We start from the raw sequence: 72,089 nt of genomic DNA on the forward strand, positions 1-72,089 counted from the left end.
ATATATACACCACCCACCCTGTTGAATGAAGGTTGAACAAGGAGGGTGGTGTGGTACTGACTGTTGATCCACCACCCACCACCTCACCTCAACTGATAGCACCGATGTACTTTCTGATCCTGTATCCAAATCAGATGGAGTTTCTGTATGACAGAGGCCCGATTCATCCAAACCCTAACTGAAACCTTAACCCTTAAACCCTTAACCCCCCCTAACCTTCACCACTGATATTGAATGTAACATGTTGCATAGTAAAAACGGACACCAAACTGTTAACTCTTAAGTAGACCTGTTTCTATCATGCAGCAAAGGAGCCCAACAGCAATCTCTGGTAAAGAGCTAACAGTTAGCTGCTAACTGAACCAAGGAAGATGACTGTTATCAGACCGGACGTGTGCTTTGATTCAAGGAAGTGATCGAAGATTCAGCATTTACTGTACATGAAAAGTGCCCAAGATTTGTCTTATACAGTATACAGTATAAGTAGTTGTGTGTTTTATCAGAACCTTTTTGTCCTGTTCTTGTCTGAGACTAAATGCAGTGTGTGCAACGTTTTAAAACGGCATCCATGACATGGCTTTCTCTTGAACGACTCAATGTACATGCTTCTCCAAGAAATGGACTGTTTTGCCCTTCGATATTCAGATTAGCGATACTGTACAGTACATGCTGTGTTGACATAGTACAGTATCGAACAACATTTGATCTTCTGCCACAGAACCACTGTGAAAGGTGTATCTTTACAACAAAAAAAGAAAAAAAAATCGCTAATCATTCACTGAAGGAAATGACTGAATTTCAACTGTGATCGAATTTCTCCGATGAAAACAAGTCGTTTCACACGGTCGTACATTTAGCTGGAAAGTGAGAGTGAGAAACTCACACGTTCCCTGCCAGGCTGAAGTTGTTGTCATGTGTGGTTATTTTAAGACCAGCCTAAGTTAGGCTTCTCTTATAGAAACGGTTGCCATGGCTTTGTCATGTACTAAGCCTCAGCCATGCTTGCTGTTTGAAGTCTATACCCGTCTTCAAAGCTCTTAACCCCTAGATTCACTCAAAGCGACAGCCCTTTAGACCTCTTTTGTAACCTGTTGGACATCGTTTATGTACCGTTGCTTCTGTGAGCATCAAAGGGGTTGTCTGTATATCTTGTTCTTTGGACTGCAGAGAATGGGTAGTTTGTTGAGTTGTCATCTTATGATAAGATTGATTAACTAGGACATTCATGCATTTCATTTGATCATCTCAGATGGAAGAGGAGACAGCAGCAGATGCTCTCTCTCTCTCTCGCTCTCTTTCTTTCTGTCTCGCTCGCTCACGTTCAGAATGCTCCAAGACCATGTACGGTTCTAGAAATGTTTGTTTTTTGTTTCTGTTTTCCCGTACTTCAATGACATGTCTCAGAGAAGGTCACAGAGTATGACCTCCACATCAATCAAATGTTCCTATAATTCTGTGACGATGTCATTGTTGTTGAATGAAGAGCGTGTCCATGACAACCATACACTGTCTATCACAGCCAACTCCCTTTACTGCTAAGAGACGGGTACAGACGCACAGCCGTTTATTTCAAGTTCAAAGAGGGGAACATTTTCAATGTAATTTCTCATTTTGTGCCTGAATGTTCCTCCAACTTCGCTTTATGGGTTATATGTCTTAATATGTCACTTAGACAGGTCTATAGATGTATATAGTTGCAAACCAAATGGAGCAACAACAAAAAAAACAGCAGTCTCTTTATAAAACATACACATGGTACACAGTACATTGAGGCTTGCAAAAAATAGTATTTAGCAATAGTATGGTATTCACAGTTTTTCCTTACTCTGATCAACTACGGTTGGAAGCAAAATGTTGTAATGACATGAACCTCTTTATACTGATGGACATCATGTGGAGGGCGTTGGCCCCGGATTGTACAGTACACAGCTTTTTAAGACCCTGTCCGTCAAGGATGCCGCTAAGATCTGCTCTCAGATCAGCCTTCCCTCACTCCATTTGGAGATGAGAGGTCGAAACTGACCTCAGAGCAGTAGTTAGGATTAACCAGAGACAGACAGTACAGAGTGTTTGGCAAACTGTCCTCCATCTTGAATAACATTCGGATTCACATTCTAACCGGAATGTATTGGTCGTGGAACTTTTGGTGCCAACATGGTGCCAACATTATCAATTCTAATCTCAAACAGAGTTTGCTCGGCTGTATACCTATGTCTCTGGGACTAGCTTCATCCTTCTTGCCTGGTCAGCAAATAGTGGTCCCCCCCTCCCCCCGTCTGTCTGTATCTCTGTTGATAGGCCAAGGCCCCAATGCCAGACTGTTACCTCGCCTCGACGCGACGCGTTATAACTGCGAATGGATGTTGTTGTTTACGCTACCTTATCCAGATGCTATAGTAATAATACTCTATATTTGTACTAACTTTATTTTGTAAAGCCAGGAAGTGAACCGTGAGAGTAGCCGCTGGTGAAGCTGTCAGCACGCAGCAATTTGATTGGGCCGGTGGAGTTACTCATTCCAGAAAAACCTTGTTGTTGTTGTTGTTGTCAGGATTCAGGATGTTGTCGTTGTTGTTTCTCTTTCTCCGCGGGGGGGGGGGGGGGGGGGGGGGGACATCTCCTATTTCACCCACACCTGCTATTGGCTGATAGCATAGCAGGCTATACCGACCGTGACTGTTAGTGAAATAGTTCAGTTGAATATTATTGAAAAATGTGCTATATTGGGTGTACTATCTACTGTCTCCTTCTCTTGTGTCTAGAGTGCATGTGTGAGAGATGTGTGATGATGAGGAAATCGTCATCATGATCACTGTGTACAGTATTTCATCATTGATTGAAGCTTATTGATTTATTGATTAGAAGGCCAAAGCTGATTGATGGTGATGTACGTTTGTTAAAAACAATGATGTTTGTCAGTAGACTTTATGGCCTTTTTCAGAAACCACAATATCATGAATATCTCCTTTGTTTATTTTGTATATCCCTGTCTGTGACATACATGGTGATTTCTAAGCCCTATTCTAAATGTAACAAGTGCTACTTTGATGTACTATACTCACAGTGCTGAGTTCATCTTCTTTTCTAGCTACCATTGCTTTTTTCATATCCTCAGTTATTTGGTTGAATTTTGCCATTTTTCATATCAGTCAGAATGTGTTACTGCTCTTGGTTTTTTCCATATTTGAACTTGGTCGTCCCCCAACGCTTAGGAAACAAACTGTGGATTTTGTGTGGAAATAAATGTTACAAAGAGAGGCCTAATGCTTTGCTTCATTGCTAGCAAACGTGTGAGGTTTGATATCTGAGGAAAAAAATCGGTTGATATTCAAAATGAAATGTTCCATGGGGCTCTCAAGCAATATTTTGCAGTGAAGTGAAATACAGCAAGTCTGTTGACACAGGGTGAGGTACACCTACCTACTGACTGGTTTGATGAAGCTGTTATGATTCATAGTGACTCACTGTGCCAGAGCATTCCTGTTTGTTCGGTTAAAATGCAAACAGTTGAGATTACAACTAAGCTCTGAGCTTTTGATTCAGTGAAGATAAATTGAACTGAAAGCTCTTCAGTTTAGTTGATGATGTAGAGGCGTTGTCTGACATGTAGTATACGTTATTATGATCATTTGATCAATGTCAATAGCACATGAAAATAATAAATAAGACGTCCTGCTCTATATTTAGAATGACATAAATGTCAGCTAAATGTCATGTGGCTTCAACAAGCAAACATTTTCCTGCTAGAGTCTCTATATTTTGATGAGTATCCTGTTATTGAGCGACCTTGAGAATTCTGCCCCAATCTTTCAATTGCTGCTTTGCAGAGCAGTGTTCGTTTGAAGAGGTGTTGCTACGACCAATAATCCCAGGATTTCACGCAGCACTAGCACCATCTTGTGGACTGCATTGGGACTGGCCCTTATGCTATCATGGCTACCTTACCAAATCTATCTACATTTACATTTACATTTATGGCATTTAGCAGACGCCTTTATCCAAAGCGACTTACAACAAATACATTTGTTTAAGTAAGTGAATCAATCTATCCATCAGTCATCATAAGATAAAGTAATCAATGCTCAGACCAGGGGCCATAGGCAGTCACAATGCTAGAAGAAGGATTTTATTTTATTTTTTTACTAAAAGGAGAGAAACTTGTACAGGGTGGTAGTGGGGGTGAGGAGGTCTTTAGGGGGGCTCATTTATCCCCTTTCTTCTCCCCTGCAACTCTTCCCCAGGTTTTTGCCCATTCTCCCATCGCTCCGTCCAGGTTCAATCCAAGCCAGATCGGCTAGCCTAAAATTCTCCAGACCTCGTGAGAACAACATGATTTGAAGGTATGGCTCCGCGAGACGAACTCAGGCAATACAGTCAGCTCTAAGATGGCAGACTCTCTCCTCTTGGTTTCTGCTCCTCTCTAACTCCGGTTTCAAAATAATCAAAAAGCCCACTCAGTTCTATTGTAAGATAGAAGCCACAACTCCCCCAAACACACACACACACACACACACACACACACACACACACACACACACACACACACACACACACACACACACACACACACAGTAATAGCCTGATAAGATGCCAAAGCCACAAAGGCCCTGAGTAATGGCTTTAGATGGGAACACACAGCCTATCACACACACGCATGCATGCACGCACACACAGCAACTCAACAACCAACTTCAGTATTACAACAACCGCATTACTTCCTGCCTAAAATGGTGGTGACTTGGGGCATTCCAGGTTTGAGGTCCATAACCATAACATTATAATAACACATTTTATTTATAATCTCTGTGTCCATCAAACTCTGTTTGAGCTGGTGTTGGTTTCTATGCCAGGGGAACAGTCTCCTGAGTTATGGATGACATGGCCAGGTTGGTCCATGTTAATCTAGAAGGTCAAAGGTCATCAGACTGCAAGGGTCAGAGACTTAACCTTTGGAAACCTAAAACCCCCCTCACAGATGCATACACACAGACAGACACACACAGACACACACACTCACTCACTCACTCACTCACTCACTCACACTCAATCACACTCACTCACTCACTCACTCTCACACACACACACACACACACACACACACACACACACACATTGTCTGGGGTGTCACAGAACAAATTATTCATATAGGTGGGTCTAGATAGGGCTTAGTGCTTTCCATTGCTAATACACATGGTGGGTCCCAACACTTAACCATTCAACGCTGCCTTTACATTAGCTGCACTAAAAGCAGTGACCCCAATCCAACACCAGAAGCATTGTTCACATCTGCCAGTCAAGCCATGTGCTTGAAATCAGGTTCCAGCGACCGGTTTGCTGGATTAGAATGTAATGTGCTTGTCTGTACTTATCATCAATCAAAACACAACAGTGTATGTGAGTACATGCACATCTGAGAAATGGAAAACGCATATCTTTGTGGTGACATTTTGCAGGCCAGCCAAGGACAAGGTTGATGAGTTAGACATTTGAATGTAAGGCATTTTAGGTGGAATGTCATATCTCTGCTTTGATATTTGGAGATATTTCATGCAACCTTTCCATATATGTCAATATTTGCAATGGTAGGCTGTGTGCTAGACACAGTATTTCAGTTGAGATGACACCACTTTTTTTTTAATCGGAAATCCCAAAAAAAAGCACAGATGAAACAGGTACGAGCGTGAATTGAATACAGGTATGGTCACGTCTCATCCTCATCATTAAATGTGCCTAAAAATGTGTTTTGCAATTGTAAATATATGACCTATTTTGTCCTGGTCTGTCTGTACTGCCATGTGATTGGTCGGAACGGACCAGTTCCTGCCCCCTGGATTAACCATTCCCCGTCCGCGCTTTCTCCACGTGATTTGACCCAGACGTCCCCAAAGTTAAAAACAGACTTTGTTTATCTTTTCAGGCTGCTGCTGAAATGTGCACGGACTAGTTTTCTACTCTTCCGTCATTGTTGTTTTTGCATTGCTCTCTTCAGATTCATTATCTGAGAAGAGTGCTGGATCTGTATTGTTTATCAGAACATTTGGTCGGGAGCTTTTTTTTTCTTTTCTTTTTTTCATTTGCAACTGCATTTCATTATCGTTTACGTGAGAGAGCTGACGTTATCTTGCGCGAGTAAGCAAGCTATCTGGTGAGATTTGTGCCCCCAAAATCATTTAAAAAAATCTCAACCCGTGTGCAAATTCTAGCACGATATTGGATTGACATGCATCGTTTTGTTTGATTGTTGATTCACGTTGTTGTTGTTGCTGCACGTCTTTTGGCGATTTGTTTTTCGTGACAGACCTCACGTTGGGGGATTGTTATCTAACGGTAAACAAGCATTGATCGAGCGCCATGGCGACCGAAGTGGAGACATGGATCGCCGCTCAAAAACACGATGGTGAGTTGAATGAAAGCTCGAATGCATGCTTATTTCTATGTACAGAGAGTCGTTTTGGAGTGAATGGGGGGAAAACACATTGGTGCACTCCTCCTTTTGTCTCTGGTGGGGATGGGCTGCAGTTCAGCCACGATCCACCATGTGCTCTCCTGCATCGTGCCCCTGAGTGCTGAAGCCATGTTGACAGAAAGCTGGAACTCATTCGACGAAACACTTTGCAAAATTGCGAACTGTCGCATGGGATATTTCAGTATGTGTCGTTGTATGATGTTATGTCCTTTGTCTGGTTGGACACATGTGAAGACACGCTCCAACGTTTTAACCCTTTGGAGACTTTTGCATTTGGCAGTGCATTCCTCGTCCGAGCTCTCTATTGACCACCAGAGTCGTGCTTCAAAACAAACCAGGGCTGTGCAATCTGACACATCTCTAGGTGTATGGAAATGTGTGATTTCCTGTTTTGAGAAATATTTTTCTCCTCGTTCGCCCACGTCCGTATGGCCAGACACATGCAATTAGACCATTGTTTTATTCTTGAGTGTAGGTAAGTGTATATTACTCATTTTAATCACAATCTCATAGGCATGAGATCAGTTGCAACCCCCTCGATGAATGCGTTTGTTTGCATGTGGCCAAACAAGGAACTGAATGTTTACAAAAAACACTCCCCCCCTCTTCCCTCACGTCCGATGCCCAGACATGTATCCATTCCTAAACCTTTCTATTGAATAAAGACGCTACAACAACCAAAAAAAAACGGATTATAAAATATTATACACGCCATGCATTATCAACGTGCATATGCCTGATGCTATGGTCAATGTTGAATTGAATGCGTATATAAACCAGCACCCGCCCCCCCCCCCCCCCCCCCCCCCAATGTGCCATACTCCATTGTATTGGCGATAACTAAGCATTCATAGTAGAGAATCATTGATTGTATTGATGTCGTTGGCTGTACATGCACCTCCAAATGCAGCCTAGTCGTCATGGAGGGTGTGAGGTAGTTATCCAGTCACATCTCTTCTCTACTACAAGCCTTTAGGATTATAGTGACGTCGGCGTGTATAGCTTGCTGAATGGACCTATATGAATGCCTTATGTAATCCATGTTCTTTTTTAATGTTACATAAAGAGAGGTGCATGTTTTATGTATAGTGCGAGCCATATTACTTAAGCTTAGCTATGCCCCCCCCCCCCCCCCCCGCGTGTATTTTTGGATCCGAATACTTCGCTGTGAAAATATCCATTCAGAAATGTAGAACTCAGCCCATGTAGGCAACACGCGTCAAACTCCGAGATCCGTAGTATGATAACATGGCACAGGTGTGAAACTTCTCCCAGGGGGAATGTGACTCAAGGCAGCTCCGCTGGGCCGCTGTTGTTGCCTTTCTGTCATAGTGGTCAGTACGTCTGTGGACAGATGGGCTGCCCCTCTATATGAACTCAGTTGGCCCACCGCCACGATTGATTAGACAGTAGACGGCTGGTGTTGTGGTTAGCGACACACTTTGTCAAAGATGCCATTGTGTCGGTTTAAACCCCCCCCCCCCCCCCCCCCCTCCCCTCCCCCCCAGAAAAAAGTAACTGCAAGCATATAGGGAAGATACAGGGTATGGAGTGTGCACTGCAGCTTTGGGAATAGATTAACCTTTTTAACGCCATCCAAAAACTTGTCTGTCGCTTACAGAGTTGTAGCTGACTGATTATGCATTGACAAAGCTCATGCGTTCAACATGCCCAATAAAGTAAACCTAGTTTGACATGTGCCTGTATTTCATAACTATCTGTTTGCCTGAGGGGAGGATGTGGTTTTGAGGAACCTGTCTTGTGATTGGAGCCTATAGTGTCAGTTGACAGATTCTACTGTGAATTACTTGGAAGCGTTGGCATGGTAGTACACGTCAGTTGTACATTTATGTAACTCCATAGGTGTGTGTGTGTGTGTGCGCGCGCATATACATTACACTGATATGTCAAGCCTGATTTGTTCACGGCCTACTGAGTAAACAGAATGTAGGTTAAGGTCTTTTTGTAAACGGCCCCCTCCCCTCCTTCTCAGCCTCTTGAAGTTCACATCATGAACAAAAACAAACCCAGCTTGAAAAGATCTCGTATATAACCAAAGTAGATTGAGCCAGTTGGCTGTATAGGCCTCATGAATAATTGCGTGTGTTGTTGACAAGAAAGATGAATTTTGAGGGAACCATATGGAGGACAGGAAAGTTAGGAAATGCTACTGTCTGGACGGTTGTGTTGTAATTCTCCTGACAGTTAAACGACAGCTAACCCCCCCCTAGGGCTTGGATAGACCCACCCACCACACCCACACCCCTGTCAACCTCTGTAGCCAACCGCTACAGAACACTCTACCCAGTCTTATTTCAGACTTAAAACACACCGGTTAGCTTCGTACAGACAAAGCTTGCTTCCACCGAGGAAGGGAGGAGGGAAAGGTTTTTTTTTTTGGAAGGTATCAAGCGGGACCGCTCGTTTGTCACGTGACTCCTCCGATGGCTTCCGTGACGTCCTGCTGTGGCGGCTGAGGGGGGGGGTGACCTGTTCACTGGACGGGGTCACCTCAGACCAACTGTCTGTCTTGGTCAACTGGGCCAATCCTCCCAAGCTCTTGAAAAACTTTGCTCCACTGACCTCTTGACACACTCGAGCACAGACATCACTGTCGACTGAATGCCTTCACACTCCACCACGACAGAGACGTCCCCGAGTCTTGTTGGGGGTGTTCTATTTCTACCAAAGGAAAAGGGTTGTTATCGACAAACACAAGTCCCGGACTGACCCGGATCATGCTAAAGGTTTTAGGAGGATATTACTCTCTGGTGTTGCCTGTGTGTGTGTGTGTGTGTGTGCGCGCGCACGTGTGTGTAAGAGCTCCCTTACAAAGGCTACTGTAAAGACAAGTGTCAACAAAGGGGGCGAGGTTGGGGGTGGGGAGTTTAAAGGCCGTGGGATTGGGTAATCTTTTTCATGGTGGTGGATGGGTAGTCTAGTCTGGATTAAGGGCAGAAGGGAGGGGGGGGGGGGGGTGGTGTCTGTGATTTCTTCAGTCACCGACCGGAAATTGAGCTCTACACACACACACACACACCTCTGCAAATCTGGAACGGTGCTACGCAAGAGGAGAGAGAGAGAGAAAAAAACTAAAAAACAAATCAATCTCTCCAGGACTTTCAGTTCCCCTCTGCAGAACAGTGACAGCAAACAGGGCCTCCGTGCGTAGAACGCCCGCTGCATTACCGAGGTGGAAAGGCATGTGGCCAGCGACCGCGACACACCGGAACCTAGCCTCTACCTTTACCGTGGTAAAGCTAGGTACATGTTGATTTGCTGGCCCTCAGTACTTGAGTTGGCTGCAGCCCAGACAAGTTTCTTTTTTTTCTTCTTTTTTTTTTCTCTCTCACTCTCTCTCTCTGCCTCTCTCAAACGCTCTCTCTTTCTCTCCTCCTGTTTTCCTACTGGTCAGGCCTGTTTTTGGATGACGTTGGTCAGTTTACTACCCTGGCCTGGCATGTATGTGGGAGGAGGAGGAGGAGGAGGAGGAGGAGGAGAGACATGGTCAGTTTTTTACAGCTTCTGCAGGGCAGGGGAGTGTTTGGGTCAGGAAGCTTGCTGGCTTGCCTGCACTCGCTGTGGGTAAAATCAGTGAGCGAGACTCTTCATGTGTGACTCACTGCGCGGAGGTGTGTGTGTGTGTGTACACAGTGAAATGTCATTTTTATATCCGAAGGAGCCGTTGATCCTCACAGAATACCTCCTCACTAGCAATGGCACATGGACACGGAACATCCCCCCCCCCCCCCCCCCGTATCATCTCGCTCTTCCAGGAATCGGACCATCGCTCGTGGCCGGTTATGAAGGGCCTTGTGGCCCGGCGCTCGACGAGAGTGAACTGGAGCTGCGGTCTTGATACGTCTCCTGCTTCCAGCCCTCGTGTCTACATGTCCCTGTAATCTATAGGGCTGTAACTCCTCCTCCACCCTGGCATCTGGGCTCTGCAGGAGGAGGAGGAGGAGGAGGAGGGGTGGTGAGGATGGTGGAGCGGGGGAAGGGGGGGGGGGGGGTGTATTCATTACACTCTGAGGAATTCCTGTTCTCTCTCTCTCTCCCCCCACTGCCATATGTAGGCAGACCCACTGTGAGTGGCACAGGCATGGTGGAGGGTGGAGGAGGAGGAAAAAGAGCTGGCCTCAGCATTTTCTTTACCTCCATGTGCTCTCTGCTCCCTCCCTCCTCCTTCCTTCCTTGCCTCCACACTTCCATTTGTTGTTGTTGTCTTTCTCTCTCTCTCTCTCTCTCCATAAGAGGCAATTGGACCCTGACCTTTTTTATTTATTTATTATTTTATATATATATATATATATATATATATATATATATATATATATATATATATATATATATATATATATATATTTTTTTTTTTTTTTTTTTTTACACCTCAAGAGCAGAAGTGAATTTGATAACCTGTTTACGGGAGCTTCAGGTAAACAGCACTGGCCAGAGTGAAGCTGATTGGCTGGTGAGCACAGGAGGTGTGTGTGTGTGTGTGTGTGTGGGGTTCTGTGCGTCAGGCCGTGTCGTGGATTATGAGGATGCTCTGGCGTTGTTAGGGCAGGGTCAGGTACCTTTGGGTGTGTGTTTTTCTTTGTGAAGCGGCTAGCATTAGCGTGCCAAGCTATAAGTGGCCCTGCTATATATACAAGTGGGTCACTTACATTAGAGGTTCTGCAGTAGCCTGTGAGCACTATGAGCTGTAGAATGCAACTGTCTCTCTCTCTCTCTCTCTCTCTCTGTCTCTCTCTCTCTGTCTCTCTCTCTCTCTCTCTCTCTCTCTCTCTCTCTCTCTGTGTGTTTGTGTCTCAAGTTGCTTTTAGCAGTTGGATGTTAGCGCAGTGCTACGCTACATGCCTGCAAGTCCCCTATCTCTCCTCTTCAGAGCTGTCATTATCGTAAACATGGGTCAGCCTTTTCACAAGAATGCAACCCTTAAAAAGCAGATAAGCAACCGTTTAAACAGACCTCATTTCGCACAGTAATCTTTACTTTCACCTTCACCATTCTCGAGTTGGCCTGATAAATAAAGTGTTATTTACCCTGTCAGATTTATGGTCCTAGAGTTATGGTCCTAAAGCAACAGCAGGTCTGTGTTATAAAACACGCTGATGTAATGTGCATAGGATTGTGCAGGAGTTGTAAACATTGCATCATTTTTGTCGAAGCGACAGCAGATCCGTACGGGACGTGGCTGTCTGAAACCGTCTCCGGGCTGTTTGTTTTCAGCAACAAAGATAACATGACACTACTGTACCTGTTGCCTTGGGACACTTGTCGCTTCACAGCAAAGTAACGTTTTGCGCTACCAGAACCTAAGTGACCATTTTAATGTGTTTTTTATTTTTCTCCATTATGTATACAGGCGAGTTCTAGTGAGAGTGATTGATTGATTGATTGAACTTCTCTGTTACAAGAGACACCTGGTCCAAGAAGGCAGCAGCAAGAAAATGTGAAATGGCGTTGTTGTCACTTACTGCAGGACATAACTGCACAGTTCTCAGGAAGGTGTGTGTGTGTGTGTGTGTGTGTGTGTGTGTGTGTGTGTGTGTGTGTGTGTGTGTGTGTGTGTGTGTGTGTGTGTGTGTGTGTGTGTGTGTGTGTGTGTGTGTGTGTGTGTGTGTGTGTGTGTGTCATCGCCCCCCCACGATGACAACAGGGAGGGGACTGTGGATCTGTCTTTTGCGTCTTTGTGTGACACCATCTCAGACACCGTGGGGACAATTATGATGAAACTTGGGTGAAACATGTTTCCATAGAGATGCGGCATTTACAAAATGACACTGATTGGCCCAATGGCCATAGACAGCGATACACATTTAACTTCCAACCAGGAAAAAAAAAAGAAGAATTAATTGTTTTATCGTTCATCCACAAAACATACTTTTTAATAATTGTCACCAATTCACACGAGGAGGGGCGCGACATCCTTGTCGGGGACAACGTTGTTCACTGTCAACTTGTTTCGTTTTCCGAAGTTCTAACAGCTGTCGCTGAAGAAAACCACAAGTCTTCCTTTTACAGGAACGCATTGTTCCCTCAAGGTTCAACAGAAACAATACGCTCTTTCTCTCATACCTGAAAGTCACTGCTTATTGTAATGTGGATCTAGAAGGGAAATTATGTTCTCTCTCTCTGAACATTCCCTGGGTCCTTTGAAAGTTTGGGATTTTTCCCCTGACTCACTGGCTCCATGTAATCCTGCGGTGGTAGTACTATTAGAATAATCCCCTGGCCATGACTGTACAGGCTAGTTCCCTCATGATACCACGCAGACTAATCAGAGGCTGTTCATCTCTCCTGTTCTAGTCATGTAGAAGCAGGAAGGGTGATATTCAAATACTGTTATTTTGAGTCCACCGCAGATCCTTTGAAGGCACATGACTTCCTCATTTTGACTTCCTCATGATGCCACCCGGAGGAATCAGATATTTTCTGTAGACATATTGTTTGACGTCTTGTCTAAGCAGAGCAGGTCTGATTCTCAGTTCGGTAGGTTTCAGTCTTCCACAGAACTGAAAGTGTAGTATACACACTTTCTTTTGACTTTTGGTGATATGTGTAGTTTTGTCTTTGAAAGTGCCAAATGTGTTTCGGTGAACCTCTGATTCCATTTCCATGGAACCCTGAACACACTTTCTTTGACCTGTGCGTTGTCCAACTCTTTTGTTTCCTCGTCAAATCACGCGATCAGGAAAAACTCCTGGCCCTAGTGCACCGAATGGAGGCAGCCTAGCCACATTAACGCATCACTAACTTTGCCCCCTCCCCTCCCCTCCCTCCCGTCCGTCCGTCCCACAGGGGTGTTCAACTTCGACAACGACCTGACCGAGGCGGACCGTCCCTATGACGACGAGGAGGACCTGATCGAGGCGGAGGTGAACGGTAACTGGACGCCGCAGGAGAAGGCGCTCCACGAGGCGCGCCTCAAGGCCAAGGCCAAGCGGCGCCTGCGCAAGTCGTCGTCCCGCAGCGAGTCGCTGTCCGAGTCCCAGTCCGGGGACCCGGCCGGGGCCGACCCCAACAGCCCCAAGGGCAAGGTCAACGCCAACGACCGCAAGTCCAGGACGGGCAAGGGCCGGGGCCTGCCCAAGAAAGGTCTGTACCACACCACGCTACGCTACACACTACAGTACTAGACACTACAGTACTACACATTACACTACTACACCACACACTACAGTACACTACACTACTACTAGACACTACAGTACACTACAGTACTAGATACTACAGTACACTACACTACTAGACACTACAGTACTACACACTACACTACTAGACACTACAGTAGACACTTTACAGTAGACACACACCACACACTACAGTACACTGCTACACCACACTACAGTACTACACACTACAGTACTACACTACACTACTACACCACACACTACAGTACACTGCTAGACACTACACTACTACACACTATAGTACTACACAACACACGATAGTACACTACACTACTACACACCACACTACATTACGCTACGCTACACTTCTACACACAATGCTACACAGCACACTAATATATAATTTATGCCATTTAGCTGACGCTTTTATCCAAAGCGACTTACATTGCAGGGAGTGCATACATTTCAGTATATATGGTCCCAGCAGGAATCAAACCCATAACCTAAGCGTTGTTAGCGCCATGCTCTACCAACTGAGCCATAGAGGACCACACTACACTACAACACACCACACCAAAGTACACTACTACACACCACACCAAACTACACTACTACACTACAACACACCACACCACTACACTACTACACACCACACCACTACACACCACACTACATACACCACACTACTACACTACTACACACGGCTAGGCTAACGATGCTAATGCTAACCGTGTTGTTGATGAGGGAGACTGCTCCATGCTACATGCACCTGTGCTAATTGGCAGTCTCTAAATGTTGCTGCTCTCTTCTCCCCCCCCTCTCAGGTGGGGCGGGGGGTAAAGGTGTATGGGGAGCAGCAGGAATGGTGTACGAGGCAGAGGAGCCTGACGCACGCGACCCCAACTACGATGAGGCTAAACAGGTGAGGGGGGAAGGTGTGTGTGTGTGTGTGTGTGTGTGTGTGTGTGTGTGAGACAGGGGAGGCTGGTGGAGGTAGAAGGAGAACAGGCTTATTGTTTGGCACCCTTCCATTCCACGCATTACACCTCCACCGGCCTCCACTGGTGTTGTGAGTGCATGTCCCCTTTTGGCCTGTGTTACTGAATGACGTGGGGCCTCCGCTCTCACCATCATCAACACCATAGAACCCCTGCCCACCCTCCTCTCCACTCCACAATACCGGTGTCCCAGACCCACCTGTATCCTTGTTGGAAGAATGACTTTATATGTATAGAGCGCTTTTCAAAGCAACAACAACAAAGTAAAAAAATAAATAAATCACCTGACACAAAAACAAAAACAACAACAACAACAGCAGCTATGACAGAGTCAATGGCGGGGAGGGGTGGGGAGGGATACCGGCCAGCGTCAGGGGTCTGTGTAGTTGTTATGGTCTGAACACTCTGTTGGAGTAGCTTTGTTCTGAAGCAGCCCAGTCATCACAAAGCCACGCCATCGCTACTGGACCACAGCCTTTATGGACATTGGAAAGTAAACATGCTGATGTCTGCTGCTGCCAACAGAGAGAAAGAGGGGACCATACACACACACACACACACTGACACACACACTCACACACTCGCACTCATACAAAGGGGCGGGGGCGGCACATGGTCAGGACAAGCTGATATTGTCCACGCGGACAACAGCCATGTCCACAACTGTTTGTTGCGTCCATCCCAGTGATGATTCACACAATGAATTGTCCTCTTGTCCCTCCATGAATGGGATAGTAACACACAATGACGGCTCCAGTTTGTTTAGGGTTTTTTTATTGGTGTTGTTGACCGCGTCCTGAAATTGAAAATGACAAAAAAAAAAAAAAAAGTCTTTCCTAACGCCGAATGTTATTCTTAGTCCATCATGTCTCGACTTCAGTAACCAGAATCCGTTTCATCTTTGCCCCGTCTCCCGGCCCTGTCTGTACTTCAGCCGACTCCTCTGACAATCATTACCAGTATCGTGCCATAAAAACCAGGGCCATTGGGTTTTAGTGAAAGCGCGTCCAGATCAGAGACCTCTAGCCTATCTCTACCTGCCAGATGGCTCTCTCCCATCACCTTGAACCACATTTTCAATCTGTAAGGCCGTGCGTTTATCTGGTGTTGAGGGGGGTCAGTCTGACTTCAACAGTGGGAAAACGTGTGTCTGTTGGGACTGGGCAAGGCTAGCGCTCCAGAGATAACAGATGGGAGTAGAACAAGCTCCCAGAGTGCAATGCTGGGGCTATGTTTCTTTTCCAGAAGGTTGTTGAAGCCCAGTCCTTATCAGATCAGGGAGGAGGAGGAGGAGGAGGAGGAGGAGGAGGGGGGGGGGGGGAGGGGGTAGGTAGGTAGATGGGAGTGGAGGGAACAAGTTCCTGGAATGAAACGCAGCCCTGTCTGCCCTTGAGAGCTGTTCTTGCAGTGTAGATGGGGGGTGGAGTCGTCAGTGGTGGTAGTGGTGGTGGTGATAGTGTGGCACTAGGTTACTGGGGCAGAGGGACACTGGAACACAGGCAGCCCTAACCGCACGATCCCAGAGTCTTAGCTTTTACAGTGGAAGAGTGTAATGCTTAGGGGAACACTGGAACACAGGCAGCCCTAAAAGCACGATCCCAGAGTCTTTGCTTTTACCAGTGGTAGAGTGTAATGCTTAGGGGAACACAGGCAGCCCTAAAAGCACGATCCCAGAGTCTTTGCTTTCATAGTGGTAGAGTGTAATGCTTAGGATCACTTCATAGTGGCTTGGGGTTATGGAGTGGTGAAGGGGCCATGCCGGTCCTGTTTACATGCTTTTGAGTAATGCATCCTTCCTTTTATATACGCCATTTAGCTGACGCTTTTATCCTAAGCGTCTTACATCGCAGGGAGTGCATACATTTCAGTATATATGGTCCCAGCAGGAATCAAACCCACAACCTTAGCGTTGTTAGCGCCATGTTCTACCAACTGAGCCACAGACGACCTTTTTTACCCTCCTTAAGATTAGATTAGATTAGATTCAACTTTTGTCATTGTGCAGAGTACAAGTACAGAGACAACGAAATGCAGTTAGCGTCTAACCAGAAAAGTGCAGTGTGAACAGTATATACAGGTAGTGCAGTATATGCGCAGTATAGTAGTGCAGTATAGTATAAGTAGTGCAGTGTAAGCAGTATATGAATTAGCAGTAGCTAAACCTACGGGGGTCTGTGAATATTACGCAGTGGGACCCCCGTGCTACCCGTTGGCTTTAGATCAGAGATTTCCTTGCATTTTGAAAGTATTCCAATGTGGCCTACAGTACGTGACCCTCCCCACTGGCCCGTCCCTCCTCAAACCACTCTGCACAAGGCATCCCCCAAGCTCTCCGCTACTGGTTGAAAACCCAGACTCGGGAGACTGGAGGGACAATAGGCTACTTCTTCAGCCAAGGTTGCCTCGATGAATAGCCTCAAGTCCTCCTCCAGACGAGGATCACTTCTCAATGATGGGAGAACACACACAAACACACACACACACACACACACACACACACAAACAAACACACACACTCCCCATAACAGCGAGGAGAAAACAGGAAAGTGACTCGGACAGAGTGTTGGGTGATTTCCGAAACCTTCTCCACGCCTGTTCTCTCTTTCCAGGGATATTTGTTCCCCTCTGGTGAACTTGGGCTTATTCAAAGCAGGTCAAAAACAATAGCGCTCTCACTCTCCCCGCTCTCGGTTCCTGCAGGCTGTGACTGCTCAACGAGGAGGAAGCTCTCTGGCTCTGTCTCTTGTTTCTCTGAGACTACCTCAGGCACTTGTACTCACCATACTTTTTTGTGTTATTGTTAAGGAAAACCTTTTAGAAGACCTCTTTAAAAAGCGAGTGGTTGTTTATGTAGATGCGTAGAGGAATATTTCAGCAGATAGGCCCGGGGGTGGTGTTCTCTGTGTGTGTGTGTGGGGGGTGTGTGGTGTGAGTGGAGTGTGTGGGGCCTGTGGGGGGTGTGTGGTGTTAGGTGGTGTGAGTGGAGTGTGTGGAGTGTGTGGGGCCTGTGGGGGGTGTGTGGTGTGAGTGGAGTGTGTGGGGCCTGTGGGGGGTGTGTGGTGTTAGGTGGTGTGAGTGGAGTGTGTGTCATTCATCAAGTACATTTATTTGTATCGCACTTTTTACAAAGACAATTCTCTCAAAATGCTTTACAATAAGAACAATACAAATAATATAAACCTAAGGGTTATTCCTTAGCTACCAAGATGTTTGGACAAATCTTTTTCCTTTTGCGACCATGGTCTCTGTGACCAGTAGAGAGAATGCCTTGGAGGGGCAATTAGATGATGACTTGATGAAAAGGGTTTATTGTGCGATTTTTAAATCGGACGATTTAACGGATTGTGATTTTTCCGGTCGGTTGCCGGTGTGTTCTTGTTAACAGGGAGACACGGTGTACGCCACAGTGGTGCCAGAGCTGGACGAGAGAGAGCTGGAGAAGACGGTGAACCCCATTGTACAGGAGTACTTTGAACACGGGGACACAAAAGAGGTCCAGGTGAGCGGCACGGCACAGCAAGAAGGGAGAGAGAGAGAGACATTGATTTAGCACGACGACCATCTTTGTTAGGAATACCACCATACCACAGTATGTATACCTGTACACACTAAATGCTTGCGTACTTCAGGAGTATGTCCTTCATACTTCATGTCCCAGAATGCTTTTTTTCCCAAACCGAGCCAATCGGTCCCGTTTCTACAGAGCAACGATAAGAATGCTTCTCTGTATGAAGGGGGGGGGGGGGGGGTCTGTAATTTCCCTGGAGATCACATCCCTTCCACACATTACATCAGAACATCTCTCTCTCTGTGTGTCTCTCTCTCCGTGTCCCTCAGATGTTGTTGAAGGAGTTGAACCTGGGCCACAACAAGTATGAGTTCTCCTCCCTGGCCTTGTCTCTGTCTCTGGAGGGCAAGGCCAGCCACCGAGAGCTGACCTCCAGGCTGCTCTCTGACCTGGTCGGCAAGGTGCTCTCCGAGGCAGACATGTCCCGGGCCTTCGACAAGATCCTCAAAGAGCTGCCGGACCTCATCCTAGACACGCCAGAGGCCCCACAGGTAAGAGTTCAGGGCTGGGGTTGGTTGACGATTTGATGACTACGACAATTATGCATCGCATGACCCTGTCAGCCATATTGAATGTACCCGTGAGCGTAGCAGCCAGATTGCCATGGTCTGATGGGATGTGTTCAATCTTGGAGTTATATGTCCATGGTTGGTGCAGGTCAGGGTGGAGAAGGGAGTATGAGTGGACAAGTTGTGTTCGATGACAGTTTACATTCAGATGTTGCTATTGGTGAGGAGATCCCAGTGCGTTTATGACTCACTCACTCTCCCTCCATCTCTCCCTTACTCCCTCCAGATGCTAGGCCAATTTATAGCCAGAGCCATCGCGGACCACGCCCTCCCCATGGCGTTCTTGGACCGCTACAAGGGCAAGGTGGACTGTGACCACGCCAGGTGAGCCTCGGGGGGGGGGGGGGGTCAACCTTCACAGGGTCAAAGGTCAATAAGATGGGTGCTTTGGTTGGTTGGAAGGGTGATGCGTAAAGGATAGAGTTAGAAGCTGGTCTTAAGTGCTCTCTGGGTTTCTGAGATCCTGTTAAGTGCTCTGGGTTGGTGATAGAAGCAGTATATAAATATAGCGGAAAGGCTCACTTGACATCAAAGCACCCTGAAGTGGTCTCCTGTCTCCTAGTTGTTTTTAACGGCCAGATAATGGCTTTAGAACCACCCCCCAGATAAGGAAGCAAAGTAAATGTTTGTCCTATCTCCATGGACAGCAGTTTGTTTTCAAACCCCCGGCAAACGAATGATCCCTCTCCAGAACTTGATTCCAGCCACATGCATGCCCGGGACGACAGGCACTTTAGTTTAGTTTATTTCCGTCTTGAACATTAAAGCCGTGCGTCCGTTCTCTCTCTTTTAAAGATGAATAGAACCACTCTAACGTCCAACTGAATCTGATCATGTGATTCCAAATCAAATTATCCTGGTTACTTGGAGAAAACATCATTCAGAATCAAGTTGCAGTTTGTTTTAGTTTTTTTTCCTTTTCTTTTTTTTTTTTTACGGTCCTATTCTTTTTATTTTATTTTATAGCACACCTTTTTATGCTTCTGATTACTCTAGGGAGGGGAAAGTATAGTTGACGGTTGTCCATTGACCGCATTTGTTTGAACGTATCATTAAAACCAGCTGTGAAATGACTCTTATTTTTGTACGTTCCCTTTGTGTTTCTCTGTGGTTTATGGTTGACGTGTTAGTTCTGGACTCTCTCTCTCTATCTCCAGAGTTGAGTTGTACCGCGCCGCCGTGCTCCTTTCCATTGAGTTTTACGCTCGTCTTTTCCGGTCCCAATTCATTGTATTCTTTTATGATCTCAATATGCTCCTGATTTGACCCCTTGTTTATGCGTTGTGCAGAAATAATGCAATCGTCGATTTGTCCTCATTGTGGACTCTCTCTTTCTCTCTCTCTCTCTCTCTCCAGAGCTGCGTTGGACCGAGCCGCCGTGCTCCTGTCCATGAAGAGGGAGATGGTGCGACTAGACAACGTGTGGGGAGTGGGCGGCGGCCTCAGACCTGTCAAACACCTTGTCAAAGAGGTAAGTGCGGCTCGCCCACCAATCACCCGGCAGGCAGAGATGTTGCATCACGTTGAGAGAGGTGTCGAAATGCACAGCTGTTACAAGCAGACGAAGGGTTTCTGGAGAATAGGATGATCTTTCTTTTTTTTTTATGACAGAAGACATCCGATGATATACTTGGAGGAATTAATGAGATTCCGCAAGAGGATTGTTTCCACAAAGGCTCATTCCTCTTGGGTGTCGTTTTCAAGACTGTGTTCTTGCGGAAATTGTAAAGCCTTTAAGGTTGAGGTTCTGCTGAACTAGACACACACAGATCTGTAAGAGATACAAAACGTTTGGTTTGTTTAATAAAAAAGAAAAGAAAAAAAAAGGGGGGTTACTCTTCTCACGCCCTTGTTGCAGATGGCCTCTTGTTTGCAGCCAGGATGAAGGTTTGATCCCTGGTTGTTGTCAGAGCTCCTCCCTGATATGGATCCCAGAGCAGGGTTGGGCCACCAGTGTTCTGTTCTCTCTGCTCTTATGTAACGCGAACAGAAGACAGAATTGCATGCTGGGAAAAGAGCCACGGGCCAGCCCTGTGCTTATCTGCCTGTGTCAGCAGAACACTCTCCCAAACTGAGGAAGTTGGATCTGCAAAGCCTGGCACACACACATACACACACACACACACACACACACACACACACACACACACACACACACACACACACACAGCCGCAGCCACTTATACCCGGAAAACCTTCACTCAGGTATTCACTCACCTGATGTTGAGGCGTGTGCGTGCGTCCGTGCGTGTCGGTGACTGTTGCACACGTAACTATATTGATCAGCTGTCACCTTGGTGTGTGTGTGTGTTTATTCAGGTATAAGAATGCAAATGTAGGGGGATGTTACATAACCCAAAGTAGGCCACTGCAGGCAGCCCACAGACTCCTGTCCAGTTTTTTGATTTCCTGCCTGTTTGTATTCACCCTCAGGCCCTGATAGAGTCTTCACTGGCCTAGAGCCACACACACACACACACACACACAGCCTGCCAGGACAGGGCTCTTCGCTCTGTCTCTCCATGTCTGTCTGTCTCTCTCTCGTGTGTGTGTGTGTGTGTGTGTGTGTGTGTGTGTGTGTGTGTGTGTGTGTGAATACATTTTGCCGAGCCAGATTTGTTGTCAACAGTGACTTTTAGAGGATCTGTCTGCGCTGCTCTTAATCTGTGTAGGGGGGTCATCACCCATTGACTCTGATCTTGGGTCAGATTTTAGCCCCCCTCTCCCACACACACATTCCATAGGAGATTGCTCGCTGCTGGGTGTTTAAAGCAAAGACCTCTCTCAAGGAGTCAGAAATGAAAAACCAAGGCATTTGAGAAATTACACTCAAAAAGTATGCTGTTTTTTTTTAGTTTTTTCTCGGTTACAGCGAGAGGAAATCATAGGAAAGCCTCGGAGCTTGCAGGAAATTAGTCCAGCTCAAGACTCGCAGTCCGTCTCCAAGCAGATATGCTGTGCGCCCTATCGTGCACCGGCACCAGATTTAACCACGGTGCATAACTGGACAGCAACATCAGGGGTTGCAGGACAGAGAGGACATTGTTTTGGGGGGAATTGAGTTTGGGAGCTGATTCAATCCACTGACTGCTCGGGAAGAGCGAGAGCTGTAGAATCCTCCCGGAATAGGACCGGGAACAGTCCTAGGGTGACCACCGCTCCAGAGAGATGTCTCTTTTTAATAAATAAAAAAATAAAAAAAATAAAAATGTTTTAAGATGCAGATCTGATCTGTTTTCTGTCTTGGGGCCTGGTTTCCTAGCAGCCTTGTCCTTCTCCTGTAATGTGTTTGAGCCGTCTCCTATGAATATCACGGGGCACAGCACAACGTGTTTGTCATGCATGACGTGTCCAAAACAGGCTAACAGTTGGTCGCACATGCACATACTGTCCTGTACGTATCTGGCAGGAGGCCAGTCGCTCAAGTTTATTATAAAACAGGATTGCATAACGGTATGAAATGAGATGCTCATTGAGGACCACACACATCCAATTATGTTGTGTCTAAAAATACAACTATCGTTTAGAAATGGGGGTTGTTTTCTTTTTGGCTAGGTTGTTCAGGTTCTACCACTGGGAACGTTACAGTGGTGAACCTCCCGAAGAAATGTCTGGGTCAGGTCAAAGGTCAGTTTCTGGGTGGAGAATGATTGTGTGTTTGTGTGTTTTTGTTTCAGATGAACTTGCTGCTGAAGGAGTACCTGGTATCGGGGGAGGTGTCGGAGGCAGAGCATTGTCTGAGGGACCTCGAAGTACCTCACTTCCACCACGAGCTGGTCTACGAGGTACACACACACACACACACACTCTCTCTCTCTCTCTCTCTCTCTCTCTCTCGCTCTCTCTCACTCACTACTGACAGGTCATATGCTGCGTCCCATAGATTACTCAATGTAGACAGAACGACTCGCTGTTGTCGCTATGCGTCGTGTGTTGTCTGATTATATCAACTTGTACAATCAAACCGCCTTGTGTCTTATCTTAAAATGCATTGTTACCATTGCTAGAGATGCAGAACATCATGCCACAGCTCTGCAGGTGTGACGCAGCTGTTGCATAACATTGATTTACAAGGCTTCTTAGCTTCTTATTCAATAGCGTGCGTTAAACCAACAATGGTGTCTTCGAGACGAAATGCAAATGCAGTTCCTTGGTGCTAAATATACAGCCCTTGTGGTTGATGTCACTGACAGTGTTGCTGAAAATAAGAGTAATGCTGCCCCCCTGTGGTAAATAAAAGGGATTATTCTGTCAATGGAAGACATTTTATGGGCTTGAAAATCCCAAACACATTTTTGGTGTAATATCTCGATTGTTTAGCCTTTTTAATTCAGTGTTGCTGAGGATGACACTTCATCCACTGGTAGTTTGAATTGATTACCCTAGTGCGAATTCATTTGAACAACATCTTTCGGAGGGAATCAATTTCCTCTCCCTCTCCTACTGTTTATATTGTTTATACTGTTCATACTGTTTATATTTTTTAGTACTTTTATTTTATTTTATTCTGTTTTAAAACTTATTGTTGCACCACTCTGTGGCACTGTCACTTTTGCATTTCACTGTATACTTGTATGCACGTGACAAATAAAGAATCTTGAATCCTTCCCTCTCTCCTTCCTCCCTGGCCAGGCGGTAGTGATGGTGCTGGAGTCTAAAGGCGACAGGGCCGTGGCCATGATGGTGAAGCTGCTGCAGGCCTTCTGGAAGTCTGGACTCATCACACTGGACCAGATGAACCGGGTCAGTCCTAGCCGCTCTCCCACAGCCACCGGGCTAGCAAGACTAGGACTGCTTTTACACACGACAGGGCCCACCCGAACCGTACTATCCTGGCTCCAATGTTTTCACCTTTCTAGCACTGGTTAGGGCAACTATGGTGTTATGCGTAGGCCAGGCCATCACAGTACAGCCCGGCTCGGTTTGGCTTAGTAGTGTGGTGAGGGTACACGTCTTTCCTCAGCAGCTGATCTTGGTTAGATTATGGAGACATATGTTCTTACCGCTCAGATAGAGAGATAGATAGATAGAAAAATTCAGGTCCCAAGTAGCTTAAGACATGGAGACATCACACATAACATACACATACAACATACAACATAAGCAGGATAAAGTGGCTTGTGCGAACTGTCAACAACTGAAGCGACGGCAGGAAGACTGACACCTTGTGGTCCTTTTCTAATGCAGGGTTTCAAGCGCGTTTACGACGAGCTGCCAGAGATCAACCTGGACGTGCCCCATGCCCACTCCATCATGGAGTCCTTTGTGGACCTCTGCTACCAGGAGTCCGTCATCACCAAACAGCTGAGAGATGCCTGTCCTTCCAGGTCAGTTCACCGCTAATAGTCCTAGCCTAGTCCCCCCCCCCCCTCCCCCCCAGCACTGGAAATTATTTTTAACTCTGACTATAACTATTAAAAAAAGTAATTGTAAAGTCTGTCAGAAATGATGTTTCTGGTTATGGGGATTTGTTGCATTGATATCATGCTTTTCATTGGTGTCAAAATGCTGCATATAAGTGAGTTCATTTGAGGTGGATGCCTTAAATTTGACATCATGTAACTATGTAGTTGCACAGCAACATGAATATTGTAATGATCAGCCCCTTGTTCTGTTTCTGTCCACCAGGGGGCGTAAACGCTTTGTGAGCGAGGGAGACGGGGGACTGATCAAGAACTAGTGCGGTGGAGGAGGGGAGGCTCAGGTGTCTCCCCCCCCTCAGCCCCACACCGCAGGCCTGTGGCTGGGCAGCCTGGTGGTCTGACTCCCCTGCTCTACCCCCGGCCCTTCGTCATCACCACACACACACACACACACACACACCCCAACACACATACTGACACTGACATGAAGCGGAGGAGGACCGAGATATTTCTTTTTCTTTTTTCTATTTGGTCATTTATTTTTGTAAGAAAGTTCTTTATTTCTGGGGTTGGTTGGTTTGCCTTCTCCTGACCTGCCTCCTTTTTATTCAGTCTGTTCAGTAAAGGTCTGGATTGATTCTGTGAGTCGAGGCAGTGGAGAGAAAAAAAAGTGGGGTCACTTGAGATGTAAACTGGTGTTGTGAGACTACGGGGAGATGAATCGGGGTGATGTCTGGTGCTGAGCATGAAGGTTATTTCAGCTTCCATTGCTTTCCTTCACCCGTGTCTTTCTATGTATTTTTTTTCTTTTCTGCTTTGCATGTAGAACGCTTCCAAAAAAAAAAAAAAAAAAGATACAAAGCACTTATCAAAAAGACAGCATACTGTATTGCAAGCAAGCTCTGTACGCAAATGCTCTTTTGTAAATGCCAGCATTTTTCTTTTTCTTTGGCCAAAGTTTTCTATGAAATTACATTAAGACACAATGCTATGGTTCTGTATTTTTTTGCTTTCTGTCTGTCCTGTTTGCAATATGTTAAGATACGTTTTTCTGTCCACCCCATGTCAATGCATCTTCAACATAGGGCACCGTTTTTCACTATTCAAAAGCACAGCAGCTGCAGTTGATACACAAGCCTGTTGGATGTGTAACAGGGGGTTGAGGTTGGTTGAATTTCACTTCCGTTGATTCAGGTCGCCCCTGCCTTGGCGTCGGTTCTGCAGACGTAGGTAAACTTACCAACGACCCCGCAGAATCTACTGCAAGAAATGCAAGAAGCACAATCATCACAAAGGGTAACTGGTACACGAAGGGATAGGATTCCCTGTAGGCGCGGGGTAAGGGGGAGACGTAACAGAAAGCAGAGAGGTTATGGTGGGCAGACCAAGCCTATTTCTCAGCAAAAAAAGACCACAAAAAAAAGATTGTAACTGTTTGTGTTCCTGAATTGAAACTCAGCCGACCCCAACCCTTGTGTGTAACCGAAGCCCAGCGTCAGGGCCTATCCACCTTTCCCAACACTATCACTTAGTGTTAAAATGAATTTGAGGTATATCGCTCTGTAAACATACAAATACTCAGGATCTATAGAGCATTCTCCTCTTGTCTACTGGGTTTTGACAGACACTTTTTCAGGCTTTTGTTGTATTTGTTTGGGATGTGTTTTTCAGTCACCCCCCCCCCCCCCCCGCCACTCCCATGGTGTGGTCAGTTGAACCTATTGGAGAGTGCCATGGCAATGTAACTTAAACCATATGGGGAGGTTTACCGGACACAGATTAGGCCAACATTCTGGACTAGAGAGGATTTTCCTTTTAAACACGGTCTTTGGTCCAGGACTCCAGGTTAATTTGGGGCTCTGTCCAGAAACAGCCCCTAGAACCTCTGCCCTGTACACTTATGTAGATCTGAGTAGTAATGGATAGGTCTAAGAACATGTTTGTAGCTTCACCTTGCCCTATGATGGGCTGGGTGGGATCTTAGTCATCTTGCTTATACTTGTCCAGTCCTATCAGATCTACACAATTGTCTAGGGCAGAGACTACGGGTTGTTTCTGGACAGGGGCATGGTCTGGACAAACTAGCCCAGAGTCTTATCACTGACCTAAGGGCTCTCTGAGGAGAGAGGATTCAGTGTATGAATTTCTGCCTCTCGTTGACCAATGTGTAAGCCTAGAATCACAATGTGAGGGGTCTATGGATGGGATAATGGCTTTTCGTTGATTAAAAAAAAAAAAAAGATAACGGCAACAACACTGTGAGTCTGTGTCGACCTTTTTGTTTGTTTGTTTACATAAACGTGTTTGTGAATTTCGTTCGGATGGAGCTATTGATGGTTGGTCATCTCCCCAAGGGGGTTAGGGGGGCAGAGGAAGGGAGAGTAGGCGGCTTACGTCATGGACCCCCCACTACTACGTACTACTACGACTACTACTATTCATCAGCTGTGAGGCACACATCCCTGATAGTCATTCACCATAGCTACGTCACTGCTTTAATCAGCATTTCCCTTTTTTTTGTTTCAATCTCCACTGTTTTTTTCATTGTCTCCCCTTCCCTGCTCATTTCCATTTTTTTGGACCAGAGTGGGCGGATGGATGGATGGATGGATACCACTTTGTTTCTGGGTGCCAATGTTGGCTTGCATAATACTCAATCTGTATTGATTGAGCAGCAACTAGACACTTGTGTAGAGGCCAATGCACAAAAACCACCAGAGGTGATTTCAGCAATGTTGAAATCATCACTGCAGCATTGAGAACAGGTCCTGACCCTAACCACGGAACAGGAAACACTGCGATGGGAGATGTCTGACAATTCATTGGTTTTGGTGTCACAACTTGCCAGTATGTCTACAGTGTACCAAACAACAATCATTAAAACGAAATGAAATTGTATTGATCTCATGCAAAGGATACATCTATAACGATGAACTGCTTATTTGGCAGCTTCTCTCAACAGCGCAGTGAAATGAAAGGATAGGAAAATTAATGGCGTAATAATAACAACAACATGCAATCAATAGGAGTAAGTCAAACAATAAGTGTAGCCTTGGAATGGTGGAATATATACAGATAAATAGTATAAATATAGCTGTGCGTGCGTGCTGTGAGTAAGAGATCCGAGTGCAAATTGTCTCTAGTACAGGTGAGCAGCAGGAAGTGCTGCTGGGGGGATCAGTTCAAAAGTCTTATAGCTTGGAGGTAGAAGCAGGCTCCTGTTGGTCCGACACCCGATGTTCCAGCATCGTTTACCAGACGGTCATTCAATCAGTCCATCATTGTAAATCACTTGGGGGGGAGGTTTAAGGGGCGATCATATTCACAGTTGAGCGCATTGTGTCATTGTATCATTGTCATCAATTAGCATTGTATCATCTCAAATAGAAGCAAAACATGTTTATTTTGTACATAAGCCCAACAGACATCTGTGTATTACTGGGTTGAAGGTACACTATTTCAGAAAGTGAAACAACTATTTAAAAAGAAAATATAATCTAATCATTCTTTGAGGAAGTGACTGTAGGCGTTTAACGATTAATGCACACAGATGACCAAATATATTTAACATGCATTATAAGCACCAAATAGGTTCCATTTTTCAAATATGTTTTAAGCCTATGAAAGCTCTACACACATATTCAAACGTAGCCGAACCACGAACTTCAAACTGGTGGATGTACACGTCAGTGCTTCACGAAAACGAGGCGAGTAGGAAGTAGTGCGAATTATGTGCAGCTGAGAATCATCTATAGTAAGGTGGGTATTTACATTACTATCACAGTATTGCACGGCATTTATCGAAATTCAGATGTCAATTCATGCTGTGACTGAGACTGTTACAGACTGTTCTTATAAACCCAGGTAATACGTGCCACAGTGACGTTAGTGTGCCACTGCTGGTGTGCGGACCCATATCCAGTTAGCATGGTGGTAGCTAGCTGGCTTGCCGTGGCATAGCTATGCTGTAGTGTAGTTTGTGAGAAATAAGAAACACTACAATGTAACGGTTTTTGAAAGGTGGTCTCTGTTAATGTCCTGTAGCCATGCACGTCTCTTCGTCAGTGACCATAAAGGAAGGGCACCATGCATGTGTATGGAGCTAGCTCTATGCTGCTAAGCCTTGAGATTTGTTTGTGGCAGGTGCATATTCAATAGTACACGCTTGGGTTACCATTTCCAATTCTAGGAACTGTGAATATCTGTTTCTTATGATCTTGCAACCTAGGTCTAGCTGGTCAGTATTTTTGCTTGATAAGATATCTACCCCATACAATATAGTAACATGAAAAGACATGGCTTAAAGCAGTACAGTACATCATACATATATGCCATTTAGCTGACACTTTTATCCAAAGCGACTTACATTACAGTGTGTGCACACATTTCAGTATATATGGTCCCAAGATACACTTGCCAACTGCATCGCATGACCCGATTATCACTCAAATAAATTTTTTAGACTCTCCTAATTGCTTCCACTGTACCATGTGTGATTTCCCTAATGTCCCCAGTCAGAGAAGGGAATGATGGGCAGGCAGCGGAAGAGGGTGGTCACTGGCGATGCCGCCCCCCTCCCAAGGAAAGATGAGAAGCCGGCCACCCTGCAGCACAAGGAGAAGAAGAAGAAGAAGGTGGATGTTGGGAAAATCTTCATCAACATCTCCATCGGCCTCTGCATCTTCAGCCTCATTTGGTTCTTCTACGCCCTCTATATGAGGTCTTCGCTGGCCAAGCGGGTAGTGACTCTGCACCATTCTCCGCGTGTCCTGGATGCCAACAGCTCCAGTGCTGACGTGGCCCCTGAGAGGTTCTGGGGGTCCTACAGGCCCCAGGTCTATTTCGGGATGAAGACCAGGAGCCCCAAGTCTGTCGTCACAGGTATGTAAGACACTGGTCTCTCTGTTTATTCGCAAATGTATATATTGTCTTGGCAATTCCACGGTAACAAAATGTCCCTGGGACTCAATTTTTCACTCAACATATGCCAAGCAAAAACCTTTGATAGCAACGTTTAACGATACAACTCTATGCACAAGGACCACTTCTAACAATTCCAACTGGAAATAACACATACTTTAAGAACTGTACAGTATAACCACATTTCCCCACAACTCTCTTAAATATGTCAAAATTAAGATTAAAATGTCTGCAGAAAGAGTGGGAAAGTTGCAAATATCTATTTTGGTTTTTGAGCTACAGTAAGTGAACAGAATGACTAAATGGGTCCCCTACAGAAATGCATCATTTCTTGATTTGAATGTCATTCATTAGACGCTTTCCATATGTTTGACCAGAAGTCAAAGCCTTTGCTTATTCCTATTTTTATGATGGAAGATGGTTGAGGAAATGTAGGGATAGGGACATTTCTGACTTAATTTCCATAAAATATGGACTCCTAGACACCCAATTTGATATGCTCTGATGGATTTCACATTTTGATCCTCATGGGCCCTTTTACACTGAACTGCCCTGAATATTTCTATGGTGAGTAGAGAGAGCATAGTATTTTTTTAAGGTTAGGGTTTTTTAAGGTTACAATATTGTGCTGATGCTCCCTTGTGTCTATAATCCCAAATGGTAAAATGTTGGCAAATTGCAGGCTAATGTCTTGTCACCTACCAGTACAGGTTGGATCCTATCTAAATGCATAGCCAACCATGCTAACCTGTTAGCTACTTTACTGTGTTGTTGATCCATGTCTCTCTGTACCAGGCCTGATGTGGATGCGTCAGTTCTCCGAAATGGATGTGAACCTGAGGCACACCTGTGAGCAGGGCGACCGTCTCCAGGGATACGGCTGGCTGATGCATGACGGCCTCAGTTTCGGCGTCCAAGAGATCAGAGACAGCGATTTCACCCTCACCACTGAGTTTGTTAAGAGGCAGGGCGGGGAGCACGGTGGAGACTGGACCTGGAGGATCACAGCCAAACAGCATGTGAGTCAACCCTAATTCACACTATAGAGCAAAAGTGAGCTGGGGCTGTACCAGGCTGGCCTCGTTACATGTCCTCCATAGGTGCTGAAACAGATGGAATGGGCATTGTGAAAGGAAATAAACTGAGCCGGCACAAAACGGTTTGGGTCAGCCCTGTAGTGTGTAAAGCCACTATAAGAGGACTACACAGTAAACATGGGACTTCCTGGTTAAATGAGGTTTGGATAGAATTAAACAAAATAAAAATGTGTTTGTTTTCCCCTCCTCCAGAGTTCCGCTCCTCACGCGCCAGTCATCTCTCTGATGTTCTATGCCGCCGCGGACACGCAGGGTTCCCTCGAGGCTCACGTGGAGGAGAGGAACCGTCTGGGCTCCATCACAGGGTTCTCCGAGGAGCTGGGGAACTTCAAGATCACCTTCCGCAAGCCTGTCGCCGGGGAGTCCTCCAGTGCCAAATACGCCAGGTACTCACTGAAACAAGGCCTCCCCACCTCATCTCCTCTCCTTTACCTGCACTGATCTGAAAACCAAGCATACTTTAAGCAACATGGTGTAGTATACCTATCTACCAGGGATAGTGTAAGCAACGTGGTGTAGTATACCTATCTACCAGGGATAGTGTAAGCAATGTGGTGTAGTATACCTATCTACCAGGGATAGTGTAAGCAACATGGTGTAGTATACCTATCTACCAGGGATAGTGTAAGCAATGTGGTGTACTATACCTATCTACCAGGGATAGTGTAAGCAATGTGGTGTACTATACCTATCTACCAGGGATAGTGTAAGCAATGTGGTGTAGTATACCTATCTACCAGGGATAGTGTAAGCAACATGGTGTAGTATACCTATCTACCAGGGATTTGCCTTCACTGGCCTAGCTCCCTCCTGTCAGTGCAGATGAAGGAGAGGAAGCCTCTTTTGACAATTGAGACACACACGTCCTCACATGATGCATGCACAATAAAGGATTAGCCTGTGTACTGTATAAAAGGACAGTTTACCTTTGTGAAAAATGCCAGTGTATTGTCAATATGCCTTTTACATTGGCATTCACTGAATACAATGTATTTAGAGAGAATGCCCATGGCAATAAATGCAACAATAGTCCCAAGGTGAATAAGGCGTCAAAAGAGCACATAAACGGTGCACAAAGTATCATTCATGACTAAATGCATGAATAAATAATCTGACGTACAAGCCGTAAAGGTTTTCATCGCCTCATGAAAAAAATGAATGAAGTCATGTCAAGAGGAGCGATATCCTAACAAAGAAACAAAACACTGCATGGCATAATAGAAGCCAGAAAAGACAATGGAAGAGTAACTAGGGAAAAAGTTGACAGGCAAATAGTGTAACAATTCAACTGCCAAGACAGAGTTTGACTGAAGTCTCTCTGCCTCCTCAGCTACAATTACCTCCAGGCTGTGACCCCGGGCCTGGAGAAACTGACGGACATCGTAAGGAACAGCCTGAACCGCCGCTTCGTCTACAGCCCCCCCTCAGGCGAGAAGCGGCAGTACATCGCCGTGGACACCTACAAGCCCGCCCACCACCAGCAACAGCAGAAACCCCAGGACTCCCGCAAGGAGAGCGACTTTGTGCTCCACCAGGTCACCGTCCAGACTCCCTTCCAGATCGAGGTTCTGTTCGAGTCTGGAAGCTTCCGCAACCGGCCGAACCAGCTTGTCAGGGAGGCCATGACGGAGGAGCTGGAGAAGAGGAAGGCGTCGTTCGACCTGAAGTTTGAGAAGACATTCGGCCTCCAGGGCAAGGGCCTTAGCCAGGCCCAGGTCAAGTTCAGCAAGGCCGCGCTGAGCAACATGCTGGGCGGGATGGGCTACTTCTACGGCCAGTCTGTGGTGCAGTCCCACTACAACGAGTACCCACTGCTCTATCCCGAGGGCGCCCTGTTCACCGCTGTCCCCTCCCGCTCCTTCTTCCCCAGGGGTTTCCTATGGGACGAGGGCTTCCACCAGCTCCTGCTCAGCAAGTGGGACCCCCAGGTGACTAGGGAGGCTACAGCCCATTGGCTGGACCTCATCAATGTGGAGGGCTGGATCCCCCGTGAGCAGATCCTGGGGGACGAGGCTCGGAGCAAAGTCCCTGCAGAGTTTGTGGTGCAGCGGAACGAGAACGCCAACCCGCCCACCCTCTTCCTGGCCCTGCAGGAGCTTGTGGAGCAACTCTCGGCCGACCCGGACGACACGTCCTCTCAATTAACCTTGCCCTTCCTCCGCAGGCTCTACCCGAGACTCCAGACCTGGTTCGAGTGGTACAACACCACACAGGCTGGGCCTTTACCAAACTCTTACCGCTGGAGGGGCCGGGATAAGGACACCAACCTCTTCCTCAACCCCAAGACGTTGACCTCCGGGCTGGACGATTACCCGCGGGCCTCGCACCCCTCCGTGGAGGAGCGCCACGTGGACCTGCACTGCTGGATGGCCCTGGCCTCGGGGATCATGGCCAGCGTGGCTAAGCTGCTCGGAGAGCCCCACCAGGAGTACGAACGCACCCACCAGGTCCTCAGCGACAACGACCTGCTCAGCCAGCTCCACTGGTCGGACCAGCTCCGGGCCTTTAGTGACTACGGGAACAACACAGAGGCCGTGTCTTTGCAGCAAGAGAAGGTGTACGTGCCCCCGGGGCAGCCCCGGCACCAGTTCCCCGTGGCGCGTCTGGTGCGCTCCGTGCGCAGGGCCCCCAAGCTGCAGTACGTCAACGCGCTGGGCTACGTCAGCCTGTTCCCCTTCCTGCTGCACGTCCTCACCCCCGACTCTCCCAAAATGGAGCACGTCCTGAGGGACATGCGGGACTCGGACAAGCTGTGGACTCCCTACGGCCTGCGCTCGCTCTCCAGGGCCGACCCGCTCTACATGAAACGCAACACGGAGCACGACGCTCCCTACTGGCGAGGACCCATATGGATCAACATCAACTACCTAGCTGTCCGGGCGCTGCACCACTACGGCAACGCGGAGGGGCCATATCAGGAGAAGGCTGCTGCCCTCTACCAGGAGCTCAGGACTAATATCATCAATAACGTTTACAGACAGTATGCAGAGACGGGGTACATATGGGAACAGTACAACGACAGCACAGGCAGGGGGCAAGGGAGCCACCCCTTCACTGGCTGGTCAGCTCTGACTGTTTTAATGATGGCTGAACAGTACTGACACTGCCCATCTACATGTTTGGCTAGTGTCCAGAGAACCCCTAGCACCCTTCTCCTTATACTCTTGTGTAGATTTGAGAGGATCGGATAGGAATAAGCAAGATGGTAGTCGTAAATAACGACACCCTTGGATGCTTTCGAATACTTTTAACGACTTTTTCCTTACTCTGCAACATTTGAAGCTCATTTCCTTAATCCCTTACACCGTTTCTAACGGCCGTTATTACGGCTGCCGGTCCGAAAGCTCCGGCGTCGACTCGCGAGGAAGGGAAGGTTCCTTCTGTTTAGACAGGGTATCCAAATGCAGCTGCATTTTTTACCATCCTTTGTCTCTCATTCTTATCGTAGCAGATATACACAAGTGTCAAGAGAGAAGATGCTGGGGGATGTTTCTGGACAGGGCTCCATCTCAACTAGCGTTTTGTATGATGTTCTCTTAAAGGTGCCATTTTACCCCCCCCCCTTCTCCCTTGAATGTCGTCTGATTTTGTTGATTTATGATTCAGAAATGAAATTATGGAAATCCAATGTCTCAATCTTTTTCTCTGTGTTTTGTAAAACTGATGTTTTGTCTAGAACTCATGTAAAGCTCTGTTTGAATACGCCACCTATTTGTCCATGAGCTTCCTAAGTGCCGTCCAAGTGCTCCCGGAAAGCAGCAATTAATTTCAGAGTAGAAATTATTCAGTTGGTTCCATCGGGAAGGGTTCAAATCCCAAACCATGCCCCTCTACTGGGGTACGGAAGTCAAGTTTCCTTGTTGACCCCACGACAAATAGCTTACTGATAGCCACTTTTTCGACATTCACTGTTGTTATTTCTGTTTCAATAAACATTTTCATGAGTTTGGGGTGTTATTATCAAGAATAGTTAACTCTCCTCACCATTAATCACCTGCATTATAGTTTAAAAAAACAAACAATTGTACTCCACTGGGAAACTCTTCGGAAACCCCCATTGGAAACTGTACTTCCGTACCTCAGGGGTGTGGCCACTGTGGAACGTCTCTATGTGAGGGTCTACATCAAGGCCTGGTACAGGATGGCACGATTGTGTCTTAAGAATTAGCTGGTCCTTGAGGTAACTTTGTTACTGGTTGCTTTAAGTCCTAGCCAAGCTTATATGAACCGGTGAAATAAGTTTACTTTGCCCAAGTGTTGCACTTCAAAGAGAAATGTTTTCACAGTCTCCTGTCATTTTTGGCAATGCAAAGATGATGACAAAAAAAAAAAAATAACAAAAATCTTGAAAACCACCACTAGCAGCAGACTTTCCATGCGCAAGACTTGAATTTGACAGCCAGGAAATAACATTGAGTCATGTTGTGGCATTGATTTGTTATGTGCTCTGTGAGAAAGAGTATAAAAACTTCACACCTGATTTTGTGTTGACTACTGATGTTGTTTTCTTTTTCAACATTGCCTGCAGAAAGAATGACTCCCCTTTGTAGAAATTACAGTTACAGAATATGACAGTTTTGTGATGTACAGTACTCTAGTCTCTATTTATGGTAAAACAGTCAGTAGATTTGTGAGTAGAAACCAATTAACCCTTATCTTAAAGGGCCTTCTTTAGCTATTACTTACTGAAAAATCTTTCCTGGATTCCTAGCGTCCTTGCCTCCTCAAAACTAAGTGGAGGAGAAGGTCTGAGCTTCCTCTCCTCAGCCCTTTTCCTCCGATGCATTTTTAGGACGCGAGGAGAGAGTACGCAAGGAATCAAGGAAAGAAACTTCAGCCATTGAAGTGTCAGAGCTGGGTCCTGATCCTTTGTCAGGTCTGCGAAGGACAGCGGTTGACGTCAATCCACAGGTGATCATTGTTTCTGCAGCGCCTGGTAACCATGGCAAGGTGTTGTTGTTAGGGCCTGATGCTAAATTGGTTAAGATGAAAACTGAGAGGCCTTGGAGGGAGTGCATTGGTGTCAATGTCTTTTCACATGTAGACACACACACACACACACACAGAGGGGCATACAAAAGCTATATTTTGATTATTTCCCTCAGTTCAACATAAACAGCACCTTGACAACTGCATTCACTGAATGAAGGCCTCTGTGACCCTGGGTCCAAACCTTTGTATCTCCCATATAGCTTGTTGGAATCTAAGGCGGTTTGAATAGAGAGAGCAGTTCCAAGGCCGCGCATGGCACAGTGAGGTTGCCGGGCTATAAATAGGCCTGCAGTGCTCAGGAAAGCAGCAGTAGTCTAGGTACAAAAAGTACAGATTGTGGAAGAGAAAGGTAGAAAAAGCTGTACATGATGTCACATCGTCATATCAGCGAGCAATGACCAAGAAACAGAAATAATGAGTTTGGGGGGGGGGGGGGGGGGGATTGTGGAAATCGTGGAAATTGTCCATTCCAAACCATAAGCACTGTCTGTGTGTTTTGTCATTCATTGAGAGCACTGCTTGATTGTCGGATTGTCGTCGATAGATGTGATACAAGCCCTTAACATTTTCGGTTTAGATGAATTATCCAATCTGAGTGGTGTGGTGTGTGACCTCACTGTGGTTAACCAATAGGGAGATGTGTCAGAGGCCCCGGGGCAGAGGTCAGGACTCAGGGGTCAGTGTGATGCTGCTGGGGTCTTGTTGGTGACGAAGGCCCAGGGTCAATTTGCCCCTAGGTGCTGATCTAACCCTAAATCCAAACCTTAACCATTAAATTGAAGAGAATAAAAAAAAAAAAACAAGATCAGCACCCAGGGGCAACTTTACCAGCAGTGGGGTGACGTAGTTCCAGCGTTTGACCCTTTCACCTGGTGAGGCAGAGCATATCATCATGGGACCAGGGCGTGAATGATGCAGTACATTAGCCAGAACCATTCTCTCTCTCACTCTCTCTGTCTCTCTTTCTCTCTTTCTGTCTCTGTCTCTCTCTCTTTCTCTCTGTCCTTTTCTCTGTCTCACATACACAGAGGAAATGTATTCCACATCCCCTCAAAGCGACTGCAGTCAGAAAATGCATTTATTCCTTTGAAGAGCGCGGCCCGATCTGTGCGACTAAAGCACTCACGGCGCCATCCACCCCCCCCCCCCCCCCCCCCTCGCCCAAGACCCCTTTTCCACGCTCAAATGGGATAATAGCCTAACAGTATCAGCGCCAACTAATGTGACTGCATAAACAGATGAGTCAGGCCGGTATTCAACGCCACGTTGTCTGGCTTCCATTTGTAAGAGCCTCCTATGGCCCAACTGAAAAGGTGAATATTTGCGACTACCCCAGGCCCACCAATAGTCCATCGTGATGTGGCGGTGGCATGCAAACAGTATACCGTACAATATCAACAAAAAGCAATAGACTGAATTTCAGTTCTTGGATTGAAAATATTACCGCCTGGTTTTACCACCCTACCGATATTAAGCCTACTCGACTAACGACGTTTTCCCTTTTGAGTAGCTTGAATTTCAATTCCTAGATTTAATAGAGTTTGTTTTAATATAAGGAAATGAGTGTACATCTCTGGAGAGTGTCAATGAAGTAGCTGGGAATAGTCCCCTCCAGCAGTCAGCTCTCCACAATGTAATTACTGCTAAGTTATGCTAGAGGGAGCTAATTATTAAGCCTTTTCTGGTGATGGTGATGGAGAGAGCAGTTATTGTGAATACAACTGAGCTTTACTTACAGTACAATAGAGAAGAGCCTTACACCAAAGCGGCGGGGTAATTATTTTTAATAGATCAATTTGGGTGATAAAGGGAGGCAAGGAGTATTACAGTCTTATTGTTTTAGAGGGAGCTATGTCAGAAGCTTTGTCCTGGGGGGTGATATGGTAATGTGTGAGGAAACCTCCTTATCTCTCCACTGACACATAATTGCAGAGGTTAACCTGGTCTAGAAGCTCACACTATGACGTTGGGTTTTGTTTGTGTGTGTGTGTGTGTGTGTGTGTGTGTGTGTGTGTGTGTGTGTGTGTCTGTCTGTGTGGATTCCTTGTGCCCCGTGGCTAAAGAGTAGGCTACTCTCCCCCCACCCCCACCCCCACCCACCCCCCGCTCTCTCTCCCTCACAAACACTTTAGCTCGCCGCGCAATGATGTCAACCGTTCTGCCGTTGACGCTGAAACACAAACGGACACCCTGGTGGCGCCTCGGTGCTTGCATCACTCCTCTCTCCCAGGGGAGCCTGGGATATCGACAGACGCAAGAGCGCAAAACGTGTCCTGTCCTCACCCGTTGGCACAATAACAATCCCCCCCCGCCTACCCCCACCGCGCTCCTCCCCTCCCTATGAGGTATCATCGACAAACGGCTCTTTCTCATCTTGTACGGGTAGAACTCCCACCCGGCTGCCACCCCTCTCAGCACGCACCCACCCACCCACCCCATGGGTGGCCCTCCCTGAGTCCCCTCATAGCTCAGTGCCTCTGCCTCTCTCTCTCTCTCTCTCTGTGTGCCTCTCTCTCTCTCTCTCTCTCTCTCTCTCTCTCTCTCTCTCTCTCTCTCTCTCTCTCTGTCTCTCTATCTCTGTCTCTCTCTCTTTCAGGGGTGGCCCTCCCTGAGTCCCCTTATAGCCCAGTGCCTCTGCCTCTCTCTCTCTCTCTCTCTGTGTGCCTCTCTCTCTCTCTCTCTCTCTCTCTCTCTCTCTCTCTCTGTCTCTCTCTCTTTCAGGGGTGGCCCTCCCTGAGTCCCCTTATAGCCCAGTACCTCTGCCTCTGCCTCTACCTCTGCCCAGTACCTCTGCCTCTACCTCTCGCCCCCCCCCAAAGCCTGCATTCCAGTACCCACCCAGTAGCCGGGCCTCTCTTAACCCCCCCCCCGCCCATCCCCGGCCTCCTCTGTGGTGTTTGGTTTGGTTATGTAAGTCCGGAGCTGTATAGCTCTATAAATAGGTTCACCCAGGATCTTTTGTCTTTACCTGCTCTTCTCTCTTATAGCCCGACCAGTTTTTATTTCTGGAGAGAGAGCGTTAGAGCCTCGTGTGGGAAAAAAAAAAAAACGCTGCCTTGTAGACCTGCTGTTACCATAGTTACTTTTGTTAGCAGCGAGCTCTTCACACAGTCGTCTGTTTCCTCCGAAAAAAAAAAAAAAGAAAAGCCCTGCGAGGTTATTTGTTTGAATTGATTTATGCTTTTTTGTTTTCTTTTCGCCTTTTTTTTTTTTATGATGATCGTGCAAGGCGATGACAAAAAAAGCAGTTGTTATTGAATTACCTTGCGAGCGGCCAGCTGTCACGATGTCATAGTTTCACCCCCCCCCCCCCCCCCACACACACACACCCCCGGGGGCATCTCGTTGTGTTTTTGTCATACATATCAAAAAAATAAGACTGCGTCAAACTGAAGTCAATATCTGTGTGTTTGCAGAGTCTTTGGCAAAAAGTGGCAGATGAAACAGTCTTCAACGTGACGACTCTTTTGGTTCCATTCTGATTTTGAATGGAGCAGAGGGTTTGACGAGGGGTGGATAGATTTGCTAGACAGTGTTGTGTGAGCCTTCATGGCCTTCGGGGTAGAAGCTGTTCCATCTCGCAGAGAAAATCATACAGACCAAGTATGCTCCTATTATCTCCTGACACAACATAATCCCTTGTTGTACCTTGGATTTTTCTCTGACGTTTTTTCTTTTTTTTCCCCAGATACACTTCAGAGTCGTTTTCATGGAAGGCAGCTCAAACTGTGCTAAATAAGTATTCTGAACCCTGGATAGAATACTTAGTTGGGGGGTAGCATAACGGTGTAGGCTATCATTTCACTGTTACATTCCGCTGGTTACACATCAAAAGCGCCAGAGCCGCTAAGCCATTAGGTAACTCCAGGTAGCTGGAGACCAGCCCAGGATCTGAGCCCAGTCAAAGTGCTCTCCAGCTAGGATCCTCCTGCATAGAGGAAGGCAAGGTAGGGGCTACGGGGGTGGGGGGGTGTGTGTGTGTGTGTGTGTGTGTGTGTGTGTGTGTGTGTGGGGGGGGGGGGGGTCGCTGTGTGTGTGGGGGGGAGTCCGGATGGGAAGGGAGGCTTTGAGAACCACTGGAATTGCATCTGCTGGAGCCCCCTCCACAGTCACGATCGGAGAGAAGGGAGCGCGGCTCTGATCTCTTCCCTGCAGGAGATGCGAGGGAAACGGATGGCCGGGGTGGGGTCGAGGTGGGCGAGCATTGAGCTTGGGTGTATTTTTGGAACACAAGGGAAACCTGCCACACCAACAGCAGCACAGAAGGGCCTTGTACCGGGCTTCCCTCACCCTCACCCACTCCCACACTAAGCACATACACACAGAGAGAAAGGGAGAGAAAGGGAGAGAGAGGAGATAGCTTCTCCTGCAAAAGGAAAAAAAAACACACTTCCGCTCCTTTTCTCTCTCTCTCTCTCTCTCTCTCTCTCTCTCTCCCTCTTCATTGCCCAGTGTTTGAATGATGGTATATGTAACGATGCGTGGCCCAAAGAGAGAGAGAGAGAGAGAAAGAGAGAGGGAGAGGAGGGAAAAAAAAAAAAAACAGGAAAAAAAAAACTTGGCAGCTGAGGCGAGCATCTTGTATTTATAGCGATTCGTGTTTCCGGCAGAGGTTTCTCCGGTGTTAGCACTCCCAATCCGTTTTTTTGCGGTCGCTTAACAGCCCTTTTGTATGATATCCCTGTTTTTAGACAGAGATGTTCCCTCATCCGTCGCCTTCGGGAGGGATTGTAGATGTGGGACATGTTGTCAGAAAATGTGTTGTGGGGGGGCGTACGGATATCTCCTGATCTTCTTACCACCCTGCCTTTGGTGGGATTGCTCCAAAAAACCCCTCAGCATCTGATCCGGGGAATTCAGTTGCATTGGTGAATAAACTACATAAGCTGTTGCAGCTCTTGAGTCTGAATATTTGTATGTGTGTGTGTGTGTATGTGTATATATATATATATATATATATATATGCAGTATGATTGAATAAATGCATTTCATTACCATATAGACGGCACAGCGGAGCTGAATATTTGCATTTTCAGTACATTGCATCTATTAGGAACTCTATAACCTATGCAGAAATTCAAATGACAGCAGATGTTCTGCTTACTTGATGGATTCGTACATGGCACTTTGGGGTTGGCCAAAGAGCACAGACCGTCACTGTGACTGTGCGTAGAAGTGACCGGAAGATTTTTCCGAATGTGTCCTGCTGCTTTTCCATCCCCCAGATCATACCCTTTAACGATGATGATGGACAGCATTGATTAGCTCATTCAGTTATCACCTTGTCGATAAGCATACAGTATGTGACAGACAGGGTTCAAACCTGGGTCTCCTGCGTGGAAGACCCGAGTGTCTACTATTAGACCAAGAGGAGTGTCTCAGACGGGCTACCCATCACAAGAGTGGGATTCCAAGCCACCTCCGCTCGCTACATATAGGCCTGGCTCTGCAGCATACTCAAGGAGAATTTCAAGGGGAATTCATAATGTCATATTGTTATTGCAGGGGAAGTTTGTTAGTCAAGACATTAATATGAGTGTGAGTATGAGAATATATGTGATCCAGGTCTACAGTATATCACGCTATTATATTCCACTTCTCAACTTAAAGGTTGACATATTTAACCGAAATGTCTCTTGAGCATGGAAATATGTCCTTTCATCGGTGCTGTTTTATCTTGGAGCCATCGCCACCACTTTGATGCGCTTTGAAGTCAACATCGTCGTTAAAAGACACAACCACGCGACGTCGTGTTATAGGCGACATCCTTTTTTTTTTTTTTGTCAAACCTTTAGTTTTTCATGAACGGAATAAGAAAGCACTTTTACTCTAGCACTCTAGCACAATGACAAACCACGATGCTTTCATTAAGCTTTTACAGGTACGGCGTTTAGCCTTGTGAAATAATAACACTGAGTGGTGCCATTATATAAATCCATTACTTCGCCCTGTGGTATTTGGCAGAGGAGAGAGGTTAGCGGCACTCCATTTAGTTATCACAACAGCGTCTCGGTGAGGCTGAACTCTGTGTGATCAGATATGTTTTAATAGGCCGAAGATTACTGGAAGACGTCTCTCCTGGAGACGAAACATTTCGGGGCCTAGAATTAGAGCGCATCGCTGAGGTGAAAACGATTTGTTCCGGAGAGAATGTCAACGCGGCGCTGACTGGCAGACAGATAGAAGGAGCGCATTAGGCCATTTTCATAACTTAAAAGGGGGGACGCGGAGTGCTCTCTCTCCATATGCAGTTATAGAAACGATTTGCAAATCCTTCCTCTGATCGTTAGCATTTGTGTAAAAAAAAAAGAAAAAAGACCTTAGGAGAACAAATGCATATTACTGAAGGATCAACTATTTGCATTAAGTTGATATTGGTTTGCTTACTTCTAGTCTAACGTCCTTGAAAAAATATATTGTTTTCTAGATACCCCAATGTTCCTTTTTGTTTAGAGCAGGCTGTGTGGTTTACCTCAGGCCTATCCATTTGACCATGTGTATAGGCTAGTTTGCAGTAGACTACAATGTGCATTCGCTTAGGTCTATTACATGTAGCTAATATGCTTCATGTGAAAACGTCAGGTAATGCGATAGAGTTTTGATAGCCTTTAGACCTAGACCTATAGTTTAGACCTATAGTTTAGACCTAGACCTATAGTTTAGACCTATAGTTTAGACCTATAGTTTAGACCTATAGTTTATACCTATAGTTTAGACCTAGACCTATAGTTTAGACCTATAGTTTATACCTATAGTTTAAACCTAGACCTATAGTTTAGACCTATAGTTTAGACCTAGACCTATAGTTTATACCTATAGTTTAGACCTAGACCTATAGTTTATACCTATAGTTTAGACCTAGACCTATACTTTAGACCTATAGTTTAGACCTAGACCTATAGTTTATACCTATAGTTTAGACCTAGACCTATACTTTAGACCTATAGTTTCAGACAACCGTTTGATGCGGGCGCTAAATCAGCACCGGTGCTGTCCGTGGTGCTGAAATACCCACAGAGGCACTTCAGCCATGACAGAGCTCATCGATAGCTCATTCACAGTAGGCCCACACATTGAGTTCACCCTCCAAACCACGTTCACTATGGTGCCTAACATTTCTATAGGCCTATGTGAACACGGCCTATAAATGGACCCAGCTAGATGTGCTGTTTGGTTTGTTTATTTGAAATGCCATCGGGGTACAGCTGGGATCAACCACTGAACACTCCGGGGGTCTCATCGATTCCCTGACCTGGCACAGGCCTGAAAGGCCAGCCTTTGGACTGAGTATTTGGTAGTTTGCCAGTCACTTTTGCCAAAAGACTAGAGGAAGTGACTGACAGAAAAACTGTTTGGTTGGCGCACAGCGTGTCTGGAAGCAATTAGGCGTATACCAGCGAGGGGTTATCCCAAGTTGCATTTAGAGCTGAAAACAACATCTAGGCTACCTCTCCCGCCCACATGTGCACAGTGGGGCCATGACATTAAACTGGTGCGAGTTTGAATTAGCAGCTAAGCAAGAAATAACAATAAGAAATAACACATTCAGGAACATTGTCCCCATCGCCCTGCACAAAGAGACGACAAGGCCACTCTTCGGATCATACGGTCATGTTCTGTCGCTTTGGGAAGTCATTCCATGCAGTTTCTCTTTGAGCTTAATGTTGTCTTACTCATCCATAGACCATGACCATGTAGTTAATAGGCTCGTGTTAGCACGTGTTTCTAGAAAAGCCTGTTGTCGAACTTGCAGAAGTTTAACTGTTGAGCTGTGCCGTAGCCTATTATACCAAATATGAGCTTTGGTCGAAATGGAAAGTTCTGTTTGTATTTCAGTTTAAGAGAACTCAATCGCTCCCTTTTTAACCACATCATTGTTTGTGTCGGTTAATTTGCATCGATACGATAACAAGCTAGGCCTGTAGTACGACACTCCATGATTGAAACTGATCCGCCTCGTTGGTAACATCACCCTCGGATGAGGGAATGTTGTCTTTATTTGTTTTAATGAGCCTTCTGAAACGTGTCGGCTGCAGAGAACATTACAGTTTTTCTCCATTGTATACACATAAGAAATGGAACTATGCACACAAGTCTGAAAACTTGAAGCTCATGTATCAACAAGACTCTAGACTGCTAAACTCTAAGCACAATTCCATTGTTTTCACTCAAATAGAAATTCTAAATCACATTTTTGCAAAACTCTAAGCACAAATCGCATCATTTAGCACACTTTGTTCACCTGGAAAACTCTGGCCTTCAAAATGCCACAGGCTAATGACCAATTGGTCTCTCTCACTTCTCACCTGTTCAAACTCTATTGGCAAAACACTTCAATCATGCGTCAGAGCATAAAAGAGGCAAGGCGAGCCAATATGTCGAATGAAACCCGCACAACTTTGATTGACCAAGTACTCAATCATGGCCTAACAATGACCGAAGCTGGGCAGCGAGTCCAGCCGAATTTGAGCCGCTTCACGGTGGCCTCAGTTATCCGGGCATTTAGAGATGAGAATTGATAAGTAACCACTTCAGGAGTCTTCTATACTCTCTACAGTAATTACAGTCATGTAACTTTATGGTTTCTATGGATATCTACAGGGCTTAGAGAAATGTATAGTGTAATGTTGTTTTGTCTTACGTTTATGGAATATGTGTGTAGCCTATAGTGTATAAACTTTTCACAGACGCTTCTTCCCCCGCTGCTTGGCCAGGGAGAACATCGCAGGCGATGTAGATGAGGTCCTCTGCCCTGATTAGCATCGGAGGCAGGATGCGGACTGATTTACATGTAGAACTGTTTCATTTTATATTTTTATTTTTTTGTGGGCCAACGAAAAACTATTTTTTTTTTGCAGTCAGTTCGGTCAGCTGAACATTTTACTGTATTACAGGAAAAAACTAATATTTGCTTTGTTACCTTTTTTATTTGTGCTCTGATTTCATCATTACATCCCCAGAAAGACAGTCGAAACATTTTCTTACTGTAGTGTTTTTCATTTTACTTATCAGTGCAATTACTGTAAGTTTTGCCAAAATAGGTAACATTTGTGTATTCTCAGAACTCTAACAATGTTGCAGTATCAACTATAAGTTTACAGTTTGACTCTGGGAAGCTGGGTTGTGAGTTTAGCCCAATTGGAGATCATTGGATAGACAGATGTGCATTGTATCCTATTCTGATACAATGATTGTGTCAATGCAATATTTATATGATGATAATCTCATTATTGTATTACAATATGGCAACAGTCTTTATACTGTATGTACCATAAAATTGCAACCTATTTTGGGACAAAAAAATACCCTAAACTTTGAAAAAGGAGAAAAAGAAAACAATTTCTACACAATTTTATACATTTGAATATGTAACATGGCCTCATGAAGCCAAAACATATATAAACACTATTTAGATGGTTGTGTTATAAGTTTATCACACCAGTGTTTAATTTATGCACTGTAAGAGATATTTATATGATAGCTGTGTGTATCGTTTTGGTGGAAAGAATCAGTTTTGAGAAGAGAGAACAGAGTTTTGACAAACAAGAGTTTGACAAAAAATACAGTTTTTGTCTGTTTAGAGTTTAGAGAAATTTGAGCTATAGTTTCAGGAAACGTGTTTTCAACGATTGGGAAAAACTGTAAACCCTAACCCTAACAGTTCAACACATCAGGATGTATATACAGTATGGTAGCCTTTTGCCTCGTCGACTAAATGCAACAGCACACCACATTATCCTTCACAACAACAGGCGAACATGCTATCGTGTTGATATAGGCCCTGATCCATTGTTATTCTCTCATGAACATATCAGATGGGGTGATCGATGGCTGGCTGTGTGGCTGTTCCTAGCGGATCCGAGCGACTTGTTGCAACGTCAGTATGGTAAGTCTCCTTGTTTGGGGAAGCCCGTCACATCCTCTGTCCATGTATGGGCATGAAGTTTATACGCAGCGGGGAATCCTCTCACTGGAGGTGATGAATGGGGAGGAGGGACGAGCGACCCGACCAAGTGTATATAAGGGGAGAGGAGGGATGCCACTGGTGTGAAATTCACAGCAACAGATAGCCGAAGAGCTGCAAAGCGACGAGACGCACTTTTACAGTATCTGGTCCAAAAAGGAACTCCGATTTATTGGCATATTTATTTCTTTCCTCAATCGACCGGCTTTTTTCGTGGATAATTGACGACACCGTTCGTACAAGGGGAGAGGACATAATTTGCGTTTGCTGTTTTTTTGTGTGTGTGTGACCTATACACTACCTGGGATTGATAAGACTCCAAACTCGCAATCATGCTGAACAACATGGATTTGAACTCGAAAGATTCCTTCTACCCGCAGTTTGAGAATTGCAACAATGCTGCTTTGGGGATGGAAAATAGCGCTCGGAAGGATAACCAGGAGATGTTTGCGGACGCCGAGAGAGGAGCAGCTGCTCAGTTTACCCATGGTGAGTTCGCATTACCGCTGCAGCATATTACAAATCAATATGCATTGAATGACAATATGTCAAATAGCAGTTAAATAGTTGCAATACGTAGTTTTATCGAAAATAAACCATGGTTTTAGTACTAGGTATACATGGTCCTTTACTGTGCATGGTGCATATTACGCATGCATGGTTACATAACGGTGACACGCTTCCTTCGCATTTGATCGGTGCAAAGCATTTGAAATGACACAAAGTTTTCCTTCTGTCTTCTTTCTCAGAAGGAGCACCTGTCACCCTCAAAACGGAGCCCTCCAGCTCCGAGTACGCCTTTAATTCCTGCGAGGGCCCCAAGGCCACCTACCCCTCCTCTCTTGCATACTCCGGCAGCTTCTATGTGGAGGCGTCTCAGGGGGCCCCGTGCAGCACGGAGACGCTGCTCAACATGATCACAGAGATTGTCGGTATTTCCACGTTACCGATCTCCGAAGTTCAGCAAAACGGCACGGGGGCGTCGTACGCGTCGCCTGCACCGGTGGACAGCAGCTTCGGCGACGCGGGGGTCCAGAGGCAGACCTCCACCTGCTCGGCAGGGAGCGCCACCCCGCCCCTTTACTCTCCGGAGCAGACGTGCCCCAGCTACCCCGATGGTCAGGCCGGCGGGCAGGCTCACGATTCGGCTTCCTCTCAGGTGAGCTTTGGCTCCCCTGCTCCAGTCCCCAACCCAAACAGCGTCGAGCCGCAGTCGGAAACTGCGTCTTTCCCCGTTGTGGTCAAGAATGAGTTCGAGAGCAGTTGTTACGAGTGGGGCACATTCAGTAAACCGGACGCTTATTTGGAGACGGGCTTTCATTCAGAAACCTACCCGATGTCCAGTGATTTCCCACCCGACCAACAAGTGGATGTTAAGGAACTCCTAGACTCGTTTTCCCCCATATGCCCCAACCCAGAGATGGAGTTTAAAGTTGAAGGCGGCATTAAACAGGAACAGTGTTTCTCTGACACCTGTTCTCAGAGTTACTCCAGTCCTCTCTACACCAACTACCCTGTCATGGACCTCTCATCTAACCTTTTGAAACCGGGCATTTTCCCCAACTTTGAACTTCAGCCATTGTCGAATCAGTGCGATGCGTCTTACACCTCCCCAGCTGTCCCCAGCACCATCGACTCCATGCTGTATTCCTCCCTCTTGCCAGACTCATTTGCCCAAAGTTACACCCGTGTCCAAAAGCCCCCCCGCGTCAGGAAAAGCCCCGCCGCCTCCAATGGGCCAGCCAAAGAGAAACCGTTCACCTGCCCCATGGAGAACTGCGACAGGCGCTTCTCCCGCTCGGACGAGCTCAACCGGCACATCCGCATCCATACGGGCCACAAGCCCTTCCAGTGCCGTATCTGTCTGCGCAGTTTCAGCCGTAGCGACCACCTCACCACCCACACCCGGACTCACACGGGTGAGAAACCGTTCTCCTGCGACGTATGCGGCAAACGGTTCGCCCGGAGCGACGAGAGGAAACGGCACGGCCGGGTGCACCTGAAACAGAAGGAGAAGATGGAGTTAAAGCCACAGGTGGTCAACGCCTGGCCTTTTACTCTACCCGAGGGCATTTGAAGAGAGATACATTCAGTTGCTGTATGCGCAAACACGACATTCACAATCTTTCCGTCTTGGAAGATTGAAGCTTTGTGAAACAGCTCGTTAGGCTACTGATACCATGTTGATGTCTCAACGTTTGCGGTCGAGTGAACTTGGTTGACTGTCGATGTCGCAGGGAAACCAAGAATAAGGACGGTTTGCAAAAGTATGATTTTGCAAAACGCTGTGAAATGGGTGGCCGCCTTGTGAATCGTTTACGTACTGCTGCTGACTCTCTATGCAAAAATGCATACATACATTGATTGTAAAACCCTCCCGAGTTTACAGCTCAACAGAGACGAAAGTTGTATTTTAGCTGTCACAATCAACAGATTTGGTCCTTTCAAACCAAACCCTGTATTACAGCAGCGTATCTTTATGACTTGCAGTTCAGCACATTGTCAGCTGGACAGCTGCAACCTCCTCGACGTAAAAAAGCCAATAAGAAATGGAACTGCATCGAAAAAGCTGGGATATGTTATTGCACTTATATCTACTTGGAGATAACCTCTTTCAACTTGAGAGTCTTATATTTTATGCTTCGAAGGCTTTTTGTATCCACACACCGCAGTCACATAGGCTAATGGTTCTTATTAAAAATGCATGTTTGTGTTCAGTATTGTTGAATATAGGGAACAAACACTACCGAGTCCTACTCGGAGAGAGAGTGAGATACACTTCGTTTTAGGACATGAATGTAACACATATTCTTGGCTTTGAAGACAAAGCTCTCCATCTGTGCCAAGGTTTTGCGAATTATTTTTGTTTTGCTGTCAGTAATCTCTTGATTGTTCTTTGTATTGTGTTTAAAAAAAAAATTGGTTGAATAATATCATTAAATTGTGAAAGTTTTACCATAAATGGAAAATAAATATATTTGTATGGCTGTACTTACTTTGTATTTTTATAACTGTATATACATATTGCAATTGCCACTGTTTTCCTTTAATTGTTAAAGTGGAAATGCATTTTTAAACTTTAAACACAATGTTTTATGTATGATATTGGAGGGCTGGAATAAGATCATGTTTTAGAGATGGTTATTTGATATCAAATACTGTATATTTCTAAGACACAAGTATAAATGACTCAAAACATAATTTGATTGAACAGCTGATCAGTTTAAAACAACAACCTGTAGTAGTATGTCATCATACTGTCCGTGGCTGGTGTTGTACAATGCCTAGTCAAGCCAGAGTTGACTAAACACCAAAAAAACATTGCTGTTGAGTTATCAGGTAGCACACATTGCTGCGAGTTTCTGTAGTTTTTACTTGGCAGATGAAATGCTGATTTTAGACTTGAGGCATTCCTGATGAAATGTATTCACTTGAGCAAAAACAACAAGGTTAGAACTTGGTGACGTTGTGTCACCAACAGTCAGAAGGAACTGCAAAACGAAAATATTGTTTTAACTCACCTTAAGTTATATTAACTGGTTGGGTATTGAATTTTGTACATAATACACATTTATACAATAATACATTCAACAAATATTGATGTTGTTATTTTTATGAAAATGTTTATGAATAAAATGTTTGGTTTTCTGGATCGCATCTCAAAGACTCGTTTCTATCAGCATGTCCACAGACTTTCCCCTCCTCCCTCATCCTGACCAACCTCCTTACATAATGTGACATCCCCCATCAAAGCATATTATATCGATGACTACTGCGGTTCTTCCGAAAATATACATCCTAACAGGCCACCTGTGGCAGCAGATAGGGTAGCACTAACATTAGACACCATAGCTCTGTCAGAGGATGATTCACTGAGTGAGTCTTTTGACTCAAACACATAAAAGTGAATGCCCTATTACTCAGTGCTGTGATTCCTGTTCCCCCTGACATCAAAGATCTCCCTCCTTCCATCGGTTATAAATCTAGAGATAGCAAGCCTATTGAACACCCCAACTTACACTTGAAGAAAAAGCCCCCAAAAAAGGGTTATTCAGCTTGTCCTTGTGGGAAAATCATTTGATATAGGTTGTTGTCAAACCTGTACAACCCTCTCTGTGTAAGAGGTTCTTCACGGAACCAGAAGGGATTTTTCAAATCGCTCTCCAACGAGAAGCCAAATAAGCCTTTTTTTTCTACGAGTGTATAGACATCTCTTGAACAACAGCTTTCATGCTCATACATGCTATGGTCTGTTGTTTGCTCCCCTACAGGCAATCGACAGACCATAAGCCCTTATCTCCTTCCCTCCCTCATCTCCTTCCCTCCCTCATCTACCTCATTTACTCTCACGATACTGTTAATCTATGGGGTTTTTCTCTTCTCATCTCAGGCATATTTATGAGCCAATAGCAACGCAACGTTTTCATTTTTGAGCTCCGTACTTATGAAAAGGAATATTCACAATGGAAGCCCGCTGTTCTGAGGCATTTGATCAGTAATTTAATGACATGGTGCCTACTGCCACTTACGGTGTGGTCTAGACTATCAAGTGGAGGCAGCCATGACATGCTTATTCAATGTTCAATATTCACCATGATGGTATTGTATTTTTTCATTGTGTATACTTGAGATCTTAACCTTGTGGCTTGAGTGTTGCTTGTTTTCTATATGACTATATTTCAGTTTTCAGTGTATTTCAAGTATTCAGTGATGTGTCCCTTATGTTGAATGCCAACCAGTGTCAGTAAGATGCCTGGTTTTACTGCTTGAGTGAGAGAGAAAGAGAGACGGGGTTAGGGTTAGGGGGTGGGTGGGCAGAGGGGGGGGAGAGAGAGAGAGAGAGAGAGAGAGAGAGAGAAAGAGAAAGAGAGAGAGAAACCTTTGATAAAGAGAGGGATGGAGAGAGAGAGAGAGGGAGGGTGAGAGAGAGAGGCTACTACCAACGGCTATAGAGAAAATAAGAACAGAAGCAGAAGAGCTTGGGTATAGGTTTACCAAAACCAACACTATAGCAAGACTGACTATCTCCAACCTTGCTGCCTTCCCTGGGCGTCACGCTCCGACTCCAGCCTTGGCAATCTGTCGCTGTGAGGCAGGAGGACGGCCACACACAGGCAGGCAGCACCAGGGACTCCGAGGGTACGTAGGAAGCCTGTGTGTGCCTGTGACGTGGCCGGCTGGCAGAACAACTACCTTGCCCACGCCACCGTGCGTATGTTATCTTAGACTCTCTGACAACAGTCCAACAACGTTCAGAGACGTGTGCCACCACCGAACGGTGCCTTGTGGGTAGTGTAGTGTACCGTATTGCCAGTCCTGTGTCCCATCACTTGGCATCATTGCAGTAAATCTATTCTCATCATCATCCTCATTATCATCATCATCATCATCATCATCACATCCATAAGCATAGGTGGGGGGAGAAGGGGGGGGAGGGACATTTAGTGGTAACACACTGTTTCAGCCAACATGTCCAATGGAATGGCTGATGGTTGAGATTTGAATTGCATCGCTGTGCAGTTCACAGTGACCATTATCTCCACACTTGAAGTCTGAAGAGTTGTTGAACCGTGACCACTGATGGGATTCTGCATTGAGCAGCTCTAACTGAAATTTGCATCTACTGAAAAAGGCTCCTGCGTGTGTGTAGAGCTATGCATACAGCAGCAACTTTCATCAGCTGGATTGTTGTCACCGGACCCCCTCAGATAGCCTTTTGAGTGCTTCTCAAACAGACAAATGCATTAATGTAAAGAAAAAAAAGAAAAAAAGATAGGCCTATATGTCACCATACATGGAGATGACAGATGATCGAGACCGTCCCTTCCGTTGACTGACACGTATCGAACAACACTGCGACACCACCGTGTTCGTTCATAATTACCTAGGCTATGAAGTAGTGGTGTCGGGAGGTTTAGGGTTGACGACCCCCTGGGGAGAGCCATGTTTTCACAGAGTAGGCTGTGATGAGCCTAACCGTGTCAATCAGATCCCAGCCGTCAGTGTTGTCATGCAAAGGGTTAACGACGTGAAGATCAAACGACAACCACCGTATTGGGAGTGTTTGTGTCAAGGCCTAGCATGGCTGTTACATGCGTGATTGACGGTGCATTCTAGTCGTCGGTAAGAGAAACCCGTTGCTGTCATGCGATTTCATCCATTGCCCCATTGCATCCATTGTCTCATCTCATTATTCGGTTGATGCATGATATCGTCTGGATAATTCTACGGCACTATTTATCTTTGCGCCAAATGAGTGTTTTTTGGCTGAAGATTAAATAAAAAAAATAAAAAAAAAATATGTTGACGCGCAAATGAAACGGAGTTAAAGGATTATAGATTTGTGAGGCTGTGTGTTTCTTCAGATCAGTGTCATTGCGGAACAGCACGTCCCTGTAAGTGTCATGAAACGAACCTATAGATGTGTGTCCCTCTCTCTCATCACTGTAGCCTAGGCCTGCTGAAATGTTGAAGAATCTTTCAGCCACTTTTTGCTTGTTTGAGTGACAGTAATTAAATACAATAAAAACGTATTCAGATAGTTGGCCTTTAGGGTTCTGATGTTGCGGCCCCAACCCTATCCATGTACAATGGAGCTGTCCAGAACTATGGTGCTGAAACGAGTTAAAACGGTTGTATCAGCTAAACCATTTTAAGTAGCATAGCCTTGCCAGTCGCTGAAGAGCCCAACACACCCCTCTTGTCTATGCTTGAACTCCAAACATTTCTGTCTCCACAACAATAATCCAATAATCACTCTCACGAAATGCTCTATGAATCTATTTGCTTGTATGACGGATCACAGCTCCGATGCAATGGTTCAAGCTGTATGGTATCAGGGCTAACTCAAGTGCCTGTTAATCATCACGGTGTTGTACTTCAGACGGTCTATAGGACCACACGGACACGGTCGTCTGAATTGATCCGTTACGGGGTAGGCTAATCACTGCGTAAAGAGAACGGGAAGCGAGGCCCGCCGGTCCTTCTGGTGGGTTCGGTAATCAAGGTGCATAATCACACGGCGGTAATGGAATCAAGTTTAGCGGATTAATTCTCTCGGATCATTCCGCGGCTTGCCGGACCCGTATCTGATCCTGAAGAAGGGTGTAGGTGTTCTGGAGAGGCCCGCTTACGCAGCCAGGTGATTAAGAAGAAGAAGCGGAATGAGACTTGAAGGAGCTCGTTATGCAAACATTTTTAAAGTGTCTAATTCCTTCCTTTGTTAGGGAGCCAAATTTCTCCATTAGTATTACTGATCAGGCTAAGGCACTATAGCGGACGGGGTTTGAGAACTTGCCGTGCTCATATTCTCTCTCTCTCTCCGGCACAAATTGCGAGTCAAACCTAGGGGTCAAGGAGTCGTGGCTGCCGATGTATTCTTCTTCAACATCTCTATGGTAACTAAATCAAAGGAGCTCGCCGAAACGCAATGGAGAGGTGAACACACGCTGAGGGAAAGATCCATAATTATTCACCAATCATGACACTTGTGGCTTCTCACAGCAGCCAGCTCTGTAGTCAGGCAGGGAATGGAAATGTAGCGTACTACTTGACAAATCAATTCAGATGGTGATCTGTTGTGCTGAAGATGATGACCATGACAAAGTTGACCCTATCTATCTTAGCCATGACTAGACTCTCGCTCGCTCTCTCTCTCTCTCTCTCTCTCTCTCTCTCTCTCTCTCCCTCTCAGTACTCCTACTAGACAAGATCAGAACACACAGAACAACAACAACAACATTTTATTCACAAATAAATCCCCCCCAAAAAACACATTGTAGTTGGTTACGGCCACGCCGGCCTTCACCCTTCAACACACCCTTCAACCCCCCTGTCTTCACGTGGTGACGAGACTGACAGGCGGTCCCGCCTGGTAGAGGCGGTTACGGCGGTGGTCCGCGGATTAATGATGGAGACAGGATGCGATGTTAACCATTAACCCGGGCCAGACTGTGGCACGGTGGCACCTCTTCCTCCAGCGGTGACAGATGAGATCAGACACCGGGTGATGGATGTCATTCTGTACAGGAGGAGAGGAGGAGGAACACCCCTCGTGTTCCTCGCTGGGTAGGTATGAACCGTGCCACTGTGCTGCCCCCCCCTCCACCCCCCCACCCCCCCCCACCCACCCACCACCACCCCCCAACTGCAAATGATGGATCGCTCCGCTCTGCTGATACAGCAATGCACTCCCACCCCACTCCAGTTTGACAGTTTCAGCTTGTGTGTGTGTTTGTGTGTGTGCGTGCGTGCGCCCGTGCGTGCGTGCGTGTGTGTGTGTGGAGTTTACACCTCCAGAGAGGTTGGTGTAGCGAAAAAAAGTATTGCATTGCGGATGTAATTCCAATTCTGTATCTCGGTAGAACGACAGAAAGCCAGCATGCATTGACTGTCTAACTATAGCCTCTCTCTCTCTCTCTCTCTCTCTCTCTCTCTCTCACTCACTCTCTGATAGATGTCAGAACCACAAAGACCCCTCAGTGTTTGTGGCAGCACCATTGTCCGTGGCCTAATGAAGGAAATATGAATATATTTTGCAACCAAATCCTAGTTATGCCTATGGTCTCCAGCACACATAGCCACCTGGTACATTACAGTAGCAGTGAGAGGTTCATATCTGCATCCAGCTGGCTCTGCAATCAGCAAGCAAGCAAGCTCCAACGCGCTCTGTCTCTCTCATTGCTAACAAACTGCAAGACGTACTCACATATCTATGTTTATGTCGAATCAACTTTTTGTTTTCATTTTGCTGCATTTTGCTGCTTTTTTTTAGACATTGTCATCCTCACAGTCCCGTCCTCCCAAAACACGCACGCACACACACGCACGCACACACACGCACGCACACACGCACACACACACACACACACACACACACACACTAAAGAAGCTGTCACCATGCGTCCAGCAGACTGGCGTGTAAAGTAATGAGGCATGACTCTGTCGACTGTCACTACCAGAAGCCTGTGTGTGTGTGTGTGTGTGTGTGTGTGTGTGTGTGTGTGTGTGCGTGTGTGTGTGTGTGCGTGTGTGTGTGTGTGTGTGTGTGTGTGTGCGTGCGTTTGTGTGTGTGTGTGTGTGCGTGTCTTAGCTGTTCACATGAGCACCGAGAAGGAGACATACTGTGGCTGAGTGAGGACTAGCACTCTCCTGCTAATGATGGCTCACCCACTGTGAATCACTGCAAATTCACCAAGGCCTGAAGACTGTGTGTGTGTGTGTGTGTGTGTGTGTGTGTGTGTGTGTGTGTGTGTGTGTGTGTGTGTGTGTGTGTGTGTGTGTGTGTGTGTATGTGTTTGCATCAGTGCTTCTCTCTGTTTGAGTCTGGGCTTGTGTGTGTGTGTGTGTGTGTGTGTGTGTGTGTATGTGTGTGTGTGTGTGTGTGTGCGCATCGTGCCTGTGTGTGTGTGTGTGTGTGTGTGTATGCAAAAGATCCCCCCCCTAGGTCACGGGTGAGATGCAATGGGAACCTGAGAGAAAGCCTAGCTGGGACATAAAGACTGGTAGAAAATGAGTGGGTTGAACGAATGCTCTCCGCTTCGCTCTCTCTCTCTCTCTCACTGTACCCTTCGCTCTGTAGGGTGATGATTTGCATGTGCTTACCAGCAGCCTCAGCATGGTGTGTGTGTGTGTGTGTGTGTGTGTGTGTGTGTGTGTGTGTGTGTGTGTGTGTGTGTGTGTGTGTGCGCGCGCACGTGCACGCGCATGTGTTTGTGTGTGTGTGCGTGCAGCTCTGTTTCCCTGCATCTGAATTAATCATCAAATCAAGCTTTGCACATCTGAGCTGCATGAAATGTATGCAAACATACCGTATGCTGCCATACAAACGTACCGTAGGCACCATTGATTAAGCAAGGATGATATGTTTCCATGTGCTTCAAATACTGTCATGTTGTAAGAATGATTATGACCATTAGTTAGGGACTTAGAACATCAGAGCATGGAAGCCTTGTTGTGATCCTTCGTGGATTAATGTAACTTATACATTCAGTGAGATATCAAATTAATGATACAACAATTCAATAAAGGTGTATTGAATTGATACATGGGTAGTTGACGTGGCATGTTGTTTTTGCTTCATTTTAGTTTGACTGAAACTGTTTCATACAGTAAACGGCTTTGTATTTAATCTAAAATATATGTGAAGTTGCAAACAATTCTTTGGGGAATGTTTGATGGACTCCATTCAACTTATTAAGTGATTTGTTGATGACATTTTTGCATTTTAGCTAATTGTAAGAGTGTAAAGGGTCTGAATACTTGAGGTACATGAGGTATTTCTGTATTTCAATTTTAATACATTTACTGAAATTTCTAAAAACCTGTTTTCGCTGTGTCATTCTGGGATATTGTGTGTGGATTGATGGCAAACTCTTAATCCATTTTGAATTGAGTCTATAACACAACAAAATGTGGAAAAAGTGAAGGGGTCTAAATACTTTCTGAAGGCACTGTATGTTCACTGATGTGACACCATTTTCAGAGGACACAAGCTGTTCTCCTAATAACCCAGTGTAAATGGTGTTTTACAGACTTATTTGATTGATAATCTTTCTGAACATCTAAAGTAATGCGGGTAGATTGTATGCATATTTATTCTTTTTTTCAACAATCTAAAATGCAATTATCCATACAAGGAAAATTAGAGTGTGTGTCCACAGTTTGTGAAGGGCAGGATGAGCCTCCTATCTTCCTCACGTTCCTTTCTCTCTGTAGCAACTATCAGGTATAAACTCTGGTTCATATTAATAAGGCATAATCCTCTTGTGATGCATTGTGTCTCAATTTGCTGAATTCACTGACGACCACTTGGAAGTTAAATTACAGTTTTGTTCACCTTTGACCGTAGACAACACATCCAGGAGTGGATTATTCCTTTGAGGCACATTTTGCAAGGCAAAAAGAGAGTGTTAAGAGTGTTCTGCCACATTTCAAGTTGTTTATTGAATTGCTGCATTTAAAAGATTTAAGGGTATTCACACATTTCTTTAAGTGTCATTAAAATGTGTTCATGGCTTAAAATTAGGGGAAAACGCTGAGCGCAAAGATAAATAATAAAATACCTGTAGAGTATGTGGTATCATAATACCACACAAGCAAATTCATGGATTTTAACCATGCGCCTTAAAATCACAGTAAATCGCACACCCAGGTCTCAACAGCAAATCCTGTCTTATTTCACTTGATAATCAAAAGATAGTAAATTATGAAGAAATAGTAGGAGTCAAAGATGAATATAGACATGTTTGTTATCAACACTATATTATTTGAAATGTTATACAGTGTCCTGCATCAGTAATGGGACAGGCTTAAAAATCAAACAATTACTATGAGGTTAAAGTAGAGATTCTCAGCTTATATTTGATGGTGTTTGTACGCATATTGGTTTCACCATTCAGAAAAACACGTTTTATGCATATTCACCCTGTTTCAGGGTACAAAAGTGATGGGACAGATTTATCAAATGTCCAAATTAAGTACTTTGGTGGACAATCCTTTGCATGCAATAATTGCCTGTAGTCTGTGACCCATTGACCCCACCAGACGCTGGGTATCTTCTCTGGTGGTGCTCTGCCAGGGCTGTACTGCAGCCATCTTCAGTTGTTGCTTGTTTTGTTCAATTGGATTTGGATTTAAATCTGAAGATTGAAGATTGGCCAGTCAAGAACTTGTTAGCCAGTTCTAGTGGCAACTATACATGCCCCAACATGAACAACCCCTCCACCATGTTTCACAGATAGTGGTTGGTGGTGGGCTGTAAATCTTGGGCAGATCCTTTTTTCTCCAAACTTTCCTCGAACAATCATTCTGGTACATGATAATATTAATCTTATCTGTCCACAAGACCTTGTGCAGGCTTTTTTCACACTTTTTAGCAAACTGTAAGTGACCATCCATTTGAGAATAACTAATGGTTTGCACCTTTCAGTTTGGCTGGTGACATATTCTGCAGATGGTAGTCTCTGATATTCATGCCTACCTCCTGGAGAGTGTTCCTGATTATGGTGAGCGTTCTTGGTCATCCACTGTAGAAGTCCGCCTTGGTCTACCAGCCCGTTTGTGATTGCTGAGGTCACCAGTGCTTTTAAAAAAAGAAAGAAAAGAAAAATGCTTTAATTATGTTCCAAACTGTTGATTTTGGCAAGCCTATGGTTTTGGCTATGTTTTGATTTGATTTTCCAGATTTTTCAGCCTCATAATGGCTTCCTTGACTTTCATTGACACTGCTTTGGTCCTCATGTTGACAGACACCAATAGAATTTGCCTCCAAAGGCAAACGCAAAGTCTAGAATCAATACTAGACATTGACAGCTCTCTTATGCCTGCACAAATGATGTGAAGGAACACACCTAACTTACAGTACCAGAAACACCTGTCAAGCCAATTGTCCCATTACCTTTGAAGTGTTGTGATTACTGAATGGTGAAAACAATATGTACGGTAATACCATCACACAAAAGCTGAGAATCTCTACTTTAACCTCATAGTAATTGTTTGATTTCAAATCCAAACTTTTGGAGTGTAGAGCCAAAAGAAGAAAAAATGTTTCACTGTCCCATTACTTATGCAGGGCACTGTGTCTTCATCTGTTATGGTGTGACACCACAGGATAAATTCAAGGCACTGATGCATTAAAAGGTTCATAAAATTGGACTGAAACCTCAAAACCAAGATCCAACATATTTGGTTGAGAACTTGAGACTCAATGTAATGTGCAAATGTATGATATTCATCTTCAATATGATAAACATTTCCTTCGCATGAGTTTTTGTCAACGACCCACCATGCCATGATTGCCATATGCTGATGTTGAATTATATTTGACATATCTTTATGAGTTCGTTATTAGTTCCCTGCTCAGAGACAAATGCACTCAATGTATTTCATATGGACAGGCATTTCCAATTTACTGAATCTGGGTTTGAGAAAAGCTGATGGCTCTGATGATTGAGGTAAAGCCACAGGAAAGTAATTACAATCAATAGCGTAGGTCAGAGGTGGATTATGACTGTGTTATAGCAATACCACACCATAGGTTTTCATAGCTTGAGACATACATAATGTCTAAGACAGTCAATACCGTCACTCCTCCATAGGGAAACATAGTCTTGCTGTTGAGAGACCTCTCCTCTTTCTCTCTCTCTCTCTCTCTCTCTTTCTCTCTCTCTCTCTCTCTCTCTTTCTCTCTCTCTCGCTCTCTCTTTCTCTTTCATTGTCATCTGTGCATGTATTAGTAACTGTTTTAGTAATGGTAGCATCACACACACACACACACACACACACCTCTCACTCACTCCCCCCCCCCCGCCCTCAATGACGCATAATTGTCCCGCTCTGCCCCTCTCAGTGGCCTTTAGTGGGTGATAGATTGTCACCCTCACAGGGGGAGGCAGGACCAGGGAGAGTGGTGCTCCTCTCTGTCTGTGTGTATGGACCTCCTGCTGGGGAAACACACAGAAGCTCTTTAGAAGCCTCATTTGACCCTGAGCCCAGGGTTGCCTGATCCAGCCTAGCTTAGGGTTGCCAGTTTGGGTGGGTTTTTTTTCACGCCCATATTTCTTTTTATTTCTTTTTTTTTTGGGTGGGGTGGGGGTGGGGGGATGGGGGGGTGAGCCTGCTTGTGATATTATTGGCTACTTTGAAATTCGATTTCCTACAACCTCAACCCATAAAAAAAAAAAAAAAAGTTGCAAATTGAAATCTGGCAACCCTGATTGGCAAGCCCAAGCCCTCGCTGTAGCCCAGGCCATACCAGGTCGTATCACAGACGGTAACTGTCTCTGATCTGAGCCCTGCGGTGCGTGTGTTGAGGCCTAAAGAGTTGTAGCAATGGTGGTCATTGTTATTGTTGTTGGGGGCTTTTCATATGCATGACTGTGTTCCACGCTCCATTTGAAAATCAAAACACTCTCTCTCTTGTTGCAGTGACTAATTCCCCTTGTGTTGGGTTGAAATGGAGCTCCTAAGGATCCCGGTGACAATGCAAATTAATCCTGCCCGGTTCTGGTAATTACTTTTGTGTTTAAGATGATTATGGATTCAGTGCAGGTGAAAATGTGAAAAAGGGGGCAACCCAAGAGGCAAAGTCACTGCACGCAGCTTAAAGATGACAAATTATGGTCTGGATTAGGAGAAATGTGTTCATTTCAGTTGTGTTTTCTCTCTCCATTTTGTGGTGTGAAGAAAGTACTGTATTGTGTGTCTCTGGTGAGTAGCTTACAATGAGCTACTTGGAAAGCTACAAGGCGAGGTTCAAATATGCATAGAAAATATAACACATTTAGTGATGTACTTTTCTTATCTTTAGTTTAAATTAATTGCACAGCGGCTCCATGTGACGATGATACATGGGTTATGTCATTTAGAATTAATATGTGTAAACAGTTGAAAGGAGAACTATTATTTTCCAATGCTGTCCAGTCATTTTTCCGTATTCATAGTTTTGCCTCGGCCTGTACCAACATAAGCAACTTCTGAAGAAGTTTTCCAAAGAGAGAAACCATTGATCCCAAAGAAACATTCAAAACGCCACACCAACGACAGGAAGACGAACAACAACGTTCGTCATCTCAGCTGTCAATCAACTCTCAGGTGGCATAGGCTCAACTTCCTGTTAACAAGCCTCCATGAATGATCTCGATACAATCAACATTAGTCTGATCATCGCGGCCCCCTCTGTGTGTGTATTTGTGTGTTTGTACCTTCTGACGCTCCGCCCGATTGATTCATCAGTGCCTGATTGATTGCCTGATTGATTCATCAGTGCATTAACCATTAACAGACTAGCCTTGCATGCTAAGGGGGAGATGGACAGGGAGAAGATCCCATCCCTCCACAGTACATCCAGGCTGAAGCCAATCTCCATTGTTATGGAGCCGTGATGAGCCATCATGGCCACCAGTGGCAGGATGCTGTGTGTAATCATTAACTCGGTACGGGACACTGGGACTGGCTGGCTCTGCAGTCTCCTGGGCTAGTCTACGGGAGACAGATCACACTGTCCCTCTCTACAGGCCCGGCTAAACATTAACCCCATCACGGCCAGGGACCTTCCTCTCATCCCTCAGACGGGAGGAGGGAGGGCTGATCCCTCCATCACCATCTCCTCCACCTCCTCCTCATCGCTCCATCGTTCCATCCCAATCCCTCTGTTTTTCATTCACCGCCGGGGGGGGGGGGGGGGGGGGGGCAGTGGCGTCCCCCTGTGTGTGAGTGATAGCGACGATGAACAGAAGCAGGAGAGATTGATATGACAACAGTTGGACGTGCTGTTTCCTGTTACTCGACGTAGCAGGAGAATTTATGGACTCGTCATTCTAGCAGTCTCTGTGTGTGTGTGTGTGTGTGAGTCGAAATGTTCTAGAATGTTAAAACAAGCACACACACACACACACAAAAACAACAACGGTGAAGAAGCCCTCGACATTTTTAGGATTGTCAAGCGGTTGTTATTAACCGTAGAGAATATAACAGATCGGTACGTGTTTCTATCTGTATGGTTTTAACACCGTTAAGTGTGTCCTTTAAACACGGTGGAGAGATGAGCAAGATGGGAAACGGAGTAGAAAAAGAACACGGCAACGATCGATATCTCAATATCGTGTACTAGTTGTTGTCACAAATTGATGTCTGTGGTTGTCACTAAAATAGAATTAGAGACATGGCTTGAAGGTTGCGAGTGGATGAATAGGATGCATGTAGGAATTCATATGCTAGGACCACATCCACACAGCAAAAGCACACACGGCATATGCCTATTTCACACCTTATGAAATTCCCGCCCACCATTGGAATTGTTGTATTTTGACTATTTTCTATCTGCTACTGTATATCGAAATAAGTCTTAAGCTTTTTGGTGTTCTGGTATCATTTTGTTTCGTTTCATGCTGTTATTAGCCTGTTTTCTCTGTAAATAACACACTCTGGCCAGGTCCTGAAATGATAAATGAGGTTATTTGTTGGATATATGCATTTTTTTGCGTAATGCTTCAAATCTAGTCAGGCCTCGCACCCCCCTTGAAATATTTGGCGCCCCCCAGGTTGGGAACCACTGGTCTACGCAATGATGTATCAGCCCCCACCCTGATTAACTTGTACACAACCACTTTGTTAAACCAATCCACTCCAGCGCGGCCGCTCCAGTCCAGATATCCCTCTTGACTACACACTTGAGTCCGTGGGACTCTCTGAAGCAAACGCCAATTTGAGTATTACGGTTCTATCCGTCCCCCCTTCAGAACAGTTTAAAAGGGTCACATTCACAGCTGTATCCTCTGCCGCAGTTTCACCGTCCCCTATTAGGAAGTCAGCAACGGACGTCCATGACGGCTCTGTCCTGATCCATAATGGCTGCCGCCGCTCATGGTCCAGATGGACTGAAGAGCTTTCATGTCTCTTGAACGGCACCATTCCTCTCATTACCGGCTATAGTAGCCTCACATCAAACACCCTCATTATTTTTCAACAAGGGAGGATGAGGGAGTGCAGCTGCGGCAAACGAGCGGGGGCTACAAAGCAACTAAAAGTTCAAATAATATCTGAACTTTGTGGTTTTACAGGAGCAGAACGCAGGCCACCCAGCCCACTATAGCCATTAAAGGACGTCTGAGCAGAGGAGATCAAAAACAGACAGAGAAGACACTGTTGTCTTGGTCGACAACCAACCTTGGATATGCTATGTAAACTACTGTTAAGAGTCACTGATTCGCTGGTCTCATATTTGGACCATTATTCCATGTTCAGTGCCTTTGGAAAGTATTCAGACCCCTTCACTTTTTCCACATTTTGTTGTGTTATAGACTCTATTTAAAATGGATTAAATTAAAATAATTTGCCATCAATCCACACACAATACCCCAGAATGACAAAGTGAAAACACATTTTTTTAAATTTCAGTAAATGTATTAAAATTGAAATACAGAAATACCTCATGTACATAAGTATTCAGACCCTTTGCTATGATAAAAATGCAAAAATGTCATAAACAAATCACTCAATAAGTTGAATTGCATCCTCTCCACCATTCAACTTTGTAGATTTTTGTAAGTCTCCCTAGGCCTCAGGGTCGCATTCCTGAGCAGTTTTTTTCCTCTCCATTTGCTCAGTTTGTAATGACAACCTGATCCACACAGTGTGTAATTGATTCCGATGCAAATCAGAGACCCTCGATATTAATTCCAAAATTACATGAACTATTATCCTTGCATTAAGATGAACTCAATTCAACTTATTGAGATTTTTGGATTTGTTGATGACATTTTTGCATCTTAGCTAATTGTAAGAGGGTCTGAATACTTATGTACATGAGGTATTTCTGTATTTCAATTTTAATACATTTACTGACATTTCTAAAAACCTGTTTTCGCTGTGTCATTCTGGGGTATTATGTGTGGATTGATGGCAAATTCTTTTAATTTAATCCACTTTAAATTGAGTCTATAATACAACAAAATGTGGAAAAAGTAAAGGGGTCTGAATACTTTCCAAAGGCACTGTACATTCACATTCTACACATGCCACAGGCCTATGGTCTCTGAGGAGGGTTGGCCTGATATTGTTCTCTTATTGACAATAGTCAATAGTAAAAGTGACTAAAACACCAGATATGTGCATAACTACGTGCACCCATGCAAGTGTCCTGCTTTCTGCAAGGCATAGCACGTTGGAAACACCACTCATGTACTCTATGCTTTGCAGTTCTGTCACTTTTGCTCATGTTGGCATGTCTTCAGTTCAGCAATGAACAATATTGTCATAATATGTGATATTTTCAGATTTTCTTTTTTATTGTGACTAAGAAAATGTGGATATTGCCCAGCCCTATGTCTGGGTTTGTGTTTTGGAGTTCCTAGTGTGAACTAAGTGCTGATCAATGCAATTAAAGTCAAGATCTTGCTTCAAGGAGTGTTATGTTAGATCACTCTTTAGTAGTACACTTAGATAAAAAAAAAACTTCACCATGGATCCAAAAAGGGTTCTTCAAAGGGTTCTCCCACAGGGACAGCTGAAGAACCCTTTTGTTTTCACGAGTGTACTAGTCAAGCCAATGGTTTTCAAAGAGGTCTGTGATGAAAACCCGAAAAAAAGAGAATATGGTGTTGATATCACCCTGAGTATCATCTCTCATCTGAATTACTACCTATTAATAGTGTCCAAGTGTTTCACACCATTTACATAAAAGCCTCTATATATAGCCAAATTCAAGGTAATGTGACAGCGATTTGACGAGGCCCCTGGCAGAGGTTAAACTAACACACAATGGCGGTTGGAATTATTAATATGCAAATGAATGCAACAACTCAACAAGCGCCTGTTGTCATACCTACACTGGTTGTTCGAAGCCCTAAATAAGTTCCACATGCTGGAAAAAAAATCACAAGAGGCCATACTTGATAAGACTACTCTGTTACTATGGCAACATCTATGGCTCAAGCTTAGAATGCCGAGGTCTGTGTATAATCATCGTCATTGTGATATGTGGACTTTGCTCTCTCGGATTCATAGCATTTGTTACATGCCACGTACTCTATGTGCTTTAAAGCTGGTTGTAATTTGAAAGCTTTATCAATATTGTCAGTATAGAATCCACAGTTAGAGGCATTGAATTGCAAGTGTGTGTGTGTGTGTGTGTGTGTGTGTGTGTGTGTGTGTGTGTGTGTGTGTGTGTGTGCGTGTGCGAATGTGTGTGTGTGTGTGTGTGTGTGTGTGTGTGTGTGTATGTATGTTTGGTCCATTAGCAAATTGCCATGTGCAGGTCGGTGTGGTGAAGAAGATCTGCAAAAAAAACAACGTTATGCAAAAAACAATAATACTACAGTCCCATGCAATATGACGGCATCTTCCCGAGATATCTATCTCAATGTGATGAATAAATGATAAATAGGTAAACACAAATAAACGTATTCCTCGGCTGCATTGGTATGCACAGAATGCTCCTGTCATTATGAGGCCTTTCACCTGCAGTCTATTAAATTCCATCCACTTAATGTGCATAATTGGCACTTGAGGTAATAAATTGGTATGGGCTGCGCTCTAGTTGACTTTTTGTTGTTTTGTTATTTTGCCCCCATCAGACCCATAGCGCACAGAGTGAAAGAATAACAAACTTAAACTTGTTTTGTCGTTTCGACGCTGCCTTCGAGAGGACAGTACTGTAAGCCAATGTCCAACCGTACAACAGATGCGCGATCTTTCTCTATTGTTTTGGTCTGTCTCTGTCTTATGTCCACGGTTGTTTTTTTGTTTTTTTTTACTGCTAAAATGACTCTGCTGAAATCAACTTCATTGTTGTTATAGCTCCCCCTCCCACCACCACCACCACCACCACCACCAACCAACCACCACCATCATCATCACCACCCCTGTTTATCCATTCAGCTCAGTCAACCCACCTCACATCCAGTTCTAACAACACCACACAACCGTTTTCCTGACAGATAAACAGTATATGTTATGCCGTTATGCAATTCACGCCGAGGAACTGTTTACCGATGTCAATGCCTTTCACAGTGCACGCTGTACAACCTGAGACTGTTGTGTGTGTCCTAATATGTCATTCTATACTTATAGATATTGTATTCTTTTTTCTCATTTGTTTAGAGAGAGTGTAGCAGTATGTCAGCACTTTGAAATCAAAGCTTTAGTTTGTTTTCCTGATGAGTGGGTTATTAGTGGTCATGATTAGTTGAATGATTACATTTTTCTCACATTTTTTCTTGTGCACTGCTGCTGCCCTCTGCTGTTTCAAAAACATAATTCATAGACCTGGACGATTATGATTTTAGAGATTATCTGAAAAAAGTCTTGTAATTCCCCCTCGAGAAATATGTACCTCATGATAAATTGATGCATTTAACCACAGTATATTTTGTGACATAACCTATTGACTTCATATTGGTCTAACACAAACCAATATGGTCAAACCACAGTTCTATTTGACACTTTTTAGATATATACGTATTTGTCTTGCAGAACACACACACACATTCTTTCTCTCTCTTTCTCTCTCTCTCTCTCTCTTTCTCTCTCTCTCTCTCTCTTTCTCTCTCTCTCTCTCTTTCTCTCTCTTTCTCTCTCTCCCTCTGCCCCCCCCCTCATCTCTCCTTTTCTTTCCCTAGATCAGTTTGTAGCCATATCTCTATGACTAAACGCTAAACCCAGATGTCTCTAGACAGGCTTTTTAAACTTTGCATCATGCTGACATCATTCAACGTCCTTCAGAACAAAACACATTTTAAAATTACACACATTTCATCTCCCAAGGTTCAAAGGATGTGCCAGACAATAGCGTTTGTCTCTTCAGCTTGACATGATTCTCACCGCCCCACTTCCTTCCCTCCCTCTCTCCCTTCTTCTCTCCTTCTCATCACTGCTTCACATGTTCATGGCCACCAGTGTTAAAGTAAAACTCCAGGGCAGAATGACTTCATTGTGCAGACCTGTCAGGCATGTGTTAATGGTTGCTAAGCAAACAGTGACTAATAATAATCTAGAATCTAGTGTCTCAATCACAGCCAATCAGAGGACAATGAAGCGTTCGCCAGCTCTGTAATTAGGCCCACAATGAATGTGTCATTCACTTCTGATCAAAACTGAATGAAAAGGGGTGAATGAAGTGCTAGTTTTAGCTCAAATCTGGACTGCAACAGACAGAGCTTGAACGTTTGACAGAACGTTTTTAGTCATTCAATCAAAGCCCATTATGTTTTGATTCGATCCCATCAAGGGTTGTTTTCTATTAATCAATGGTGGATTAAAATGTGAGGGTATGACCTTATGATTCCTGCCATGGCAATGAGAGCCATGTATGTATTTTAATTGCCCTACAAATGTAAAACATAAACCTTGGTTTAAAAAAATGATAATAAAGTATCTGATCTAATCTAATCTAAGACACATCTGGACCATCAATCAGGATGATTATCCTCTCAACCATCACGATGTACCGTACAATCCACAGTCGGATGTCCTACTGGAGTTGTCACAGTGGAAGCCATGGACTCTGCATCCCCCCACTGTTTCCAGTCTTCCAGTGTTGAAATGCAACTCCCTGGGTTCTCCATCAACAAATATGCAACTGAATTAAAATAATACCTGAGAGCACTGTGTTAACCTTCTCATAGAAAAGTGCCAAAGCAATAGCAAAGTAAAAACACATGGCCTCTTTTTTTTCTCAGGAAATGTAACTGTGGTACAACATTGCTGGGCAACCTTGAGAAATGAAATGCTTTTGTATCAAAATATCACGGTGTTGTTGTTTATTTTCCATTAGAATTCCCTCAAGACATAATATCTGATGTGTGTCATCACTGTGCTATTTTGAAGAGCTCCAGGCAGACTTGTCTTCTGCATGTCATTGAGAGAGTGAACATTTAGAACACATTGGACAAACTGTGAAGTCAGTGAATGTGTGAAATGAATGGAGTGCAGTTCTCCTCGATGGCCACAAGGTGGGGCTTGTGCCCCTCCTGATGAAGAGCAACATGAGGCTGGCTGAACACATGAACAGCTGGTGTGTTTGTCAGCTCTCTCGGAGCACCTGCCGGACATATTCACATACCTGTATCTGTGTGAGCGAAAACAATATGCGAATATGATTAGGACAGACATAGTTATCTGTATACTCGATGGGCAATGGTTTCAGAGCTCGTAGATCAATAATATTGATGATGAGCAATTTCTCTTTGCTCGATCTTTTTAACCTTTCACAGGTCCCTCTCATCACACCTCCATGGCAATTTGCTAATGGACACAGACACACACGCGCACGCACGCACGCACGCACGCACCCACGCGTACACACACACACACACACACACACACACACACAAATACTCATTTGTGTAGCTGTAACATACAGTAGTTCAGGCTTGGTAGGAGCATGATTTGTTTATCAGGTTTATTTAAAAGATTAACTGATTGATTGATTGATTGGATGGATGATGTAATCCATGTTAGGGGCTCAATCATGTTACAACATGACAGAGGTCATCTATCACTGTTATTTGTGGAAGATATATTTACATGCTTTCAAAAAGATTGATCTAAAAGATGGATTCATGTGGATTTTTCTCGGCCCATGTCGCGAATCTCCAGGGAATGGTGCTGTGTGTGTGTGTGTGTGTGGGGGGGGGGTACCCACGAGGATAGCAACTTCTCTCTGTCCCAGTCCGTAATCCCCACCTGTTTTAAGCTGACCACAATCGTTCCAGTGCCCAAAAAGACCAAGGTAACCTGCCTTCATGACGATCACCCTGTTGCACTCACATCTGTCATCATGAAGTGCTTTGAGAGGTTGGTTAAGACCCACATGATCTCCACACTACCTGCCACTCTGGACCCACTCAATTTACATACCGCCCAAACAGATCCACTGATGACGCCATTGCTCTCACCCTGCTCACTGCCCTATCCCACCTGGACAAGACAGATACCTATGTGAGAATGCTGTTCATTGACTACAGTTCCTCATTCAACATCATAATCCCCTCCAAACCCAAGTCACCAAGCTAAGGGACCTGGGTCTTAACACCTCCCTGTGTAACTGGATCCTGGACTTCCTGACCGGCAAACCCCAGGTGGTGAGGGTAGGAAGCAATACCTCCTCCACTCTGGGCCCAGTCTGTACTCCCTATTCGCCCACGACTGTGTGACCACGCACAGCTCCAACTCCATCATCAAGTTTTCTGATGACACCACCGGGGTCGGCCTGATCACTAACAACAACGAGACAGCCTACAGGGAGGAGTTAAGAGTCTTGGCGGGAATGGTGCAGGATAATAATCTCTCTCTCAACATCAGGCGGCTGAGGAAATTCGTCATGGCCCCCCCAGATCCTCCCAAACTCCTACAGCTGCACCTTTGAGAGTATACTGTCCGGTTGTATCTCCGCCTGGTACGACAGCTGCACTGGCATCGACCGTAAGGCTCTGCAGAGGGTGGTGAAAACGGCCCAGTCCATCACGGGCCGTCAGCTACCAGCCGTACAGGACATCTACAGGACCCCCCCCCCCCCAGAACTATACCTCAGCGCTACCCCCCCCAGTTCAGTGACATTCTCAAATGACATTGCACATTTGCACTCCTATGCCACTGATATTGCTACTGCCCAATATGGCTGCTACACACTTTGCCACCTCATGTCATTGTTTTATTATTATTATTATTATTATTATTAGTAGTAGTAGTAGTAGTAGTAGTAGTATTAGTATTATTATATTGTATTTCATTGTCGATTGCTGCATTGTTGAGGGTTTGTTGCCCGAAACATCTCATTGCATCGTCTACGGCTGTATTCTATGTATATGATAAATCAACTTGATTTGTGTGTGTGTGTGTGTGTGTGTGTGTGTGTGTGTGTGTGTGTGTGTGTGTTTGTTTGTTTGTTCTGCTGTGCTTTCAGATCTTATCCACAGGACCTATGACTGCTCTTGGCCGATCACAGACACAGGTATCCATAGTAAGGGGAGGGGGGGGGGTGCCCTTTCATATTGCATATTAGCAGAAATCTCTCGTTGAGACAGAGCAACCCTCTCCTGTCCTCTTCTCTAACATTTCTTCTCCTCTTCTCCATCTCTTCTCCTCTCCCAGTGCGCCTCCACAGTGCTACAGCAAGCCTTACCGTATTCTGCTGCAGAGTGGGGCGTGACGTCAACGTTGGAGCGGTTCCTCGGCTGTGGCAACGAACGGGGAGAAACACTGCGAGGTGAGAAGCCCTTTTTTCTTCCGTTATGTGTGGTTTAGAGAGGGCTGGCAGGTCGGGCCGTTTGCGTGTATTTGTCGGTCGAAACAATGGCATTGTCGCTTCGTCATGTGCAATGGCTTAAAAATAACGCAGAATTGGACCTAGCGGCACACAAGTGATAGCTGGTGCGCGGTGGAAAATGGTCGAAACGCGTGCCAGCCCCAATCTGTCGGACACTCAAGTCATTGTCAGTGAGGAGGGCAACGCGCCCTCTGGCCGGTGTCATCCTTATCAATTGGTCTTCATTGATATTTGTAGATTGAATTCTGTGTTGTACAATGCGATTTCCCTCACTTGCTCTTCCAATGGATGTCAGCCGCATGCGATTGCGGCAGGGAACGGGGAAGAGGCTATGCCGCCTGCTTTGCCACCCGAACGAAAACTGAGTGCGTTCAAGTGGGATTGATGCAACCCGATGTAGGAATAGTCATTGACTGCACCATGCCAGCATCATCTATATGTTGTCAATCGACAGTATTGGGATTCAAACCCGAGGGGGCAAGTGAATCTCCAATGTCATATCAGACCAAATTCGGCTCCCCTGTTTCTAGCTACGTGACACCCGTTGGTTAGTAAAGATCTGTCCGTGACATTTCGTCTAATAATCAGTCATGTTGCATGTAGTAAGTAGCTATTCAGATTGGCAGATTTAATGAATTCACAGAAAGCTTTCTTAGGCTATATCAATAGGCTATTTACTTTATTAGGCCTATTCAGAGCCTTGATATGAGCATAATTGCATTGATCTTTTCCAAACATCAATGTTGTCGATTTTATAAATTATAAATCCGTAAGTAGGATTTGTTTTCATATCAAGCAACTCTCTACTCAGCTGTGAGTCCAGGGAGTAGGCTAGTGTTTAGTAAGCTGTGTGTATTTGTGTGTGTGTGTGTGTGTGTGTCTGTCTGTCGGTCCTATAATACACTTGAGCTTAAAGGGAAAGTCTTGGAGGAAATCATGACTTGGCATTATGCACTCTGGCACTTAAAAACTTACCAGTCTGGCCCAGCTCTTGAAGCTGCACTTTGCTTAAGTAACAGACAGGCTGCTGTGTGTGTGTGTGTGTGTGTGTGTGTGTGCGTGTGTGTGTGTGTGCGTGCATGCGTGCATGCGTGCATGCCTGTGTGGGGAAATTGAAGTGTGACCAGACTACTGTGGGAAATTCTGACTTCAGTCGCTATACCGTCTGTTCTATATCAGTGGAATAAGATGTGACCAAAGTCAAGTTATTCAAGCTGAAAGTTACTAGCTTCATCGACCTGGCACACACAGTTGAATAAAGACATGGTTATAAGAGAAAATAAGTGGAGACATATGATTTGTTGTTGATGAGTGTGTACACACGACATCAAACAGTATCAGCACAGTGACTTCAAATAGTCATGTCATTGTCACATCATTTCTGCTATGTGCCCATGGCCTTGCTTTTGGTTGAGTCATTCTAAAGGAACTCAAAAAGTGAGCTTTACATATGCACGCATGCACACACACACACACACACACACACACACACACACACACACACACACACACACACACACACACACACACACACACACATATACATACACACACACACACACACACACACACACACATATACATACACACACACACACACACACACACACACACACACACACACACACACACACACACACACATATACATACACACACACACACACACACACACACACACACACACATACATACATACATACATACATACATACATACATACATACACACACACACACACACAAATGAATGCATTTGCCATGACAACAGATATCCATTCTTCCATTCATTTCTCAGGGAAAGGCAATTAGTCCCACAGAGGCAATAATGCAATAACCTGATCATTCAGGCTTATATTTTACAATAACAGATTATTGCATTTCCCATTCAATTATCACTGCAATGACCTTACCTAATCTAATGTTAGTGTAGAGCAGGTTATAGCTACATACTGTATGTGTTACTGATTATTAGATAGATTACGGCGTTATTATGGGATGAGGATATTGTCTCCAATGTTGACCTAAATGTTGAACCAACAGAGAGATTTATTAATGGATCACATCGTATCCATTTGATTTGTATCACCATTTTGTCTCGCTCACAGTCTTTGGCCACAGTGTTTAGTCAATAAAGTTAGATTGGAGCCAAGATGAATGGATAGAACTGTCTTGGGAGTTGAACACAACTGTCCACCAATGGGTACAGCAAGTGGAAGACTTTCCAAAAGTGTCATTGATGACAGATGGTTTCCCCATGAGAACTGTCAACCACTCTTTCAACTGGCACCCCATGAGGAATGCAGATTCAATGGCATTCCATTCTTTATATGCAGTGCAGAATATTTGAATTGAATATCTGTCTGCTGTACAGTTGTTGGGTGTGAGGTGTTCCCAGCGGGGGGGTGGGTTGTGTGTGTGTGTGTGTGTGTGTGTGTGTCACTCATAGACACACTGTCACTGTGTGTGTGTGCGTGTGTGTGTGTTTGTGTGTGTGTGTGTGTGTGTCACTCATAGACACACTGTCACACATAGACGTCTGTGTGTGTGTGTGTGTGTGTGTGTGTGTGTTTATGTGTGTACGTACGTGCACATGTTTGTGTATGTGTGACAGTGGATCTCATCCCATCACCATTTTCCTGCAGTAGATATCAAAACCTCCAGCAAAAACTCCTCATTGATCGTGCTCAAGCCCCATGCTATTTACGCCACGACAGATGCTTCTGTTTACTTTCAGAGACATAGGCTGCCGACTGCCTCTGATCTCTCCATCGATCTCCAACAATGATTCGATACCACGCGGTGTATATTTTCAGTTTGTTTTCACCCCTTTGCCAGTACGGTGGATTGGATTGATCTGACTGGTCGTGCTGTGGAAATAAAGGCCATTCCTCTGAGGGGACTGTTCTTTTGAGATCTGAGTTCTTTTCTGAGCCTTGCTTTTTTATTTATTTTATTTTTTTTATTTTTTTAAAGCATCCCAGAAAAACATCTGCCCCTCCTCTCTTCTGAATTGACTTGTTCCCATGCAGATCGAATGCTCTGTTGTGAGAATGCTCTGCACCCGAGTGAGAGGTGGGTTTTAGAGGTGTGTTTGATCGAGAGAGGTAGCCGAGACAGACAGACAGACAGACAGCCAAACAGACAGACAGACAGCCAGACAGGCAAACAGCCAGAGACAGCCAGACAGACAGCCAGACAGACAGCCAGACAAACAGCCAGCCAGCCAGACAGACAAACAGACAGGTATGCCA

The 72,089-nt window shown here is 45.2% G+C and overlaps 3 protein-coding genes across 4 annotated transcripts; all 3 read left to right on the forward strand.

Moving 5' to 3' along the window:
• Positions 1–5,933: 5,933 nt before the first annotated feature.
• On the forward strand, positions 5,934–26,891 carry pdcd4a (programmed cell death 4a). The gene is made up of 12 exons (XM_083692602.1): positions 5,934–6,145; positions 6,299–6,397; positions 13,271–13,567; positions 14,427–14,524; positions 17,986–18,099; positions 18,438–18,659; positions 18,964–19,061; positions 20,094–20,208; positions 22,415–22,522; positions 23,370–23,480; positions 23,925–24,064; positions 24,366–26,891. Exons 2-12 carry the CDS (start codon positions 6,352–6,354, stop codon positions 24,415–24,417), a joined length of 1,401 nt encoding a protein of 466 aa, XP_083548728.1. The 5' UTR covers positions 5,934–6,145; positions 6,299–6,351; the 3' UTR covers positions 24,418–26,891.
• A 916-nt stretch (positions 26,892–27,807) lies between these two features.
• Positions 27,808–34,597, forward strand: mogs (mannosyl-oligosaccharide glucosidase). Of its 2 annotated transcripts, none has more exons than XM_083692929.1 (5): positions 27,808–27,859; positions 28,619–28,981; positions 29,816–30,039; positions 30,310–30,503; positions 31,448–34,597. In XM_083692929.1, the coding sequence occupies exons 2-5, from the start codon at positions 28,627–28,629 to the stop codon at positions 33,216–33,218; spliced, it is 2,544 nt and encodes an 847-aa protein (XP_083549055.1). In that variant the 5' UTR covers positions 27,808–27,859; positions 28,619–28,626; the 3' UTR covers positions 33,219–34,597. The 2 variants fall into 2 exon arrangements, with proteins under 2 accessions (XP_083549055.1, XP_083549054.1); XM_083692928.1 differs by having other exon boundaries at positions 27,816–27,859; positions 28,615–28,981.
• A 10,784-nt stretch (positions 34,598–45,381) lies between these two features.
• On the forward strand, positions 45,382–47,295 carry LOC310821285 (early growth response protein 4). Its single transcript, XM_083693263.1, has 2 exons — positions 45,382–45,562; positions 45,823–47,295. Exons 1-2 carry the CDS (start codon positions 45,406–45,408, stop codon positions 47,148–47,150), a joined length of 1,485 nt encoding a protein of 494 aa, XP_083549389.1. The 5' UTR covers positions 45,382–45,405; the 3' UTR covers positions 47,151–47,295.
• The last annotated feature ends 24,794 nt before the right edge of the window (positions 47,296–72,089 follow it).

Source organism: Argentina silus, assembly GCF_951799395.1.
Source record: "Argentina silus genome assembly, chromosome: 21".
Lineage (NCBI taxonomy): Eukaryota > Metazoa > Chordata > Actinopteri > Argentiniformes > Argentinidae > Argentina > Argentina silus.

Coding starts and splice junctions, on each gene's coding strand:
- pdcd4a (XM_083692602.1), top strand. CDS start 6,352: ATGGCGACCGAAGTGGAGACATGGATCGCCGCTCAAAAACACGATG. Junction 23,481..23,924: donor CACTGGACCAGATGAACCGG/GTCAGTCCTAGC, acceptor TTTCTAATGCAG/GGTTTCAAGCGCGTTTACGA. Junction 24,065..24,365: donor AGAGATGCCTGTCCTTCCAG/GTCAGTTCACCG, acceptor TCTGTCCACCAG/GGGGCGTAAACGCTTTGTGA.
- mogs (XM_083692929.1), top strand. CDS start 28,627: ATGATGGGCAGGCAGCGGAAGAGGGTGGTCACTGGCGATGCCGCCCCC. Junction 28,982..29,815: donor CCCCAAGTCTGTCGTCACAG/GTATGTAAGACA, acceptor TCTCTGTACCAG/GCCTGATGTGGATGCGTCAG. Junction 30,504..31,447: donor TCCAGTGCCAAATACGCCAG/GTACTCACTGAA, acceptor CTGCCTCCTCAG/CTACAATTACCTCCAGGCTG.
- LOC310821285 (XM_083693263.1), top strand. CDS start 45,406: ATGCTGAACAACATGGATTTGAACTCGAAAGATTCCTTCTACCCGCAG. Junction 45,563..45,822: donor AGCTGCTCAGTTTACCCATG/GTGAGTTCGCAT, acceptor CTTCTTTCTCAG/AAGGAGCACCTGTCACCCTC.